The 70,548-nt window shown below is 50.0% G+C and overlaps 4 long non-coding RNA genes and 2 other non-coding genes across 7 annotated transcripts in view; 5 read left to right on the top strand and 1 right to left on the bottom strand.

Annotated features, from left to right (window-relative positions):
- LOC143170624 (uncharacterized) overlaps window positions 1–916 on the top strand; it is a 1,805-nt gene extending 889 nt beyond the window's left edge. Inside the window, exons 4-5 of the long non-coding RNA XR_012997079.1 lie at window positions 243–311; window positions 802–916. This is a non-coding gene — a long non-coding RNA (uncharacterized LOC143170624). The remainder of the gene's footprint in view (window positions 1–242; window positions 312–801) is intronic.
- A 15,169-nt stretch (window positions 917–16,085) lies between these two features.
- LOC143170588 (uncharacterized) lies at window positions 16,086–30,902 on the bottom strand. Its single transcript, XR_012997069.1, has 4 exons — window positions 30,825–30,902; window positions 27,222–27,334; window positions 21,043–21,140; window positions 16,086–16,732 (listed from the first exon to the last, which is right to left on the bottom strand). It is a non-coding gene; the product is annotated as an uncharacterized LOC143170588 (long non-coding RNA).
- LOC143170589 (uncharacterized) lies at window positions 23,713–28,360 on the top strand. The gene is made up of 3 exons (XR_012997070.1): window positions 23,713–23,828; window positions 24,729–24,987; window positions 27,877–28,360. It is a non-coding gene; the product is annotated as an uncharacterized LOC143170589 (long non-coding RNA).
- A 209-nt stretch (window positions 30,903–31,111) lies between the features above and the next one.
- Window positions 31,112–34,262, top strand: LOC143170531 (uncharacterized). Of its 2 annotated transcripts, none has more exons than XR_012997063.1 (3): window positions 31,112–31,175; window positions 31,551–31,658; window positions 33,311–34,262. It is a non-coding gene; the product is annotated as an uncharacterized LOC143170531 (long non-coding RNA). The 2 variants fall into 2 exon arrangements; XR_012997062.1 differs by lacking the exon at window positions 31,112–31,175 and adding an exon at window positions 31,220–31,437.
- On the top strand, window positions 31,822–31,904 carry LOC143170629 (small nucleolar RNA SNORD45). The gene has a single exon (XR_012997083.1). It is a non-coding gene; the product is annotated as a small nucleolar RNA SNORD45 (small nucleolar RNA).
- A 229-nt stretch (window positions 34,263–34,491) lies between the features above and the next one.
- LOC143170627 (small nucleolar RNA SNORD45) lies at window positions 34,492–34,576 on the top strand. The gene has a single exon (XR_012997081.1). It is a non-coding gene; the product is annotated as a small nucleolar RNA SNORD45 (small nucleolar RNA).
- Window positions 34,577–70,548: the final 35,972 nt, after the last annotated feature.

Here is a 70,548-nt window from a genome sequence, read left to right as displayed (position 1 = left end):
TCCCATCCATCCCTTTACAACCCAGTACACCCCAGTGCACCTCAGGATGCCCCAGTACACAGCCACGCACCCAGGTGGGCCCCTTCCCCAGGACCCCCACTGCTTTCTGTGCACCACCATACAAACTCATGTACCCCGTTTTCCCCCGGAGGCACCTTCCCCAAGGACCCCATTGCTTTCCCCTGCCTCCCAGTACACCCCAGTGCACCCAGGCGTGTCCCTAACCCTCCCTTTCTCCCCAGCCCCCTGTGGCTGACAAGCTGGTGGAGCTTGCGCGGCAGAAACGCATGGCTGCAGCCGTTGATGGCTAGGTGAGCAGCATCAGGGCATCTTGAGCCTCACAGAGGATTCTGGGCCCCAGGGGATCCCTGAGCCCTCAGGGGTGGGCAGAACGTGGGTGTGGGAGAGGGAAACAGAGGGGACTGTCCATCATCCACGTCCCAGGGTGAGCTGGACAGAGCTGCCCCCATGCCTGTCCCTGCACTCAGTGGGGCTCTACAGACCCAGAGGGTCACCGTGCAGGCCAGGCAGGGGCTCTGGTGCCATACAGACCCCCAGGATCACCGTGAGGGCTGGACAGGGCTCCGGGGAGATTTAGGGGCATCCCAGGGTAATGACACACTGGGCAAAGGGCTCTGTGTGCCATAGGGGTCTCAGGAGAGCCACGTCCTGTCCTGGGTATATTGAGGGCTCCAATTCTCTTCTCCTTCCCCAGGTCTCTGCAGAGAGAGACGGTGGGGACAAGGCCCCTCTCATGTCCCAGCGGACGCTGGGGGTCACGGTTTGGGCTCTGTCTTTCAGGACCGGAGCTGGTGGTGACACCCTTTTCCTGTCCCCCTCCAGCAGCGTGAGGAGATGATCATCCCTGGATGACCCCACCTGATCCCCTGGGAGCCCTGGGCCATTTTCCTCTCATGATCAATAAACCCCTTCAGCAAAGCCACGCTCTGCGTGTGTGTGTGTTTGTGTTTCCGTGTCCACGTCCCCACTCCTCTGCCAGCGCCCGGACACCTGGGTCCTCTCTGGCTGCACCACCGTGATGAGCAGAGTGGCTGAGGGACCCCGAACGCCTGGGATGTCTCTGTAAAGGAGATCCCCTTCCCACCCACCACGTGCCCCTAGATAAGGGCAGGTTAGGGCAAACTGGAGTGTCCCCCCATGAGGCTGGGAGAGGCAAAGGGCAGATGGTGCCAGCCCTTGGGGCACCCAGTGTTTCGGAGGCACAGTGGGAAAAAGGTCCTTACCGGGGTTCTAGTGAGCACCATCCCCCCAAATAGCACAATTTGGTGTCGGGGCAGGAGAGGAGCGCAGGCAGACAGCCCGGACCCCTGGGTCCTCTGCCCCGGTCTGGGAGGGGCGGTGGTTCCCTGCCCCATGGACTCAGCACTCCTGGGTTCACAGGAGATTTCAGAGCCCCACACTGGGCCCATGTGCCTTCCTGGACCCCCAGCCCACACCCTTCTCTGGGGCACCCCCCATCACAGGTCAGGAAGGCATGTTGGGGCCACCAGGCACTGCAGAGAATCCCGCACGGATGTGTGGCCCAGCTCCATCACCATGGGAGTGGGAGAAGCTGGTTCCCTGGCGCTGAGCCTCTGTGGATCTTCCCTGATGTCAAGTAGTGGGGTTCGGCACCAGCTGCAGTTGGTATGTCCACAGAAAGGCACAGGTGGGGCTGCTCCCTCTAGCCCGGAGGCCTGCTCTGAGGAGCCCTGGTGATTTGGGGGGCTGGAGATGGCCAACAGGGCCAGACTTTCTCAGGGGAGGAGGAGGGCTGGGGAAAGACAGGGGCACGTGATGGAAATGCTGTCACTGAATCGTTACGGCCTCACCTTGGAAGAGAGCTCTGTGGGAGCTGGGCTAAAGCTCCTTGTCTGTGTGCTGTGCTTCTCCTGCCTCTCCAAACCCCTCACACTGCCAATGGCTGATCTCACAACCTCTCACGGAAAGTCCACACCAGTCTGCAATTGTTGTCCACAGGGAAGGGAAGGGAAGGGAAGGGAAGGGAAGGGAAGGGAAGGGAAGGGAAGGGAAGGGAAGGGAAGGGAAGGGAAGGGAAGGGAAGGGAAGGGAAGGGAAGGGAAGGGAAGGGAAGGGAAGGGAAGGGAAGGGAAGGGAAGGGAAGGGAAGGGAAGGGAAGGGAAGGGAAGGGAAGGGAAGGGAAGGGCTGGCACTCACTGGGTCTCTCCCTCTAGTCCCAGCGGCAGCTTTTCTCCCAGGGCTGTGGCGTTCACAAGCTGTTCAGCTTTACATGCAGGGAGAAGGCAGACAGATTCCACAGGCCTTGTTCAGGCCAGATGGTCTTGGAGCTGCTGCTGCTGCTGCTGCTGGAGATTCAAAGCTGTCTGTGCTGAGACACTGGCCCTTGTCCCCAAGCCCAAGGCATGTCCCCAGTGCTACTGATCAGCCACACCTGGCTCAGGGATGGGACCTCGGCCTGAGCACGCATCGACCCTTGGGGAAAAGTGTCTTGGTGTCAACACACCGTGAGAGGCAGGACAGTCTCTTGCATTTGAAGAGAGAGACAAGCGTTGGAGGAGTCCTTTCTTCTTCAGCCACCTGCATCCCATCTTGAACCGCTTTCCCAGGGGCCAGTCCTACCCTTGGGTGGGAGGGGAGCAGGGCAGGGCCCTGACTCCACAGGCTGCTGCTCTCCATCCTGTGAGGGTGGGCAGGAAAACCCTGCTTCCCAAGTGCTGGTGGGAGCAAGAGGACAGGCAATGCTGGGGAGGGGAACCACCCTCCCACCTGGCCGGCATCCACTGCAGAAACAGCTTCTTTTGTCTCTTCCTCCTCCTTCCCAGATGGACCCTTTTCCACACTGTCAGCCTCACCCTTCCTTCTTCTCAGTCTGCACCAAGCGTCGTGCCCTGCACCTGCAGCTGTGCTCCCCCTCTGGCTGAGCCCCTCCTGCCTCCCACCTGCCCCTGCTCCAGCTCGCGTAGCCCCAGCTGTGCCCATGGTGCCTCCAGCTCAGGACAGGTTTCAGTCTTCTGCCTAGGGATGCAGAGAGGTGCTTGGTGTCAGGATCGAGCATTGGCACCGGTCCTCAGCCTGTCTCCTGCTCCTGTTGCACAAGAGCTGCCACCTGGGTCAGACCAAAGCACCACGGAGCTGGTGCCCTGTCATCAGCAGTGACATACAGCCGGTGCCAAGGGAAAGTGTTTAAGAAACAAGGAAGGTGGAGAAGGATTTTTTTCCCCCTCTGTCAGTGTGGTGGGTTGACCTTCTCTGGCTGCCAGATGCCCACCCGGCTGCTCTCTCACTCTCCCTCCTCAACAAGACAGGGGGAGAAAATCAGATCAGCTCAAGGGTTGAGATAAGGACAGGGAGATGCTCACCAATTACCGTTGTGGGCAAACCAGACTCACCTTGGGGAAGATTAATTTAATTGCCAGTTAAAAATAGAGTAGGATAGTGAAAAACAAAAACAAAACTAAAAATACCTTTACCCACCACCCCTTCTTCCTGGGCTCAGCTACACTCCTGACTCTTCTACCTTCTTCCCCTGAGCAGTGCGGGGGGATGAGGAATGGGGGTTGCGGTCAGTCCGTAACACTCTGTCTCTGCCACTCCTTCCCCCTCACGTTCTTCTCCTGCTCCAGTGTGGGGTCCCACTCATGGGATACAAACTGCTCCAGCATGGGTCCTTTCCACAGGATACAGTCCTTCACGAATGGACTGCTCCAGCATGGGTTCCCCACAGGGTACAGTCTTTCACGAACTGCTTTAGTGTGGGCTCCCCATGGGCCACAGGTCCTGCCAGAAAACCTGCTCCAGCGTGGGCTCTCCACTGGCTGCAACTTTCTTCAGGGCACATCCACCTGCTGAGGCATGGAGTCCTCCCCGGGCTGCAGGCTGGGTGTCTGCTCCACCGTGGACCTCCATGGGCTGCAGGGGGACAACCTGCATCACCATGGTCTTCACCATGGGCTGCAGGGGAATCTCTGTTCCGGTGCCTGGAGAGCCTCCTCCTCCTCCTCCTCCTTCTTCACTGACCTTGGTGTTTGCAGGGCTCTTTGCCTCACATTTTCTCACTCCTGTCTCCCAGCTGTCCCCAAGTTCTGCCCTGGGGACTCACCCAGCAGCATCTGGGAAGGTTGGTTGTGGGGTGCACCCAGCTGTCATGCTCTGGGGCTGCCTGGAAAGGGGCAGCTGATCACCTCTGCCTCAGCCCAGACTTTGTTCTGTTTCCTCCTACAGTTCTTGGTCACATGCTAACAAAAAAAAAAAACCAAAAACCCAAACCAAAACCAAACGAAAACCCACCCTCCCAACCCAGCCTTTGTGCAAGTGTTTCCCAGTGCAGAGCGATTTCAGAGCAGAGAGGGTTGAATTTAAATGTCTAAAGCCCTTTTGAACACCTTCACAGGCTTTAGCAGTGTTTAGACATAGTCATGATGGTTTTACCTTAAATAGTTTCATCAATGGTGAAAAAAAGAAAACATTTCCCAGGGGAGAGAGGAAACCTCTCCGTTTCTCCCATGGGCTCTGCTGTCTCCACACCTTTGGCCCAATGAAACGCTAATGATGTCCAGGCCTCCCTTCCCAGAGGCTGAAGGAGTGCAATCACAGCCGCCATCCACCCACCCACCCAGGAAACCACAGACCTCTTAGTCTAAGCTCAGCACGTGGAAGAATTACAGAGCAGATCACCCTGGGTGCTACTGAAAGGCATTTAAAGGACAATGCAATCATCAGCACAGTCAACGTGGCTTCACAAAGGGTAAATCCTGTTTAACTAGTTCGATATCCTTCTACGATAAGGTCACCTGACTGGTGGATGAAGGGAAGGCGGTGGATGTGGCTTTTCTAGATTTTGGTAAGGCTTTTGATATTGTCCCTCACAGCATCTTCTGGACAAGTTGTGCAGCTGTGGGATGAGCGGGTTCACGGTGCGCTGGGTGAAGAACTGGCATTCACTGCAGTGAATGGGGCTACATGTGGCTGGCGACCGGTCACCAGCGGTGTTCCTCAGGGCTCAATCCTAGGGCCAGTGCTGTTCAATACTTTGATCAATGATCTGGATGCGGGATTTGAATGAACCATTAGCAAGTTTCCTGATGATACTAAATGGGCAGTTGCTGTTGACTCTCTCAAGGGACAAGAGGACACAGCCAGTCGAAAGTGATTATCCTACTGTATTCAGCATTGTTGCGGCCTCACCTGGAGTACTGTGTGCAGTTCTGGGCCCCACCATCTGGGAAGGATGTGAAGGTCCTCGAATGCGTCCAGAGGAGGGCAACAAAGCTGGTGACAGGGTTGGAAGGCACAGAATCGTAGAATCGTTTAGGTTGGAAAAGACCTATAAGATCATTGAATCCAACTGTTAACTAGCACTGCCAAGTCCGCCACTAAACCATGTCCCTAAGCACCACATCTACACATCTTTTAAATACCTCTGGGGATGGTGACTCAACCACTTCCCTGGGCAGCCTGTTCCAGTGCTTGACAACCCTTTTAGTGAAGAAAGGGTTGTCCTCTGAGGAGTGATTGGAGACTCTGGGTTTGTCTAATTTGGAGAAAAGGAGGCTGAGGGGCGACCTCATAGCTCTCTACAGCTTCCTGAGGAGGTGAAGTGGAGAGGGAGGTGCTGATCTCTTCTCCCTGGGATCCAGGGACAGGATGCATAAGAATGGTTCAAAGCTGCATCAGGGGAGGTTTAGACTGTACATTAGGAAGCATTTGTTTGCCGAGAGGTTGGTCGAACACTGGAACAGGCTTCCTAGAGAGGTGGTCAATGCCCCATGACTGCCAGCGGTTAAGAGGCATTTGGACAATGCCCTTAACAACATGCTTTAACTTTTGGTCAGCCCTGAGTTGGTCAGGCAGTTGGGCTAGATGATCATTGTAGGTCTCTTCCAACTGAAATATTCTATTCTATTCTATTCTATTCTATTCTATTCTATTCTATTCTATTCTATTCTATTCTATTCTATATATAGTCTCCATAAACCTGTTTTCCAGACTCTCCGTGGCTCCAGCCATTTGCAGAAGGGCACTTAACCAGCAGGGTCTTGCCCAGATCCAGAATCATAAAGTAGTTTATGTAAGAGGGAAACTCCAGAGGTCCTCTAACAGTCCTTTGTGTTCAAAGGTGGGCTGCAGTAGATTCATTTGTTCAGGGTCTTGTCCAATTGGGTTAGGAATGTTTCCAAGGATGAGGCTCCACAGCCTCTCTGGCATCCTGTTCCATTGTTTGACCACACTCATGGTGGGGGACAGGGCACAGAGATCTAAAGTCTAATTAATTTCCTGTGTTGCAACTCCTGCCTGTTGCCTCTTGTCTTTCCATTGTGCACTGCTGAGAAGACCCATTTATTACCTTCTGGGAAGAAATGGGCTCAGAGGAGGCCGAGGGCTGGGCTTGGAGTAAACGGTGGCTCCAGCACCAAGTCCTCGTTGGCCAAGCGCTGGGTGCCATGAGTGTAGGCAGGGTGACCTGGCCATGTGTGGGGCCTGGCCACCGTGCTTAGCACCAACCAGAGCCTGTGGGAGCTAGGACTTGGAGAAAATTATTTTGGTGACGCTGGACTGCAGCTGCTGTGCAAGGGGCTGAAGCAATCCATCTGCTGGCTGGAGATGGTGGGATGAGGGACTCAGGGCCTCTTGGGGCATTTCCCTGGCTGCCTTGTGGGCAGCCGTTGATGGGGTCTGGGCCGTGGGTGAGGCTGGTCAGCTGCTGCCTGCAGGGATGGGGAGAGGCTGCCATCGAGGTGAGCCTGCAGCACTGGGTCCCTGCTCATCCCGTGCTCCCTGCCTGCCTGCCCGGAGAGCAAGAGGAATGTGTGAAAGGGGCAACCCTCCAGGCACCTGTTTCCCCAGCCCTGGTGTCTGCTGAGTCCAGGGTGTTCAGTCCCACGTGAGCGGGCACCGGAGGAGGGCAGAGAACAAGTCCCTCTTCTGCCAGGCCTGGGCCACTCAGCTCCCTCACAGTCCTTGCCTTTACTCACATCGCCACCCGGGCTGCCATGCCAAACATCGGGGCTCTTGTGCAGGCCCTGTGTTGTCTCTGCCAGCTCTGCCTGGATTGTTTGAGCCATGCGGGGCATCTCCTGTGGCTCTAGAGCGCTCTGCCGAGCCATGGGAACGCAGCCGCACAATTACCGCTATGGTGGTGGGATGACTAGCATGCACACTGCGATGACTTTGCAAACAAAACAAATTGCCCGGAAATTCCCATTTCTTGTCTGTAGCCTTGGGAGGTGCCCAGTGCCTGGGGAAGCTCAGGGTCAGGGACTAGTGGGACTGAAATGGGAAGGCTGGTGGGCGGGTGCGTCTGTCTCTTGGTGGCTGTGACAATCCCACAGCTCCTCTTTGTGTGCCTCCCCTGCAGGCTGCAGTGCTGCCAGATCACCAGCACCGGCTGCGGGGACCTGGCCGCTGTGCTCAGCACCAGCCTGAGTCTGCGGGAGCTGGACCTGGCTGATAATGACATTGGAGATGCTGGGGTGCAGCTGCTGTGTGAGGGGCTGAAGCATGCCTCCTGCCGGCCGGAGAGACTGCGGTGAGGGACCCGGGGCTCCCTGAGGATTTTCACGTGCTGTTAACGCTCCCTCTCCCATCAGGCCTTTTTCCCACAGCCTTCTTGGCCCCCAGCTGCCAGGATGGAACAAAACTGCTGTTGTAGAGGGCGTGATGTTCACACTTGGGACGTTTTGGGTTGCTTTCCTTTTGGCTTACCTTTGGTCTTGTGCTACGGACTGGAAGCCTACAGACAGCTGGAGCACATTAGTTGTGCTCCCGGGGCACAACTTCTGGGGCCAGCTCATCGCAGAGGAACCCAGTTCCCACCCTCTGAGGCTGCTCCGCAGGGTGAAACAGAGCACAACAACTGGGCCAGTGCAGAGGTGTATCTCAAAAACACGCCACTGACAGGAGTGAAAAGACTCATGGAACCACTCAAAGAGAAAGTGCCCCTGCCATTTCCTTCCACTACTGCCACTCTGTCTGCTGATCTGTGTGACCCCTGGCTACCTGGGCACGGCTAGTTAGCCGTCTCCAAACACATGCCTTGGTGTTTCCAGGCAGTGCCTCTTGCTGGACCGTGCATTCTGAGCCATGCTTCTCTGTCACAGTCCCCACTGTGAGGACACTCTCTTGGGATCCCTTTGCCCAAGGAAGCTTCAAAACCCAACCCAGAAGAAAGGGTTCTCTGAACCAGGAGGTACATTTTTCCCATCTCTGTTCCCCCTAGACTGCTGTAGGCAGCACAGACCCCCATTGGTGTGGCTGTACCTGGGAGCCAAGGCTGGGGGCACACGTGCAGAGAGACACCGCACTTCTCTGCGGCACACTCACACAGACACGAGCGCATCACATTGGCAGTCATTCCTCAGCCCTGCTCAGCACCAAGGAGCCTCACTGCCATGTCACTGCAGCCGGATGCCTGGGGCTGCAGCTGGGTGCTGGGATGCCAGGCGGTGCTGCTGTGGGTTTCTCCCCCTGGTGCCACAGGGTTTGGCACTGCTGTGAGCAGCTGAAAGTGAATGTGGCTGCGGAGTGACCCACTGGTGCTCAGTGCCAGCCCTCTCTACCACAATTCCCCTCCTCCATTCCACGTGCCAAGCAGTGGTCACCCCTCACTGTCTTCCCAAGGGGCTCTCCATTCACTTCCCAGAGCCCCTGACCAAATCTGCTCTCCAGGCTCCTTCTGGTCCTGAGAGAGCATCTCCCAGACCCTTCTGGCTTTGCTGCTCTTCAGCGCCCTGGTGCGTAAGGAAGGAGGAAAGTGCTCTGGGAACTGTAAGGAAGTCCAAACTCCCAGGCAGTTGTGGAAGGCTGGGTTGCCTTCCTCATTTCCCATCTCATGTGCTGTAAGCCTCAGTGGTGAGGCTAGTGTCAGTGTCAGAAACACCTGTAGGAAAATTATGACGACAACAAAGCTATGTACTGGAATATCTTCCAGGTGCACCTCATGGCACCAGCCCAGCAGTATGCAGCCTGCCATGGAAATCTTGCAGGAGATATTAATGAAATTCTCTGAAACACAGCATGGCCTCAGAGGCAAGAGTGGAGTCAGAGAAGGGGGATCCATGAGAGGGGCTGTGAGAGCGGCAGATTAGTTTTGTAACTCAGATTTCAAGATTGATCAAGCAGTCAAGGACAGAGATGTTTTTCTTCTTGACATTTATCCAGAACAAATCAGGTTATTCCCTCTCTCTTGTCAGAAGAGAAGAAGCTGCAGTACTCATATTCACAAAACCTCAGAGGAGTTGAGGTTGGAGTGGACCTCTGGAGAACTTGCAGTCCAATCCTCCTGCTCAAAGCAGGGTCAGCTACGGCAGGTTGCTCAGGACACTGTCCCATCAGGTGTTGGATATCTCTAAAGATGGACGCTCCACAAGCTCTCTGGGCAGCCTGTGGCAAGGTTTGACCACCCTCACAGTGAAAAACCATTTTCTTATGTTTAAATAAAATTTCTTGTATTTAAGTTTGCGCCTATTGCCTCTTCTCTATTCACTGGTTACCACTGAGCAGAGCCTGGCTCCATCCTCTTTGCACCCTCCCTTCAGGTATTTATACGCAATGATGAGCCTGAGCCTTCTCTTCTCCAAGCTAAACAGTCTCAACTGTCTCAGCCTTTCTTCATACGTGAGGTGCTCCAGTCCCTTAATCATCCTTGTGGCCCTTTGTTGGACTCTCTTCCAGTATGGCCATGTCTCCCTTGCACCGACGAGCCCAGGACCGGACACAGCACTCCGAGTGTGGCCTCACTCCAGTGCTGAGTAGAGAGTGTCCTGGTTTCCGCTGGGATAGAGTTAATTTTCTGTCCAGGCCTCCCTTCCCAGGGGCTGAAGGAGTGCAATCACAGCTGCCATCCACCCACCCACCCAGGAAACTACAGACCTCTCTAAGCTCAGCACGTGGAAAAATTACAGAGCAGATCACCCTGGGTGCTATTGAAAGGCATTTAAAGGACAATGCAAACATCAGCACAGTCACCATGGCTTCACAAAGGGTAAATCCTGTTTAACTAATTCGATATCCTTCCACAATAAGGTCAGCTGACTGGTGGATGAAGGGAAGGCGGTCTTCACTCTCAGTGGCTCTACAGCCCAGGTCCAAAATTGAAAACATCCAGCGACTGGTTCCACACCAAAGTTTCCACAACTGAAAGCTCTTGCTAGCCCTCACCTTCCCTTGGCAGCCCTTCCACAGACCAACAGACACTGGGGCTCTGAGATTGCCTAGCCACCTCACTGTGCCAACGTTCCATTTCAGCGTCTCCAGAGCCCAGCTCCAAAACTGAAAACGTCCAGCATCTGCTCCCACAACATAGGTGCCAGGAATGAAACCTGTTGCTGGCCCTCACCTTCCCTAGGCAGCCCTTCCACAGACCCACAAACACTGGGTATCTGAAGCTTTCCAGCCACCTCACTGTGCTGATGTTCCCCCTCAGTGTCTCCAGGGCCAAGCTCCAAAACTGAAAACGTCCAGCTACTTTTCCCATGCGAAAGCTGCCAGGACTGAAAGCTGTTGCTGGCCCTCACCTGCCCTTAGCACTCCTTCCACACACCCACAAACACTGGGGCTTGGGATTGCTAGCCACCTAACTCTCCCAACATGCTCTCTCTCAGCGCCCACAGAGCCCAGCTCCAAAACTGAAAACATCCAGCAACTGCTCCCACACAAAAGGTGCAAGGACTGAAAGCTGTTGCTGGCCCTCACTTTCCCTTGGCAGCCCTTCCACAGACCCACAAACACTCGGGCTCTGAGATTGTTAGCCACGTAACTCTCCTAACATGCTTTGTCTCAGCGCCCACGGAGCCCAACTCCAAAACTCAAAACGTCCAGCAACTGCTCCCACAACAAAGGTGCCAGGAATGAAAGCTCGTGCTGGCCCTCATCTTCCCTTGGCAGCCCTTCCACAGACCCACAAATAATTGGGCTCTGAGCTTGCATAGCCACCTCACTTTGGACGTTCCCTCTCAGCGTCTCCACAGCCCAACTCCAAAACTGAACACGTCCAGCTACTGTTCACATACCAAACGTGCCAGGAATGAAAGCTGTTGCTGGCTCTCACCTTCCCTTGGCAGCCCTTGCACAGCCCCACAAACTCGGGGGATCTGAGCTTGCCTACCCAACTATGTGTGACGACATTCTCCCTGACCTTCGCCACAGCTCAGTACTGAAATCAAAAATGTCCAGTGAGTGCTCCCACACAAAAGGTGCCAGTACTGAAAGCTGTTGCTGGCCCTCATCTTCCCTTGGCAGCCCTTCCAGAGACCCACAGACACTAGGGTTCTGAGCTTGCCTAGCCACCTCACTGTGCCAACATTTCCTCTCTGTCTCGCCTCAGCTCAGTTCCAAAATTGAAAATGTCCAGCGACTGCTGCCACATGAAACATGCCGGGACTGAAAGCTGCTGCTGGGCCTCACCTGCCCTTGGCAGCCCTTCCACACACCCTGTCCTGGTTTCAGCAGGGACAGAGTTAATTTCCTTCCTAGTAGCTGGTACAGTGCTGTGTTTTGGATTTAGGATGAGAACAAAGTTGATAACGCACCGATGTTTTAGTTGTTGCTAGGTAATGCTTACACTAGCCAAGGACTTTTTAGTTTCCCACGCTCTACCGACTGAGAAGGCTGGAGGTGCACAAGAAGCTGGGAGCGGGGCACAGCCAAACTGGCCAAAGGGACATTCCATACCATGTGACGTCATGCTCAGTACATAAACTGGGGAAAGCTGGCCGGGGGGGCTGCTGCTTGGGGACTGGCTGGGCATCGGTCGGCGGGTGGTGAGCAATTGTACTGTGTATCACTTGCTTTGTGTATTATTATAATTATTATAATCATATTAGTATTATCATTTTATTTCAATTATTAAACTGTTTTTATCTCAACCCACGAGTTTTTCTCACTTGTGCTCTTCCAATTCTCTCCCCCATCCCACCGGGGGGGGGGAGGGGAGGAGTGAGCGAGCGGCTGCGTGGTGCTCAGTTGCCGACTGAGGTTAAACCACGACAGTCCGTTTTGGCGCCCAACGTGGGGCTCGAAGGGTTTGAGATAATAACAGATTAACCGGAGTGTATTAAGGAACTTATATCTGTTAACAGTTGTGGGTCACAATGTTGGTTGCTCTGTTCTCGATATTGATTTGTATAATCTGCATCGTGCTCTTTTTCCTGCTGTACATGTTAAAGATTGGTGTTGGGTTTTGCAGTTTGCTGTGGTCTGCAGTGAATAGTGATGTCTCGCTTGTGAGGTTTGTTTTTAGAACATTGACCTTGACGTTAGTGTGGTATGTAAACTTCGCAATGAAGCCGTTACTGTACCACGGAGACCATTTCGTGGAGACAACTAGCAATTGCAGTAACTTTTCTGAGAGTTTTTTTACAGAGGAAATACAGAATGGCAGTGTCACCACCTTCTTCTATGATGTTTCCTCCTTCGTTAGAGTAACTTTTCAGTATTTTGAACAGCCTTGGGCAGTTAAGATACTTCTATTGGTATTTCTTTGGAATATTGTTTCGGTTTTGTCTAAAGTTGGTAAGCAATTTAAGAATATCATCCAGAGATCTGCCCTATAGAATCTTTTCTTGTTGCCCTTGATGTCCCTGGCCAGATTTAATTCTATCAGGGCTTTAGCTTTCCTAACCTGATCCCTGGATGCTCGGACAATTTCTCTGTATTCCTCCCAGGCTACCCGTCCTTGCTTCACCCTCTGTAGGCTTCCTTTTAGTGTTTGACCTTGTCCAGGAGCTCCTTGTTCATCCATCCATCTCCTGGCATTTTTGCCTGACTTCCTCTTTGTTGGGATGCATCGCTCCTGAACTTGGAGGAGGTGATCCTTGAATATTACCCAGCTTTCTTGGGCCCCTCTTCCCTCCAGGACTTTGTCCCATGGCACTCTACCAAGCAGATCCCTGAAGAGGCCAAAGTCTGCTCTCCTGAAGTCCAGGGTAGTGAGCTTGCTCTGCGCCCTCCTCGGTGCCCCAAGGATCTTGAACTCCACCATTTTGTGGTCACTGCAGCCCAGGCTGCCCTTGAGCTTCACGTTCCCCACCAGCCCCTCCTTGTTGGTGAGAACAAGGTCCAGCATAGCACCTCTCCTCGTTGGCTTTTCTGCCACTTGGAGAAGGAAGTTATCATCGACGCATTCCAGGAACCTTCCGGATTGCTTACGCCCTGCCCTGTTGTCCCTCCAACAGATATCGGGGAGGTTGAAATCCCCCATGAGGACCAGGGCTTGTGAGTGTGAGGCTGCTCCTATCTGTCTATAGAGGGCCTCATCCGCTCGGTCTTCCTGGTCGGGTGGCCTGTAGCAAACCCCCACCGTAATGTCACCTGTCCCTGCCCTCCCTTTAATCCTGACCCATAAGCTCTTGGTTGGCTCCTCATCCATCCCCAGGCGGAGCTCCAGGCACTCCAGCTGGTCATTGACATAGAGGGCAACAACCCCTCCTGATCTCCCTTGCCTGTCCTTCCTGAAGAGCCTGTATCCCTCTATCCCAATACTCCAATCATAGGAGCCATCCCACCACATCTCCGTGATGCCAATAAGGTTGTAGCCCTGCAGGCGTGCGCACGTCTCTAATTCCTCATTTATTCCCCATGCTATGTGCATTTGCATAGAGGCATTTAAATTGGGCCCCCGATGAAGATGTCCTTCTGGCTGGAGTTCCTTTGTCCTGCTCTTCAGGTGCTCTCTTGCTGACCTGTGATCCTTCCCCAGGCTCTGGGCATCTATTGCTGGCCCTGGCATCAAACTGGTAGGAGTGGGATGGATTGAGGTTCCCCTCCCCCGGCATCTGTAGTTTAAAGCCCTCTTCACCAGCCTGGCAAGCCTATGACTGAAGATGCTCTTCCCCTCCTCTGACAGATGGACCCCGTCAGCCCCCAGTAGACCAGGTTTCTCAAAGCAAGTCCCATGGTCTAAGTAGCTGAACCCCTGGCTGTGGCACCAGTCCCGTAACCATTTGTTAACTCGCCAGATTTGACTGGCCCTTTCAAACCCCTTCCCTTTGACCAGCAGGATTGTCTCTAAGTATTGTATTGTCTGACAACCACAGTGACAAAGTTCCTTGAACCAATAAATTGGTCTTCTCTCCCTTTTTAAAAACTAAAAAAGTTAGAAAATCTTACTCAGCAAACTAATGCTATTATAGTGAAGGGACTCCTCTTGCTTTCCTACTAACAAAATTCTTTCCCCCACACCCTCATCATGGTTACTCATTTCATTACTGATTGACTAAGGCTACTGAGGAGACCATGCTAATGGAGTTGACACCTACTGTGTGAGTAGTTCCATAAAAGAGCTGTGGAGCTGCAGAGCTGTGTAGCCATCCACTGTCCCTACAAAGCCTCTTCTCCTAGGTCCAGGAAAGTACCAAGCCAGAGTGGTGTTTCTTTGCAGGAAATACATGCACTTATCTCTACCATATTGCCTTAGTAGACAGAGACACATTCTACCCTGCAAAAGGTATTTTTAAAGGCATTTTCATTTGCCCTTCCTGAAAATGCAAACCTGCTTTTTTTTCACTACCCCTTTCCCTGCAGTCCTTGATCTGAAAGGCTGGAAGGCTTGACTTGCATTTAGAGACAGTCCTAGCAAAAAAGCAAACATGGGCTTCTGCATCTGCTGCTCGCATGCAGAGCTTGGGCCATTGTGAATTCCTGTTTGAGTTTGGAAGGGGTTAAGCTGTAATCCTACACTTGCCCTGGGGCATTTGTGCTAGATGGCCATGGGCTGTTGCTTCTTCCTTGACCTGTTTGACTCTATCTGCGCTGTGCAGACTGGCAGAGTCTCTTGTGAGGCTCTGCTCATGAGTGCTGTGCTTGATCAGGCAGAGGGCTCTGGTACCCAGCTAGGAGGGATCTGTTCACCTCTCAGCAATATGGCCAGGCAAGTGCCCAGGAGCCCTGAGTGAGCTGGAGGAGATGCTCAGCACAGCACAAAATGAGCCTGGACCCCTGAGACAGGGCAAGAGATGGCTCATGCTGCAGAGGGCTTTTCAGGAGTTTGGTACTGGAGAAACCATAACCCCTATAAAAGTGCAGGTTTTGTCTGTATCCCCTCTCCCCTGTGGGGTGCAACCTTCTCATTGTGGCAAGGCTTTCTTGTGGCATTGGGTCACTGTCAAAGCACAGCCTTCTTCCCTTGGAAGGTATCTGTTAAACTGGAGAAGCGGCAGCAGCTGCCACTTCACAGCACCGTAGCTGCACTTGGGGTCAGCAATGAGACTGGCAAGGAGTTTGGGAAGGGATGGTGGTATTGGGCACTACCCTGCTCCTGTTTCCCCATCAGTGTCAGGAAGAGAGCTCCCAGAGTTCCCTCTCCAACACCAAGGAAGAATGGTGAGGAACACCTCGACAGCACAAGCAAGTCAGACAAAAGCACAGTGGAAGAAAACAGATTTCTTGTCCTGATCCAACTTGCAGTGATCAGGCACGGGGCTGGTGAATTGGTACCCCCGAACAGCATGTCCACCTGGACTCTGGGCCAGCTGTGGCTCTGAGTGTTCTCAGACCTGTTCAGATACAGCCCTTCAAGGGCTGTATATCCCATAGCCAACCTCCCTGAGGTAGCTTCTTGCCCTCATACCAGGGCACTGGGCTACTGCTCATGGCACCAGCTGTCATTACACAGCTGGACTCGATCCCTGTCGTTTTTTCCCTGTGGGAGCTGTATACTCAGTGGGGAGCACAGTTGCCCTTTTCCCAACACTAGTAGCTAATACTTGGACTACAGCGTATGAAGGAAAGGATTAGCAGCGCAAGTGAAAGCTGTGGATGTGCTCCCGTTCCCATTCCCGGCATGGGGACACAGGTTCCTCACTCTTGTCACGGGACAGTTTCAATTCTCGCAAGCATCTCTGTTCCTGGAATTCCAGAGGAACCTTTGGATCTGTTTAGAGGCTGAGACATTTCTGGAGAGCTCTGTCCTGTGTCCAGGCAGCCCAGTGCCCGGCTCCTCAAGGGCTTGTTGATGAGAGTGAAAGGCACCAGCTTGCCTTCCCTGGGAACCCCTCCTACAAACCTGACTAAAGCAAGCACAGTTTGTATGTGGATAGCAAAAGCCTTTCCATGGGTAAGTGTCATGGTTCATTTGGATCTCTCAAATTTACAGGACAATGCACTTTGTAAATTAAAATTTATTTCGTGAGCTCATCTGGTTAAAAAAAAAAAAGCAAAGGCTCAATCCCCTTTGTACAGATTAGTCTGTCATGTGAATTCTCGAATTCATTAATTTGTGGATTCACTACACCTTCTCAAATACCTCACAGGTTCTCCAATGTCTTGCAGATTCTCTAATGCGCGTGTCTGTGAGCGAAACAGTTACCTAGCCAACGGTGAGAGTGCTTCTCCATCACAGTCCTGCGAACATGCTGCTCTCACTTTGACCTAAGGGTGCTGCTCCCAGCACACATTGGGCCTCGGTGTGAGCCACGTGTTACACCAAAAGCTGAGCGGGACTCAGTTGAACGGTCACATCAAAGTAGCTGTGTACAACGCACAGCATTGGTGGTTACTCTCAATTTCTTCAACATCTGACCCAGCATTGCACAGTGTGAGCCACATCTGGTTTTCAGATGATTTGCAATGAACTGGGAATACACACCATCCTGTTTTGAGTGGGAGGTCATGCTCCCTGACATGCTGTCTTGATGTTTGTGAACTTGTAACAAATCCAGCTTGCCACTCCTCATGCAGAGCATCTCCTCTTACTTCTCCAGGCAGCCACCCCAGGCAGAGCAGTCACAGTCATCACCTCTGTCCCTGCTCCATCAAGCTGTAGGGAATCCAAGGAGCAAATTGAAGACACTTGGGTGAGAAAACTGTTCTATACCTTAGAGACAAAATGCCAGCCTTTCTCTCAAGCAAGCAGCTCACTCTGCCCACCTGAATCCTGCTGGAGAGGGAATCCTGAGTCCCTGTGCGTAATGCCCTTGTGCTTCCTGCCTGTGACCAGGGAGTGGAGAGGAGGAGTCGAGTCCTTCTCCACCTGATAGACCTTGTGTTCACAGCCCTCGAGCCCCAGGTAGATATCCAAAGGCCCTGCTGTCCTGGTTTCGGCAGGGATAGAGTTAATTTCCTTCCTAGTAGCTGGTACAGTGATGTGTTTTGGATTTAGGATGAGAACAAAGTTGATAACGCACCGATGTTTTAGTTGTTGCTAGGTAATGCTTACACTAGCCAAGGACTTTTTAGTTTCCCACGCTCTACCGACTGAGAAGGCTGCAGGTGCACAAGAAGCTGGGAGGGGGCACAGCCAAACTGGCCAAAGGGACATTCCATACCATGTGACGTCATGCTCAGTACATGAACTGGGGAAAGCTGGCCGGGGGGGCCGCTGCTCGGGGACTGTCTGGGCATCGGTCGGCAGATGGTGAGCAATTGCACTGTGCATCACTTGCTTTGTGTATTATTATTATTATTATTACAATATTATTGTTGTTATTGTTATTATTATTTTATTTCAATTAATAAACTTTTTATCTCAACCCACGAGTTTTTCTCACTTGTGCTCTTCCAATTCTCTCCCCCATCCCACCGGGGGGGGGGAGGGGAGGAGTGAGCGAGTGGCTGCGTGGTGCTGAGTTGCCGACTGAGGTTAAACCACGACAGTCCTTTTTGGCGCCCAACGTGGGGCATGAAGGGTTTGAGATAATAACAGATTAACCGGAGTGTATTAAGGAACTTATATCTGTTAACAGTTGTGGGTCACAATGTTGGTTTCTCTGTTCTCGATATTGATTTGTGTAATCGGCATCGTGGGTTTTTTTTTTTCTGTATATGTTAAAGATTGGTGTTGGTTTTTGCAGTTTGCTGTGGTCTATTTGCTGGGTTTATTTTTAAAACATTGAACTTGGTCTTAATTTGGTATCTGAATTTTGCAATTAAGTCATTACTGTACTACAGATACCACTTCGTGGAGACAACTAGCAATTACAGTAACTTTTCTGAGAGTTTTTTTACAGAGGAAATACAGAATGGCAGTGTCACTACCTTCTTCTATGATGTCTCCTCCTTCGTTAGAGTAACTTTTCAGTATTTTGAACAGCCTTGGGCAGTTAAGATACTTCTATTGGTATTTCTTTGGAATATTGTTTCGGTTTTGTCTAAAGTTAATAAGCAATTTAAGAATATCATCCAGAGATCTGCCCCAAGGCTGGGTAGTTATGAGTGGCAGGGTGTGTGGGACAAGATGGGCAAGCACCTAGGCCAATGGGCACCCCCAGTGTTTTGGAGCTTCACCCCTGAGCAAGTGCAGAATCCTGAAAAGTTAGTAGAATATTTGGACAAAGTATGCTGTCACCCTGGCAACTCCAGAGAGATGCAGCTCATTGCAACGTGCTGGGGCCTGGCCCATGCCTACCGAGCCCTGTTCAACACCATTCAGTACCCTCAAAGGGAAGAGAAGGTCTCTGGATCTGACGGTAAAACGACATGCACTGCGGCCACTCAGACCCCAGCAACACGCCCTGTGGCTGAACCAAAAAGCCAACCTGTGCCGGTATCAGTCACCCCTGTACACAAGAAGAAATCTTGGAAGTCTGCTCGTTTAGTAAGGAAGAAAATTCTTCTAAAAGGGAGCCCGAGGAAGAAGTGGATGAGGCAGACTACACTGGAGAAGGGCCATCATGAGAACAGGAGGAGGAGGGCCGACAACTGCTCGGGGAGGAAGAAGAGGAAGAACTCATAAACGAGGCAGTGACCACCCGATCTCTATCCCTGAGTGAGCTGCGAGATATACGAAAAGATTTCAGCTGCCGTCCAGGTGAGCATATTGTCACCTGGCTGCTCCGATGCTGGGATAATGGGGCCAGTAGCCTGGAATTAGAGGGTAGGGAAGCCAAGCAGCTGGGATCCCTTTCTAGGGAAGGGGGCATTGACAAAGCAATTGGAAAAGGGACACGAGTCCTCAGCCTTTGGAGGCGACTCTTGTCAAGCGTGAAGGAAAGGTATCCCTTTAAGGAAGATGTCATATGTCGCCCAAGCAAGTGGATCACCATGGAGAAGGGTATCCAGAGGGAATTAGCTGTGCTGGAGGTGATTTATGGTGACCTGAACAATGAACAGCTATCCTAAGATCCAGATGAAGTCAAGTGCACACGACCCATGTGGCGGAAGTTTATAAGGAGCTCACCATCGCCATATGCCAATTCATTGGCAGTGATGACCTGGAAAGATGGAGAGGAACAAATGGTGGATGAATTGGCTGGTCAACTCCGGCAATACGAGGAAAGTCTTTCTTCCTCCCTCGTCTCGGCTGTGGAGAAACTGTCCGAAAAACTGTCCCGGGAGATCCAGCAACTCAGAGAGGATAGGTCCTACTCCTCACCTGTACGGACCAATATCTCGGCTCTTAGGAGTCAGCGTTCTTTTGCTCAAGAGAGAGAATATAAAGGGTACACACCACGGGGCACCCTATGGTTTTACCTGCATGACCACGGAGAGGACATGAGGAAGTGGGATGGAAAACCTACCGCAGCCCTAGGGGCACGGGTACGTGAATTGCAAGGGAAAACAATCACAGAAGGGGGTTCTTCCAGGAAAATTGCTGCTCCAGTTTCCAGCGGGCAGTTCCCCAGATAGAGTAGAAGGGCTGATCTTACTTCTGATCTTAATGAAGAAACTTCTGACTCGTATGTACAAGAAATGAGAAATGAGTACTGTGATGAGGATTAGAGGGGCCCTGCCTCCAGCCAGGGGGAGGAAAGGGACAACTGGGTTTACTGGACTGTGTGGATTCGGTGGCCTGGCACATCAGACCCACAGGAGTATAAGGCTCTAGTAGACACCGGTGCACAGTGTACCCTAATGCCATCAAGACATATAGGGGCAGAACCCATCTGTATTTCTGGGGTGACGGGGGGGGTCACAACAGCTAACTGTATTGGAAGCCGAAGTAAGTCTAACTGGGAATGGGTGGCAGAAGCACCCCATTGTGACTGGCCCAGAGGCTCCGTGCATCCTTGGCACAGACTGCCTCAGGAGAGGGTATTTCAAAGACCCAAAAGGGTACCGGTGGGCTTTTGGTATAGCTGCCTTGGAGATGGAAGAAATTAAACAGCTGTCCACCTTGCCTGGTCTCCCGGAGGACCCCTCTGTTGTGGGGTTGCTGAGGGTCGAAGACCAACAGGTGCCAGTCGCTACCACCACGGTGCACCGGCGGCAATATCGCACCAACCGAGACTCCCTGATTCCCATTCATGAGCTGATTCGTCGACTGGAGAGCCAAGGAGTGATCAGCAAGACTCGCTCACCCTTTAACAGTCCCATATGGCCAGTGCGGAAGTCTAATGGAGAGTGGAGACTGACAGTAGACTATCGTGGCCTAAATGAAGTCACGCCACCACTGAGTGCTGCTGTGCCGGACATGCTAGAACTTCAAAACGAATTGGAGTCAAAGGCAGCCAAGTGGTATGCCACAATTGACACTGCTAATGCGTTTTTCTCAATCCCTTTGGCAGCAGAGTGCAGGCCACAGTTTGCTTTCACTTGGAGGGGTGTCCAGTACACCTGGAACTGACTGCCCCAGGGGTGGAAACACAGCCCTACCATTTGCCATGGACTGATCCAGACTGCACTGGAACAGGGTGGAGCTCCAGAACACCTGCAATACATTGATGACATAATCGTGTGGGGCAACACAGCAGGAGAAGTTTTTGAAAAAGGGAAGGAAATAGTCCAAATCCTGCTGAAGGCCGGTTTTGCCATAAAACAACGTAAGGTCAAGGGACCTGCACAGGAGATCCATTTTTTAGGAATAAAATGGCAAGATGGACGTCGTCAGATCCCCATGGCTGTGATCAACAAAATAACAGCCATGTCTCCACCACCTAGCAAAAAGGAAACACAAGCTTTCTTAGGCGTCGTGGGTTTTTGGAGAATGCATGTTCCAAATTACAGTCTGATCGTAAACCCTCTCTATCAAGTGACCCGAAAGAAGAACGATTTCAAATGGGGCCCTGAGCAACGACAAGCTTTTGAACAAATTAAAGAGGAGATAGTTCATGCAGTAGTCCTGGGGCCAGTCCGGGCAGGGCAAGATGTAAAAAATGTGCTCTACACCGCAGCCGGGGAGAACGGTCCTACCTGGAGCCTGTGGCAGAAAGCACCAAGGGATACTCGAGGTCGACCCCTGGGGTTTTGGAGTCGGGGATACAGAGGATCCGAGGCCCGCTATACTCCAACTGAAAAAGAGATATTAGCAGCATATGAAGGGGTTCGAGCTGCTTCGGAAGTGATCGGCACTGAAGCACAGCTCCTCCTGGCACCCCGACTTCTGGTGCTAGGCCGGATATTCAGAGGGAGGGTCCCCTGTACACATAGAATCATAGAATCATTGAGGTTGGAAAAGACCTCTAAGATCATTGAGTCCAACCGTTGACCCAACACCACCATGCCCACTAAACCATGTCCCTAAGTGCCTCATCTACTCGTCTTTAAATACCTCCAGGGATGGTGACTCAACCACTGCCCTGGGCAGCCTGTTCCAATGTTTAACCACTCTTTCAGTAAAGAAACTTTTCCTCATGTCCAATCTAAACCTCCCCTGGCGCAACTTGAGGCCATTTCCTCTCGTCCTATCGCTAGTTACTTGGGAGAAGAGACCGACACCCACCTCGCTACAATCTCCTTTCAGGTAGTTGTAGAGAGCAATGATCATGCAACTGATGCTATGTGGAGTAAGTGGGTCGCACTGATCACACAACGGGCTCAAATAGGAAACCCCAGTCAGCCAGGAATCCTGGAAGTGATCATGGATTGGCCAGAAGGCAAAGATTTTGGAATATCGCCAGGGGATGGCATTTGTCTTCCCAAGTCACCATTACGCATGATGCAGCCCTGCTTTCCTGGAGATGGCTGCACACCTGCCTGCCGATGGGAAGCAGTGAATGAATTCCTTGTCTTGCTTTGCTTGTGTGTGCGGCTTTTGCTTTACATATTAATCTGTCTTTCTCTCATCCCATGAGTTTTCTCTCTTTTACCCTTCCGATTCTCTCCACCATCCCACCGTGGCAGGGAGTACGCGAACAGCTGTGTGCTGCTTAATTGCTGGCTGGGGTTAAACCACGACACTCATAAAATGTTACTCTGTGCTCTTATTTTCAGATTTTAAAGATACTCAGCTTTCATATCAGAGTTTGTGAAGCATAAGGAAGTGATGACTTATTAAAAGTTACAGAATGGTTTTGTTTATCATTAAAAAACAATTTTAAGTATTATTAGGGATTTATAAGGAAAATTAACACACACGTTTGGATTCTTGCTCAGACTGTTGTTGAGTTTTTGATGTAGTATTTTGGAGTTTTCCACGCAGTTCACTTAAAACCTTTACAGATCAGTTTGGTGCACATAATTCTGCAATAATTCGTGGCTGCTTAAAAACAGAACTTTTATTCCTCAAGATTTTGCATTTTATTTTCTTTTAGGCTTACTGTGTAACAGGCCTGGAGCAGGCTCTGATGTGGCTTGTATAAAAACTAAGGCTGAGAAGAAAGGAGATGAGTATGTTATTAATGGCCAGAAGATGTGGCTCACAAATGGTGGGAAAGTAAATGGGTGTGTTGACTTTTGACTCACATTACGTTCTCTGTTATTCTGTTCTATACTGAGGTGTCTCCCCCTCAAGTTAGATACTAGTCTTTCTTTAAAGATCTGTTACAAAGCTGAACATGCATTATGTTTCACCCTACTACACTTTAATCAGTGACCAGTTTATCAGGACAAGGTATAAGAAAGCAGTCTCAGTGCTGTGCAATGCCTAGAAAGGAAACTGAGTGATGACATGACAACTCTATTCAAGAATGCCTCTCAATTTTTGCTGCTATCAAACAAAATTAATTCCGCTTTCTTTTCAGGGAAGGGCAGCAACAGAAGAGTTAACTCGCAAAGTACTCGAGAGGCTCATGTTCAAGGGACCTTGCTTTGTGGGTGTGGTGACTGAGATCAGTTGGTTCTCATTCTACAGGAAACATCTCTCACTTCTAGTGAAGATAGAAAAGCTCTAGGATTGTGGTGTTTTATTTTATTTTCTTAAGGGAAGACATTTTCCAAGTGCCAAAGAATCCAGATTTTGCTGTGGTGTCTATGGAGGTGCTTTACAATATAGACTTCTTTCATCATGTTTCACATAAGATCATGCTCATCCCCAACACATAAATTCTTTTTAATTCAAGAGGAAAAACTTTCTACATTTATGCATAAAGCTGAATTTTCTTGTTACTTATTTCCTTGTTCAAGGCAGAACCATCAAAGAGAATCTACCAGCTATCTTTTGATACTGCTGAACACCATAAATGTGATTTACAACTGTTTAATTTCTAACAGAAAAAAAAACTTATTTACAACTTATACTTAGAAGAACAAAGTTAAGATCTTTAAAATCAGGTGATAACATTTTGCATGCAATACTGTATTTCCTAAGCATTGATTTTTGTGTATGTGCTGTGAATAGGTTTCTTTTGTACTATTTGTGAAGCTGATGGTAATATTAAGACTTACAATGAAAAGGAGGAGAACCTTTGCATGTTGATCTGAAGTAATTTTATTAAATCTTGACTTTTGCGGTAAGAGATGCACTGAAACTTCCTCTCTCACGCTCCCTCTCAGGTTATTTTTGGAAGGGCCAAGAAAAAAGGGTTAACTTATCGATAGATCTATTATATGGTACAAAGACACATAAAAACATTTAACATATTAGCTAAAAAAGTATCTGATTGTTAATTGTGAGGATAAACTGACTCCCCTCGTCTTTGTTTTACACTAGGTATTTTTTGCTAGCTCGTACCAATCCAGATCCAAAAGCTCCTGCAAGCAAAGCCTTTACTGGATTCATTGTGGAAGCAAACAGCTCTGGCATCCAAATTGGAAGAAAGGTGAAGTGTTATCTCTGACTTGACAAGCCACGAATTATTATTCGCTTCTATAACCAATAATGCAACAAATTGCCATTAAAGAAAAGAGACTGTTATGCAATTGAACATTTTCATGTGCTCATGTACAATGACCTTTTCATTTTCACAACATACAGAAACTACTCACAAGACGTACTTAATAATTATAATTTTATCAATTCATATAAGGAATTATTCATAATGGTCTAAAATAAGATAACTTTGTACAGCTACAAAAGAATCTTTGAGAACCATTTAATTGACAAGTGCCAATTAATGTGAAGTAGTATGCCTTTGCAAGTGTAAGAAGCAAGGTGGACATCTTTAACCATAAACATACAGCGTGCTTTAATTTTAGCTACTCCTGCTCAAGGAATAGGCCTCAGAGACACTGGTGCTAGTTCTCTTTTGGGGAGGGGGGGGAAGAAAACAAAGAAAGTACTATTTTTAGTAGCAGGCAAAACTAGACATTGAACATTAAGAAAGGAATCTGAAAACTTGAAAATCTCATTTATTTATTTGTTTGTTTGTTTGTAGTACAGCTGTATTTTACTACTGCCTGCCTATTAGGTTCTTTACTTTTTCCTCTCCCATCACAAAAGATATAGTTGAACTAGAAAAAGACAAACAAGCGATTACAGCTACAGAACTGATTTCACATACAGAGAAAGTAAACTGCCCAGCTTTGACAAATTAAGGGCATGCTGGTCTGTAAATGCAAAACTAATATTTGTTGTATATATGGTGATTTTTAGATAAAACTGAAGTGTTTGGGGGGGAAAAAAAAGCTTACTTTACGCTTTGAGTAAACTAAAGAATGAAAATGTGTTGTACCTTGGAAGAATCCAATTTAGTTGCATCTCTGTAAACTTCCCTTTTCAGGAAATGAATATGGGTCAGCACTGCTCTGATACAAGAGGTAATGGCAATGAACGTGGAACTGGCTAGGATGGCTTACCAAAGAGCTGCGTGGGAAGTTGATGCTGGTCGCAGGAATACCTACTATGCTTTCATTGCAAAGGCATTCACGGGTGATGTTGCAAACCAAGCAGATACAGAGGCAGTGCAGATTTTTGGAGGAAATGGATTTAATACTGAATATCCTGTAGAAAAACTAATTAGAGATGCCAAAATCTACCAGGTGAGTAAAAGAGAGAATGTGATCTTTATAGTAATGCATACATTTTATATAAAATAAACTAATGGCTACTTATTTGAAATCATGATGTACACATACAAAAAAAGTTTTAAGGATGAGAGCAGTAATCCTGCCATTTAAAGAAAGGGCATTCAAATCAGGCAAATTCCTGCATACAAAACTCTTTGCATTAGATCAACAACTTAACCTACACAAGAGAAATAAATTTAGTGGTGTGGTTTTGTTTTTCTGATGTGGTAATTCTTTGAAATTTGTGGACTCTTCATTTTGAAGCTTTTGAACTCTTAGAAAAAAGCACTGTAGAAAACACTGATCAAAATACCAATGCTTGCTTTGGTATTCTGTAAGTTTATGTATAATGCTGTTCTCTTCATCACTTCTTGCTGTGCTCTAATCCTTCTGTCTGAAACTTTGGTATCATAAACTGGGCAGATTACTTCAGTTGAGATATCATCAGCACTGAGTATCATGGATTAATTATCTTGCATATGTAGTATTAACAGAATTGTGGCACAACCTGGAGTGATTAGCTTTTTTTTTCCCCCAAAAAGAACAAAACATACTCATATTTACTCATGTTTAGCCCATAGTCACCCATAATCCCCAGATCTTTTTCTGCAGTATTATTACCAAGAAAGGGTTCCATGTTGTAATTCTTCTCTTAGCATATACTATACTACAGTTCTTTATTCCGCAAGAATGATTTAATTATGTTCAGCAAAACCAGTAATCTGGACCACCTGGTTCTGACATTAATAATGACTAGATAAAACATCAAAATAGATGATGTCAAGAAATGCATGTGGACCATGATCTGCAATGTTAGTTGTAACAGCTATTATTCTTACGATTCTAGGTAGTTGAAATTTCTGTTACAGCCGACTTTAAAATTACAACTACCCTCACTAGCCAAGAATTTTTCTCTATCTAAGGATAGAAAACTACTGGTTTGGAATCTAAAGGTTCTTAGTCCTAACTGTACTCCTGCAAGTAAGGAAATGAATGAGTAACTGAACTTTGTTATGATTGGGCTTTCTTCCTGTCAGGTTGCGTGCTTTTCTAGAGAAAGAGGTTGGGAGGGTTAGAAGTTTATTTGAAAGTTGAGACTGATTTTACAGCATCCCAGTTATTTAGACTTTCCATTACACTGATCCATCACAAATGCATGACTAGGTAGATGACTTTTTTTTTTAAATTGTTCAAATTAATCAGATTTAGTATTAAATTTTTGGTGTTTTTTCTGCTTCCCTTCATCCCCAAAAGAATACAGGAAAGGCTTTTGTCTTTACGATTATTTCATCCATGTCTCTTGATTACGCTTCCCTATATTCCTGCCCAGTTCCAGATGGTATATGCTTTTGGCCATCTGTTTCATGTACAGACACTTTGTTTTCCACCTGTTCTTTTCTTTCATATATTTGATATTTCTCAGTATGACACAGTTCTGCTATTGTGTTTACTGGTAACATTCTTCTATGTCCACGCTTTGCTATGGGTTTCTGTCTGGCTACAAATCTACGTTGCTATGATAGAAACTCTAACTTAGTTTCTCAAATTCAGAAAACTTCCCTTAATTGTCAATGATGCTTGAAAGTACTCCCATTAGCTTATAAACCAAAACATTTCTCGTGGTTACTTAAGAAGACTATGGATTTTGATGTTTTTACACTTGAGTTTCATGGCTGTCCTCATCAGCAAGTAATTTAGATACAGGGTAAGCAGCAGTCAGAGAATTCACTTTGAGAATGAACCATTTCCACTGAACCAAAAAACTAATGTGACCACAGCTTATAGCGTCTTTATTTTTGAAAAGTTCTGTAAGGTTCTTGGGAAGATTATCGCTATTTTATGACTACAGAGAAAGTGAATTTAGAATCATAGAATCATAGAATCATTGAGGTTGGAAAAGACCTCTAAGATCATTGAGTCCAACCGTTGACCCAACACCACCACCCACTAAACCATGTCCCTAAGCGCCTCATCTACATGTCTTTTAAGTACCTCCAGGGATGGGGACTCCACCACTTCCCTGGGCAGCCTGTTCCAATGTTTCACCACTCTTTCAGTAAAGAAATTTTTCCTTACATCCAATCTAAACCTCCCCTGGTGTCCTCATTTGCATGCCTTTGAGCAATTTGCCAAAGTAGGTTCAGAACTGGGAGGTGAAACGCTTAAACCCCTAAACTATGTTGCCCTTGAATCACATTGCACTGTACCTGTGGAGTATATGGCCTTCTTTCTGCATTAGACCTACATCCGTGTTTTGTTGTGTATCTCTGGCTTTGCTGCCAGCAAGCCAAATGGAGCAGAGGGAGGATGCAGAATGTTTCTAGAGGAAAATGCAAGAATACATGGTTAAAAAAAAAGAAATAAAAAAAGAAATACTGTGTTGAAGAGAATACTAGTTAAGAAGGAGCAGTGGGAATAAATGGATGAAAGGGAGCATTTGCTATGGCCTTGAAAGGCTAGTCAAAGAAAATACACCACTTTCAGCACAGGTCACCTCCTCCCCTCCACCCACCGTTTCAAAATCTACTTTGTAAAACCTAAATTATGTATTTCCTTCTGCAGATAAGACATTTTCCCCATCCTTCTTCACCCACTGTGTCTGTTAATTTCATGAGAACCTTACCGAGTTTTGATGACAGCATATGAGAGAACAAGACTGTCTCTCAATATCTTGTATGTGGTTTATTGCATTTAGCCCACTGTAGTTACTCAAGTCACACTGGAATTTTTTCAGTTTACTCTGCCTTTCTGCACATCCTAATCCACACTGGATTAGTGCTGTGAAGGTTTACAAGTGTAGAAAGATCTGTTGAAATATTTTAAAAAATTATCAGCTAACATTATTGCAATTCTTCTTTTCAGGTTTATGAGGGAACTGCTCCAATTCAAAGGATGATCATAGCTCGTGAACATGTTGGCAAATATAAGGCTTAAAGAAATGTATCAAGCATGTCTGGCCACTGCTGTAGAGTTCTGTGTTCTCATGGAAGAGGATTTTAGTGCATTTCTCAATACAATTAGAAAGGCATGGAAAAACTCTTTTTCCTTCCAAATCTTTTTATTGTGTACACGATTAAGCACTACTTCTGTACTCCCCGTCCATTCCCTCACTTCATTCCTTCTGACTAAAAAACTTTTTTTTCAGAAAAAACTTTTTTCAGAAAACCGGTTTTCTAAACATTTCTGAATTTCGAAGTGATTGGTTGTCGTCTTTCCCCACTCACTCTCTGTCACTCAAATCTTTGGCTTTTGGTGGGAGAAGAGGTAAAAACCTTCCTTGTAAAATATATATGATCAAAAAAGTGAATGAAATTCTGATTTTTTAATTTTTTTTCTTTTTGTCTGTGAGGACATTCAGCATGTAACAAGGAATTGGATTTTCGGTGTTTCTGTATTGTTTAAAATGATACAGATTTGCTACCACTGTTTTATCACTGGAGTTTGGGTGGATATCAAATTAATAGATCTCAGGGAAATTTAAAAAAGCTATTCTGCTTCCTCAGGAATACCATGTTGCAGCACATGGTCTCTAGGTCACCACTTGCTAAAATAAATATGCTAACACTGTGGTTTTGTGGCCTTTAGAAACTTGCACCTTTTAAAAAAATTGGAAGTCAATACATACTGACTTCTGGACCTTTCAAAAACATACATTCTCATAAATTACAACACAGATTGGTATTAGTTTTCTCAAACGGTGGCCAGATTATTACTTGCAGATTATCTATATTTTACACACATTCATGAGTCAGTATGAACAAAAGCTAGTTTTTGTTTTCATAGGGCTTCTTTTCAGTGACTTAACCATCTTATTCACCTGAATCTAGCAAAGACAGAAATTGTCATTCAATGCATTTATCTCTATGCCTCAAAGGAACCTGTAACATTTATGAAGAAAATACTTGTTTTCTTGTGCCTTAAGGAAGACTTCTTCTTTATGGATGGAATGTTAAGTACAGCTCTTGAGAAATACAGGTATGTGTTTTTATCATAGTGAGGAAAAAAAAGTATGATCATTCAGTTTTAAACATGGTTTCATTTTAACTGATCCCATGCAAAATAACCTGTAGGAAACTGTGCCTTATTTTCAGTTATAACAATGTTGTTCTAAACTTGGATATTACCCCAAAAGTCCAAGGGCAAAAAATGAGAACCTCACAACACAATGTTTTTTCGCTGTAAAATTAGATGATCAAAATGTTATTTCTGACAGGCATTGCTGCATTCTAATAAAAAACTATTTTTAAGCAGACAGGTGTGGTTGCTTTTATGCACTTTGTTTGTCAAATCATTTAAATTGTATTTCAGGTAAGTTGTCCAGTGTCTGAAGTATGTTACAGCTGTACTGCAGTTCTCACTACGCTACAGCCCACAGCAGCTGAACAGCCCTTCCGGCTCAGCAACACCAAGGCCTGCGTCGCTGTTGTCTGCATGTGTGTCGCTTTTAAGGATTTAGATACTATCCAGCAGTAACAGAATATCAGCTTCAGAGAGCATGGCCTCTTTCACTACTACACTTCTTAAGCAAGTAAATATTCCATTAGGATGATTCAAGTGAAAGTGTGTAGCTTTTTCTTAAGAATGGCTTACAGCATCACATTTATTTCAAATCCAGTACATTTAAACCTATTACTCCTTTCCATCAGTGTATGTACTTAATTGCATTTCCTGAGAAGGAGGAATTTTTGTGAATTTTTTTTTTTTAAACTTTGATAGGCCCTTCTTTCAGCACTGGCAGAATGCACTTTCCCTGGACTTCTTGGGGAAATCGCTCAGCACTGGTGAGGCCACACCTGGCGTGCTGTGTCCAGTGCTGGGGTCTCCAGTACAAGAGAGGCATGGACATACTGGAGAGAGTCTGGGGATGGGCCACAAAGATGATGGAGGGTCTGGAGCATGAGGCTGAGAGAGCTGGGACTGTTTAGCCTGTTGAAGGCTCAGGGGTATCTTATCAATGTGCATCAACACCTGATGGGATAGAAGGAAGGGGAGGGAGCCAGGCACTCCTCAGTAGCGCCCACTGACACGGCAAGAGGCAATAGGCACAAATTAAAACACACGAAATCCCACCTGAACACAAGAAGACACACTTGTTTTTACTGTGAGGGTGGGTCAGACACTGGCACAGGTTGCCCAGACAGATTGTGGTGTCTCCATCCTTGGAGAGTCAAAACCCAAGTGGACATGGTCCTGGGACATTGGCTCTGAGTGGCCCTGCTTGAGCAGGGGGGGTGGACTAGATGACCTCCAGAGGTCCCTCCCCACCTCAACCCTCCTGTGAATTCATTTGCAACTACTCACCGAAACGCCCTTGCTTCACTACGGTCCCTGTCACCCACCCTCTGAATGTAGCGCTAGACAGTACAAGTCCTGTCACCAGGTATGAAGTTTGCATTGCTTAATGGAGTGCTTAATGGCTGTAAACAGCCATCTTATTTAGCCGCGGGAAGGTCAATACTGTGACATGCTGGACAAGTATTTGCTGTATTTACCCCCCCCCCCCATCAAAACCCATCAAAACACCCAACGCACCCCCATAACTCCTCAAACCCCTCCCCTGGACCCCTTCCCCCCAAAAATACACACACCCCCGAAAAAACAAATCAAAAAATAGACCTCATTTTCAATTGCTCTATGCCAGCCAACATTAAACATGATTTTTCTTGCATAGCCTCAAAACAGTGTTCCCGCCCGGCACGGCCCACATCTGCCAGAGTCCAACGTTAGTAATTAACAGCGCAATCAGACTGATCAGTTTTAATTAGGAAGGAAAGGGTTCTATTTCTGAGGGGAAGCGCAGTCACCCTCACCTGCCCCGGGGCTGAGCTCTAGGACCGGCTTCTCTACAAAGCCGCGGCGGCCGGTGTGGAGACCCCGCTTCCGGGCGGGGTCCTTCCCTGCCGCAGGGCGTCCCGCCTGACCGCCGGGTCCTGCCTTGGTCCAACGGCGCGGGTCAGGCGAATGGCGCGGGCAGCTATAGCGGGGCCCTGCCGGGAGCTGCCTCTTGCCCCGCCCCGCGGCGGGACGCTCCTTCCGGCGCGGGCGGCGGCGGGAGCGGGTGTTGCTGCCGCGTGGTGGGGAAGGGGTCCGACCCGGGGCCGCCGGCCTCCGCAGCCGTGGGGCGGCGTGGGGGCTTCGGCTCCCCTCGCTCCTTCTTAGCGGTGCGGTGGGACCTGGCAGTGCGGCTGAGCACGGCCGGGCCGGGCCTGGCGGCGGGAGGTCCCGGGGGCGGGAAGTCCGTGGGGGCCCTGGATCCCTCGGCGGGATCTCGGTGTCCCGCTGGTCGGGGCGGTCAGCGGCGAGGTGGTGGTTCGCCTCAGCCGCGGCGGGGGCGTTTCCTTCGCGCCCTTTCCCCGGGGAGGGTTCGGCCGGGCCGGGAAGCGAGGCGGGAACGTGCCCCGCGGTCAGAGTGAACGGAGAAAGGTCTGCGTCCGAACGGGCACTTACTGCTGCCGAGCTGCCCGAATTACCCCCGGGCGCGGAAGCCCGCCGAGCGGGCGCCACAACTGACTTTTTTTTTTTGGTGCGTTTTAAAGGTGACACCGCGACAGGACGCGATAAGAAAACCTGATGCCCCGAGCACGTTAGTTTTGGAGAAACACGTGGTCTGTATAGCTTCGTATGGGACATTGAAAGGCGACTGTGTAAGTTTCGACTTATTTCAGCGCAGCTGTCCTTTTATGAAGAGTTAACAAGCTTCACTCCCATGTTGAGAGTTAGGGGTTGGGTGCGTGCTCCCTAGCTGCACCTCTCTTGCCCTGCTGTCCCCCGTGAGGTACAAAGGGAGCTGCTTTGTTAGTTCCCCTGGGTCTGTGATGGGTGTTGGCATGTATTATCTGAGCATAAATCTGAAGATGGTGGGTTTAGCTCTAGAATTATTCTGAGACCTGGGAAGTGAACTACTTGTTGCTCCTTTATCTGCAAGGAGGCTGTAGGTGTATTTCCATGTGGCTTCCTTGATAGGACGCTACTGAATCTAGGCACAGCACTGCCCAGCGCTTGCTTGGGTTGATAAACACAGCAACTAGCAGCATTGGTTTTAGAGGCTTAGGTTACCAGACATAGCCCCCAACAATTGGATTCCAGTTCCATGATGTGGAAAATGTCAATAACTGCTTATGTCTGGAGGAGGATGTTGTGGTTTAACCTCAGTCGGCAACTGAGCACCACACAGCTGCTCGCTCACCGCGCACCCCCCCCCCCCCGGGATTGGGGAGAGAATTGGAAGAGTAAAAGTGAGAGAACTCATGGGTTGAGATAAAAACAGTTTAATAATTGAAATAAAATAAAATCCTAATAAAAATAAGAATAATATACAAAGCAAGTGATGCACAACGCAGTTGCTCACCACCCGCCGACTGATGCTCAGCCAGTCCCCAAGCAGCGGCCCCCCCCGGCCAGCTTTCCCCAGTTTATGTACTGAGCATGACGTCACATGGTATGGAATATCCCTTTGGCCAGTTTGGGTCAGCTGTCCTGGCTGTGCCCCCTCCCAGCTTCTTGTGCACCTCCAGCTTTCTCAGTAGAGCATGGGAAGCTGAAAAGTCCTTGACTAGTGTAAGCACTACGTAGCACAACTAAAACATCGGTGTGTTATCAACATTTTTCTCATCCTAAATCCAAAACACAGCACTGTACCAGCTACTAGGAAGAAAATTAACTCTATTCCAGCCAAAACGAGGACAGGGGAAAAAAAAAGTTGCAGTTATGTTTAGTGTCCACAAAAGAATTGAAGGCACTATTGCTTATGGTTGTTGCTGTGCTGAAAATGCACAGGTTAAAGTACTGCATCAAGAAAATAATGCTTACAGGTAGCATAGGTTAAACAATAGGAGAGAGAGTGAGAGATACACGCATATGAGAATTCCCTTCCTAGTGCAGCTTCCAATTTTGGCAGCTTTGGCATTTGACAGTAGGTTTCATTGAATGTTAGAATTGTAATTTTTGAGACTCATGGGGATTTGAGTGTTAGTTTGGATGACAAGGAAATAACTGATCTGAAGTGGATTGGTGCCTTACTACTTGCGTGTGTTTAACTTGACATTGAGCTTGATACTTTCAGACTAGAAAATAGAGGGGAGGAGGGAAATGTAGTAGTGTAGGTGTATACACGCACATGTGCCTGTATGTATACATGTGTATGTACAGGTATGCGTAATGCAGGTCATATTTATGAGTGGTTCATACATCCTAAGTTGTTAATAGGTTGGAAAACATTTGATGCACTGCAAACTTTGTAAGTGTTAACTAAGGCATTTTCCTTGCTCTATTTTGATGCTGTGCTCATCTGATTAAGGACTAAAATAATGCCCTGCTTAGGGGCGCAGTCTATCGGGAGTTTTTGAGGATGAACAGTGTTTCCTGGGGGCAGACAGCAGCAGATCTCGTGGGACGGCTGCACCGAATGAAGACAGACAAATTCTGGCATTCATCAAACTATGTCAGGATGAATGTGGTGGAATAAGTGCCAGCAGAGGTCACGATCCTCATCTTCTGTTGACCCTTAGCACGTCCAGGTAAATGTAACAGCGTAGTTGTTGAAACAACCACTTTTAGTTAATGATTTTGATGATTGCAGACTTAGGAACTGGGTGCTGTTAGATGCCAATGGCAAAAACTATTTCAGTACGTTATTGAAAAAAAAATAATGTAACAGGCAAAACTTTAGGATTCGTCTTCTAAAAAAATTGTCAGATGTGGGAACATTGTGCTTTTAATGATGATCATCAACTGGTGATGTCTGCATTCTTCATGAATTTTGTAGCAGTCTTCTCAGAATATTTCTTAGCTACAGGCTTTAATGGAATTTTATAGATAATCACTTTTTTTATTTTACGAATACTTCTTGGTGTACATTGAGGTGAAAGATGCGTATGGCCAGAGGAAGAGTAAAGGTTTGGATTTTATAGATATTTATACACACAGAAATACATATTACCGTATATTAAAATATATTTAAATAATTATGTAATGATTGTATGAACTATACTTTTATTTAATACATATACTTTTTATACGTGTAGTGTGTTTACACTTTAGTACTATACAAAAGAAATGTTGTAGTCAGTACTTCGGCTGTTCCTCACATCTCTTCTTTTTTAATCTGTATAACTTGCAAATTATACCAGTCTGTTGAGCATTTTATTTATTTAATTGGTGCCTACTTTCCTGCTGAGAAAAAGGACTTACGTCTCGATCTTACTTGTTCACCGTAGCTATCTCTACTGTACATTAAATTTCTCAGCATCTGTTCTGTCTTTTTAATTTTTCTTCTTATGCTAACAGTGGTGGAAAACATTACCCAAAAGGCTCCAGTGCCTCCAAACAGTTGCTTGATTGCTTGTGTAATGTATCTCTAGTCCAATCTCAAGGTATGTATTAATGGTGCTACAAATAAATAAGCTAGCGTCCTGTTTTAGGAAGAAAGTGTTTTGGATTTGAAACCCTTGGGTAGGACAGAAGGAGGTTGCCTTCTTGGGTCAGTGATGAGTGTTGGCATGTATTATCTGATCTAAAGTTGATGTCTATTACCACTTTAGCTCTAGAATTACTCTGAGACCCAGGAAACTCCAGTTTCCTTAGGCTGCGAACTTGGAGCTTTTCCAAACTGTGGAATCAAATTCCTGTCACAGATTCTAACCCAGCATAAGGAGAACGGGGCACAGTTTGCATTTTCTTCTATTTATGCGTTAGGGAGGCATAGTTCTTAGCTGGATGTTACTAGGAGGTGCTTTCACGTTAACTCAGTGCAGCTCTGGATACCCAAAGTTGAACAGTGTCAGCAAATGGTGATGTAGAGATTTGGTGGTAAACTTAAACTGCCTGTCTTAATAAGCATGCATGTTTTTAATTCACAAACATCGTTTAGTCCCACCTACACATCCAGAATGTTTGGAGGGTCATGTCACATCTTCCTTTGATCACAATTACCAGTCACATGTTCAGATTTGCTTTTTAAGGAAAAAAGATACAATGATATTTTCTGTTGGGGTTGTACATTCCTTTTTGTGTTCGCAGTTGGCATTTCCTGGCAGGGATAGATTTGTTGTGCGTATTCACATACTCCTCAAAATGCTGTAAATGGTAACCTCTTTGCCTGCACAGTGGTTCAAAATTTTTCTGGCAATATTACATGTGTCTTGCAGTATTCTTGGACAGGTACATCCCTGTTGGTGTGTTCTTTTGGTTTTGTTGTTGTCTTTTGGGGCACGTTTTTGTCAGGAGAAGGTGATACTGAAGATGAGCAGGCTTCAGTTGATACTGTAGTTTCCTGGAATTTGTACTTTCCTAGGGACCACCTGAAATGTGGCCAGAAGCACCACAAACGTTATTTCCCAGGGAAAATAGAGGGATTTGTCAATGCCTATGTATTACATAACACATTGTAAATAAACCTAGTGGTAGATGTACGTGGGACTGCCAGGAACATTCATGATCAGGGTTAACCTGTTTCTGCTAGAGAATTCATTTGGTCTGTGGCTTGCTCTCTGTAAGCCTTAGGGTAAGAGGAATATACAGGATCAAACCATAGGCTGGATGCAGAATTGTCCTAAAGGCTGTATCCAGCCTGCAGAAAGCAGTCTGAGTACTCTGTGGGGTTTTTTTTAAAGAAAACAGTAGTGCTCTGCCTGATCTTTTGGGAACTTTTTCCAGACTTCTTACTATTGTAATATATTAGTTAAACATTACCGTTCTATAATTACATTGTGTAATTTTTATACAAAAGCTGGAGGTGGAGAATCATAGAATCGTAGGTTTGGGTTGGAAGGGACCTTAAAGGTCATCTAGTCCAACCCCCCTGCAATGAGCAGGGACATCTTCAACTAGATCAGGTTGCTCAGAGCCCCATCCAACCTGACTTTGAATGTTTCCAGGGATGGGGCATCCACCACCCCTCTGGGCAACCTGAGACAGTGCCTCACCACCCTCAGCGTAAAAAATTTCTTCCTTATATCTAGTCTAAATTTACACTCTTTTAGTTTAAAACCATTACCCCTTGTCCTGTAAGGCCCTGCTAAAAAGTCTGTCCCCATCTTTTTTATAAGCCCCCTTTAAGTACTGACAGGCTGCAATAAGGTCTCCCTGGAGCCTTCTCTTCTCCAGGCTGAACAACCCCAACTCTCTCAGCCGTTCTTCATAGGAGAGGTGTTCCATCCCCCTGATCGTTTTTGTGGCCCTCTTCTGGACCCGCTCCAACAGGTCCATGTCTGTCTTCTGCTGAGGGCTCCAGAGCTGGATGCAGTACTCCAGGTGGGGTCTCACCAGAGTAGAGGGGCAGCATCACCTCCCTCGACGTGCTGGCCACGCTGCTTTTGATGCAGCCCAGGATACGGTTGGCCTTCTGGGCTGTGAGCGCACATTGCTGGCTCATGTCCAGCTTTTCATCCACCAGTACCCCCAAGTCCTTCTCAGCAGGGCTGCTCTCAATCCCTTCATCCCCCAGCCTGTATTGATACCAGGGGTTGCCCCGACCCTGGGGCAGGATCTTGCACTTGGCCTTGTTGAACCACATGTGGTCAACCTCACAAGCCCACTTCTCGAGCTTGTCCAGGTCCCTCTGGATGGCATCCCATCCCTCTGGCGTGTCGACTGCACCACTCAGCTTGGTGTCATCTGCAAACTTGCTGAGGGTGCACTCAATCCCACCATCTGTGTCATTGATGAAGATATTAAACTGTACCGGTCCCAACACAGACCCCTGCGGAACGCCACTCATCACCAGTCTCCATCCAGACATTGAGCTGTTGACCACTACCCTCTGGATGCAACCATCCAACTAATTCCTCATCCACTAAACAGTCCACCCATCAAATCCATACCTCTCCAGTTTAGAGAGAAGGATGTTGTGGGGGACTGTGTCAAAGGCCTTACAGAAGTCCAGATAGATGACATCTGTAGCTCTTCCCTTGTCCACTGATGTAGTCACTCCGCTATAGAAGGCCACTAGGTTGGTCAGGCAGGACTTGCCCTTGGTGAAGCCATGCTGGCTGTGTCACATCACCTCCCCGTCCTCCAAGTGCCTTAGCATAGCTTCCAGGAGGATCTGTTCCATCATCTTCCCAGGCACAGAGGTGAGGCTGACAGGTTGGTAGTTCCCAGGGTCCTCCTTTCTACCCTTTTGAAAAATGGGTGCAGTGTTTCCCTTTTCCAGTCACCGGGGACTTCACCTGACTGCCACGACTTTTCAAATATTATGGAGAGTGGCCTGGCAAGTACCTCAGCCAATTCCCTCAGGACTCTGGGATGCATCTCATCGGGTCCCATAGACTTATGCACGTTCAGGTTCCTCAGGTGGTCATGAACCTGATCTTCTCTTACAGTGGGAGGGACTTTGCTCCCCCAGTCCCTGCCTTGAGGTCCATCCGCTCAAGAGATGTGGGAAGAGAGGTTGCCAGTGAAGACTGAGGCCAGAAATGCTCTTGAGTACCTCAGCCTTCTCCTTGTCCATTGTTACCAGTTTGCCAGTTGTGTTCATCGGGGGCGTACACTTTCTTTGACCTTCCTTTTCTGGCTGACATACCTATAGAAGCCCTTCTTGTTATTCTTTGTGTCCCTTGCCAAGTTCAGCTCCAGGCGCACCTTGGCCTTCCTGACCCCATCCCTACACAACCATTCCTATACTCTTCCCAGGATACCTGTCCCTGCTTCCCCTGCCTGTGCATTTCCTTCTTGCCCTTTATTTTGACCAGCAGGTCTCAACTCATCCATGCCAGTCTCTTGCCTTCCTTTCCTGATTTCTTACACCTGGGGATCGAGAGCTCTTGTGTTCTATGGAAAACATCCTTAAAGATCTGCCAGCTCTGTTCTGCTCCCTTTCCCTGAGGGCAGTTTCCCGGGGGGTCCTATTGACTAACTCCTCGAAGAGCTGGAAGTTTGCTTTCCTAAAATTCAGGGTCCTGACTTTACTCCTCGCCTGATCCATATCCCTCAGGACTGCAAGCTCCACCAGTGCATGATCACTGCAGCCCAGGCTGCCTCCATCCTGACGTCACCAGTTAGCTCACTTGCATTGGTGACCAAAAGGTCCAGTATTGCATCCCCTCTGGTAGGTCTGTCTACTACCTGTCTTAAGAAGTTATCCTCCATGTACTCCAGGAGTCTTCTGGATTGCCTACAGCTCACCGTGCTACTTTTCCAGCAGATGGCGGGGTGGCTGAAGTCTCCTAGCAGGACGTCTTGGCATTGCACAAGATGCTTTGTGGAGGAACCAAAGCAAAGGATCTAGGGGGTTTAGGGAGGAACAAGTAGGGGAAAATGGAGGCATAAAAAGGGTCTGTCATACGAAAATAGCTTGCTGGTTGATCATGCCATGCCCTGCCTACTTACTTAACCCCTTCCTAACGAGCGCAGCGCCTGGAGCCAGCCCATGCATTGTGGTGGGGTCTGTGGGGCAATGCCTGCTCAGCCTTTGCCTGGTCAAGGAGGCACTGCTGCTCTAGGTGTCCCTGGGGCTCCTGTGCCAGCTGCTCTGCCTTGTGCCTGGGGACAGGGACCAAGGGGTGGGGTGGCATGGGGGACATGTGGGATGTTGGGGGTGCAGGGAGACACCAGCAATGTGGGGCATGTCAGAGACACTGGGGGGAAACTGGGCATGTTGAGGATATGGGGGATACAGGGGACATGGTTGGTATGGGAGACATGGGGATGTAGGGGACATTTAGGGATATGGGGGGATATGGCAACATGGTGCATATAGGTAGAGATAAGGAAACATTGGAGGATGGGGGGGGCATAAGGGGCATGGGGACATGGAGGGACATTGGGCACGCAAGGGGCACAGAGACCTGGCGGTGGCCTCCTGGAAGATAGTGCTGATCTTGATCTCCAGCTGGAAGGTGCGTTGGAGGGACACAGGAGGGACCTGGTGGGACATAGGAGGAACCTGGTGGGACATGAGGTGACATGTGGACCTGGCGGCAGCCTCCTGGGAGTTGGTGGCGATCTCGATGGCCAGCTGGACACTGTGCTGGAGGGCATTGCGGATGCTCTGGTCCATGGGCTCCATGCTCTGGATGTCGATGCTCGTCACCACAGCCTGTTTGGGGGAAAGTGGAGCTGTTCCCACAGCCACCCACCCTCATCGAAGCCAAACGTGGCTGAGCAGATGAGATGATTTGAGTTCTGGGGACATGTCATGTGAGACACTTGGGAACATTGGGGTCACCTGGAGACCTCAAGGATGTTGGGGCATTGGGACGCGGGGGGGATATCGGGGAACATGTAGGGCTTCATCAAAGCCAAACATACCTGAGCAGATCAACCTCTTTGAGTTCTTGGGACATCAGGGATATCCATGACACTTGGGGACATCAGGGACTCAAGGGGACATCAGGGAACCAGGGAGACACAGGGTGACATGGAGGGGGGCATGGGATGACCCAGGGCACCAGTGGGGGATGTGGGTGAGGCAGATGAAAGTGGGGGCACTCATTAGCAACCGAGGGGCTGCAGTGGGGGGAGATGGGGGCAACCAAGGAGACACAGAAGTCATTGAAGGTGATGGCTGCCACAGCACTGTGCATGTGAGGGGTCAGGGCCTTGCAGGTGTTGCCCACGAAGTCCAGGATGCTGAAGAGGCACCCCAGGGCCTTGGGGTCCTCCGGCACCTCGAAGTGCCTTCCGGGGGGTCTGCTCTCAGGCCTTGCCCACCCTGGGCTGCTCCCACCCTGGTCCTGCCCACTGCCAGAACCCTGCCCTAGCCCATATCCACCCCAAGGCCATTTGGCATCTAGCTTCACCTGGCTGGCAAGCCCTGCCTCCTGGCCTGTAGACCACGCCCTCCCTAGAGGCCCTGCCCCCACAGTGCCCCACCCTCTTGCCTAGCCCTGCCCATACTTCCTGACTCCCCCCCCCCCCCCCCCCCCCCCCAAGTCCCAGGCCACACCTCCAGCTCGACCATGGCCCAAGTCCTGCCCTGGGGTACCTGCCCCAAAGCTGTCCCTGTCCCCAGCCCTAGCACTGCCCCCAAGGCTCACACTCTGTCCCCAAAGCCCCACCTGCCAGTTGTAGGCCAGCTGGAGTTGGGTGTGGTTGGCCATCTTGATGGTGATGATGTTTGTGCAGAAGTCAGGGCCGAGGTGGAGGCAGAGGCTGCAGCGGGCATGGGGATGCTTGGGGTGCCCTGCCAAGAGGGACAGGGCCGTCAGCTACTCCTCGGGGCCCGGCACCACCCTGCGACAGGGTGAGAGCGCGTCAAGGCCATGGGTGACGCTGGGGGCACTGCCCTGCACAGGAGGGGCCCAGAGCATGCCAAGGAAACCACCACATGCTGGTCCCAGCACCATCACCTGCTCCATGGGGCCCAGAGCCACCCTGTGGGACCAAAGACACTCTGTGACATGTGGGTGCCCAACACCACCATGTGATGTACCAAGGGCATTGGTCACGTGCCAAGGATGACTGTCACAAGACAAGGACACACCAAGGAGATATCACAGAACCACAGGATGATAGGATCACAGCATGGCTGAGGTGGGGAGGGACCTCTGGAGATCATCTCGTCCAACCCCCCTGTTCAAGCAGGGCCACCCAGAGCTGGTTGCCCATGACCATGCCTAGTCAGGTTTTAAATATCTCCAAGGATGGAGACTCCACCACCTCCCTGGGCAACCTGTGCCAGTGCTCGGTCACCCTCACAGTGAGAAAGTGTTTCGTCATGTTCAGAGGGAACCTCCTGTGTTCCATTTTGCGCCCCTTGCCTCTGGTCCTGCCACTGGGCACCACTGAGAAGAGCCTGGCTCCATCTTCTCTGCATCCTCTCTTTAGGAATTTATATACATTGATGACATCCCTCAGCCTTCTTTTCTCCAGGCTGAACAGTCCCAGCTCTCTCAGCCTTTCCTCATAGGAGAGATGCTCCAATGCCTTCATCATCTCTGTGGCCCTTCGCTGGACTCTCTACATCTCTTTTGTACTGGGGAGCCCAGCACTGGACACAGCACTCCAGGTGGGGCCTCACCAGTGCTGAGAAGAAGGATCACCTCCCCCAACCAGCACTCCTAATGCAGCCCAGGATATCCTCAGCCACCTTTGCCACAAGGGCACGCTGCTGGCTCGTGGTCAACTTGGTGTCCACCAGGATGCCCAGGGCACGTACAATAACACATAACACACCTGCACGTGTGACCATGGCACACAGACACCTCTCCCCAGACTATACATTGTTCCTGTAACATGAATACAGACATGTACTTCACATACACGTGGGATCCTGACCCAGTGTTGATGCTGCACATTCACTTTCCACTGGGGCAAAAGGATAGCAGCCTTTACAAGATTCATGGAGAATAAGAGATGATGGTGTGATGCCCATGCCCCCATGTAGCTGGACACAAGGGAGCAATTACTGTGCAGAAACGGGAGACAGGATGGAGTGAAGGCCCCATAGTTCTCGCCTGTTTGGACATTGTCATCCTTGAGTATGTCCTCACTTGAGAAATCTGCCTCTGCCACACCTTTCGCAAATCTTAGTGAAACTTATGCCCATGCTCCCATGTAACTGGACACAAGGGAGCAATGACTGTGCAGAAACGGGACAGGATGGAGTGAAAGCCCCATAGCTCTCGCCTGTTTGGACACTGTCATCCTTGATAAGTCCACCACTGCCACACCTCTCGCAGTTCTGAGGCCTAAACTTATGTCAAGGGCCTAAAGACCCAGGCTCTGAAAGACATTTGAATGCACTGAGAGAGAAAACCTAAGGCAGGGAAGTAAAAGGAGAATCTTGCCTGCATAAAGTTAAAAGTAAAACCAACTTGTGATACTGAGCACTTAGTTTAATGAGATAGCAGCTACGGCTCCTCGTTGTTAAAATAAGAGGGAAGGGGAAAAGATGGCGCATTTGAGTAAAAGATAAGACCCAACCAAGGGCTTATCTACCGAGACCATGCAGCAACAAAAGCATAAAGGGCGCGGACTGGAGGAGGCTCTTCAGAGCTCCCTCTCAGCTGGACTGAGATCCCTGAACCGTCTGTAATCACTGGCTTCATCCTTATTGACAGGTCGTATTACCCTCCCTGTGTGTGTAGTTGTGTTGTGTTATGTGTTACTATTTCGTGAACCTGTATGCTTGCTTAAGGATTCTGGCTCTCATAATAAACTGTCACCATATAGTACCCACCTGACTGTGGAGTCTGAGTAGTGGTCGTTTTCCCCCCCTTCTTTTGGTACTATACGGTGTATGACAGATGGTCATCAAACAAGTGCAGGTTAGACTGGATGTGAAGTCATTAAGGATAACAAAGCATTTGACCAGGTCTGGAGAGGTTATAGACTCTCTGTTCTTCAAGGGTTTTAGGACTCTGTTGGACAAAAGCCCTGAGAAGCTTGGGGTGGCTTCGGTGTTGATCCTAATGTGAGCAGGAGGTTGGGCTGGAGACCACTCAAGGTCCCTTCCCACCTGGATGATTGAGAGATTCTGTCACCTCTGATGAGCCCTGAGTTCCTCCTCTGCATGTGGGTTAGCACCAAGCATCCCCAGAGGCAGGCCATCTCAGTGGTGGGATGTACCCTCTTGGGCCTGAAACATTTGAAGTTCACAGTTTAATTATGCATGACTCCTTGCTCAGAAACAGCCCTCCTTACAGCCTACACCACCAGTGCGTTGCAATGTGATGACAAATGAGTGATGTCATAGCAGGAGAGTGATTACATTCTAACGTGCCTGAGGTTCTTGTGGCTGTCAGGTGGCAGGATCACCATGTCCCAGTGCCTCTGCTTCAGCTCCAGACCTTTCCTGGAGTGAGATTAAAGGTTATAGCCTGAAGGCCTTACCCAGCTCAGCTCTGCAGTCCGTGTCATGGATGAGGTCAAGTTTGGAGAGGGGGATGACATTTGATTACAGTTGCATTTGTCCTCTTGGTTAGGCATGTGCTGAATGGTTGTCAGCCAGCCAACCTGGAGCATGATGTGCCTTTCACTTGCTTTCCAAAGACCCTTGCTATCTGGGGAGGAGTGTTTGACATAGAGCAGCTGGTGCTGAGCAAGGTGGGTCGTCATCCTGTCCCTCCCTTCCTACTTCGATGGTTTCAGCAGTCCTGACACCCCTGTGTCATGTGTGCAATTGTTCTGCCCCTCCTTAGGAAACAAAAGAAAACCCCTTCAGAAGGACACTGCAGATAGCATGTGCAATGGACCAGCTTCTCCCTAAATTGAGATGAAAACACTCCAATCCAGCTTCAGTAGATGGTTGTGATGGATGCTTTCTGGGCCTTCTCTAGACCCACCTGTCAGAGTGGAAAGATCAAACACTGAGCTCGGTGCATTTTTCTGAGGTTACCTTCATTCTTGGAAACCCTTCTTATGATCTTATATATTTGAGGGATGATTTTTCTGGTTTTACATGCATTTTTGAGAGGGTGAAGAAGAGGAGGAGGAAAACATCTGTAATGTTCTTCAAAAGAACTTCTCCAAAGCTTCTCCATGGCTTCTCCAGAGTGTCTTGGCCCTTCATAGGTCAGGAGTGGACAGGGCCCAGAGCACCATCCCTGTGCTCCAACAAGTCATCAGTTTTTGTCCATCAAACAGACGAGTCATGATTTCCTATTTTCAGGATGTGAGAATTATTCAACTTGGGACCTTCAGTGTTGTAAGAGAACAAGTAGGTGATGGAACGAAGGGTTTTCTGACTGTCTGCAGACCCACATTTCATCTTTCCAAGTATATTGTAGAGGTTCATGGCCTCACCAATTGTAGGCTAAGAATGTCTTCTTACCAGGTTGCTGGTAGGAAGACACTGAAACTTCTGCTTCCCCATGTGATGCCTCTGGGCTGTGGATAATTGCTGTTTAGCAGTGACTCTTAGAAATCTAGAACTACTTCATCAGGTCCTGAGAACAGCTTCAGAGTATTTTTTTTTCCAATTATGACTTCTTAATGCAGAATAAAATTACACTCTCTCTCTTTCTCCCTCCCCCCCCCCCCGGCTTCCTTTAATAGGTGGTGTGCTGGTTTTGGCTGGGATAGAGTTAATTTTCTCCATAGTAGCTAGTATGGGGCTATGTTTTGAATTTGTGCTGGAAACAGTGTTGATAATACAGGGATGTTTTAGATACTGCTGAGCAGTGCTTACGTATGTAGGCTTTTTGTGCTTCTTACACCAACCCACCAGCGAGTAGGCTGGAGGTACACAAGAAGTTGGGAGGGGACACAGCCAGGACAGCTGACCCCAACTTACCAAAGGGATATTCCACGCCATATGACATCATGCTCAGCATATAAAGCTGGGGGAAGAAGGAGGGGGGGGGGGGGCGTTCAGAGTGATGGCGTTTGTCTTCTCAAGTAACCATTACGCATGATGGAGCCCTGCTTTCCTGGAGATGGCTGCACACCTGCCTGCCCACGGGAAGGAGTGAATGAATTCCTTGTTTTGCTTTGCTTGTGTGCTTGGCTTTTGCTTTACTTATTAAACTGTCTTTCTCTCAACCCATGAGTTTTCTCTCTTTTACCCTTCCGATTCTCTCCACCATCCCACCGGGGGCGGGAGTGAGTGAGTGGCTGGGTTGCCAGCTGGGGTTAAACCACGACAGGTGGTGGCTACATGCCAGCTGTATTGGGGCTGCTCCTTTTAATCGGATTAGTTAAAACTGTTGGCCTATGTTTATGCCCCACCAGACCTTGTAAAGGCAAGCACCGGCATTCATGCTGGCTCTTACTATTCTCCTACTTAGAAGAGTGTTGAAGCTGGCTGTAGAGAGCCTTGAAACAGAGACGGGAACAGTAGGGTGTGGGAAAACCCATCAGAGTCTGGATGTGCTGCGATTGCTGGTCAGTGCTGCCAGCACTGCAGCTGTGTGTGACATCAGTGGTCCTGTGGGTCTCGCCAGGAGCTCAGAGCTGTGCTTGGAGTTTGTCTTTCCTTTCAAATGACTCCATTGTATCTGTGATGTGAACATCAGCTTGGCATCCCTCAGGGACAGGCCTCTGACAGTGTAGGGTATTTGCTGACTGTCCTGGTTTCGGCAGGGATAGAGTTAATTTCCTTCCTAGTAGCTGGTACAGTGCTGTGGTTTGGATTTAGGATGAGAACAAAGTTGATAACACACCGATGTTTTAGTTGTTGCTAGGTAATGCTTACACTAGCCAAGGACTTTTTAGTTTCCCATGCTCTACTGACTGAGAAGGCTGCAGGTGCACAAGAAGCTGGGAGGGGGCACAGCCAAACTGGCCAAAGGGACATTCCATACCATGGGACGTCATGCTCAGTACATAAACTGGGGAAAGCTGGCCGGGGGGGCCGCTGCTTGGGGACTGGCTGGGCATCGGTCGGCGGGTGGTGAGCAATTGTACTGTGTATCACTTGCTTTGTGTATTATTATAATTATTATAATCATATTAGTATTATCATTTTATTTCAATTATTAAACTGTTTTTATCTCAACCCACGAGTTTTTCTCACCTGTGCTCTTCCAATTCTCTTCCCCATCCCACCAGGGGGGCGGAGTGAGCGAGTGGCTGTGTGGTGCTGAGTTGCCGACTGAGGTTAAGCCACGACAGTCCTTTCTGGTGCCCAACGTGGGGCACGAAGGGTTTGAGATAATAACAGATTAACCGGAGCGTATTAAGGATCTTACATCTGTTAACAGTTGTGGGTCACAATGTTGGTTTCTCTGTTCTCGATATTGATTTGTGTAATCTGCATCGTGTTTGGTTTTTTTCTGTACATGTTAAAGATTGGTGTTGGTTTTTGCAGTTTGCTGTGGTCTGCAGTGAATAGTGATGTCTCGCTTGTGAGGTTTGTTTTTAGAACATTGACCTTGACGTTAGCGTGGTATGTAAATTTCGCAATGAAGCCGTTACTGTACCACGGAGACCATTTCGTGGAGACAACTAGCAGTTGCAGTAACTTTTCTGAGAGTTTTTTTACAGAGGAAATACAGAATGGCAGTGTCACTACCTTCTTCTATGATGTCTCCTCCTTCGTTAGAGTAACTTTTCAGTATTTTGAACATCCTTGGGCAGTTAAGATACTTCTATTAATACTTCTTGGGAATATTGTTTCGGTTTTGTCTAAAGTTGATAAGCAATTTAAGAATATCATCCAGAGATCTGCCCCAAAGTCGAATAGTTACGTGTGGCAGGGTGTGTGGGACAAGATGGACAAGCACCTAGGCCAATGGGCACCCCCAGTGTTTTGGAACTTCACCCCTGAGCAAGTGCAGAATCCTGAAAAGTTAGTAGAATATTTGGACAAAGTATGCTGTCACCCTGGCAACTCCAGAGAGATGCAGCTCATTGCAACGTGCTGGGGCCTGGCCCATGCCTACCGAGCCCTGTTCAACACTATTCAGTACCCTCAAAGGGAAGAGAAGGTCTCTGGATCTGATGGTAAAATGACATGCACTGCGGCCACTCAGACCCGGGCAACACGCTCTGCGGCCACTCCAACCCCGGCGACATGCTCTGCGGCCACTCAGACCCCAGCAACAGGCCCTGTGGCCACTCAGACCCCGGCGACAGGCCCTGTGGCTGAACCAAAGAACCAGCCTGTGCCGGTATCAGTCGCCCCTGTACACAAGAAGAAATCTTGGAAGCGAAAGTCCACTCGTTTAGTAAGGGAGGAAGAAGCTTCTTCTAAAAGGGAGCCAGAGGAAGAAGGGGACAAGACAGACGACCCTGGAGAAGGGCCATCACGAGAACAGGAGGAGGAGGGCCGACAACTGCTCGGGGAGGAAGAAGAGGAAGAACTCATAAACGAGGCAGTGACCACCCGATCTCTATCCCTGAGTGAGCTGCGAGATATACGAAAAGATTTCAGCTGCCGTCCAGGTGAGCATATTGTCACCTGGCTGCTCCGATGCTGGGATAATGGGGCCAGTAGCCTGGAATTAGAGAATAAAGAAGCCAAGCAGCTGGGATCCCTTTCTAGGGAAGGGGGCATTGACAAAGCAATTGGAAAAGGGACACGAGTCCTCAGCCTTTGGAGGCGACTCTTGTCAAGCATGAAGGAAAGGTATCCCTTTAAGGAAAATGTCATATGTCGCCCAAGCAAGTGGATCACCATGGAGAAGGGTATCCAGTTTCTGAGAGAATTAGCTGTGCTGGAGGTGATTTATGATGACCTGAACAATGAACAGCTATCCAGAGATCCAGATGAAGTCAAGTGCACATGACCCATGTGGCGGAAGTTTGTATGGAGCGCACCATCGTCATATTCATTGGCAGTGATGGCCTGGAAAGATGGAGAGGAACAAATGGTGCATGAATTTGCTAGTCAACTCCGGCAATATGAGGAAAGTCTTTCTTCCTCCCTCGTCTTGGCTGTGGAGAAACTGTCCTGGGGGTTCCAGCAACTCAGAGAGGATAGGTCGTACTCCCCACCTGTACAGACCAATATCTCGGCTATTAGGAGTCAGCGTTCTTGTCGTGGTTTAATTTCAGTCGGCAACTAAGCACTACGCAGCCGCTCGCTCACTCCCCCCCACCCGGTGGGATGGGGGAGAGAATTGGAAGAGCACAAGTGAGAAAAACTCGTGGGTTGAGATAAAAACAGTTTAATAATTGAAATAAAATGATAATAATAATATAATAATAATAATAATACACAAAGCAAGTGATGCACAGTGCAATTGCTCACCACCCGCCGACCGATGCCCAGACAGTCCCCGAGCAGCCGCCCCCCCAGCCAGCTTTCCCCAGTTTATGTACTGAGCATGACGTCACATGGTATGGAATGTCCCTTTGGCCAGTTTGGCTGTGCCCCCTCCCAGCTTCTTGTGCACCTCCAGCCTTCTCAGTCAGTAGAGCATGGGAAACTAAAAAGTCCTTGGCTAGTGTAAGCATTACCTAGCAACAACTAAAACATCGGTGCGTTATCAACTTTATTCTCATTCTAAATCCAAAACACTGTACCAGCTACTAGGAAGGAAATTAACTCTATCCCTGCCGAAACCAGGACAGTTCTTTTGCTCAAGAGAGAGAATATAAAGGGTACACACCACGGGGCACCCTATGGTTTTACCTGCATGACCACGGAGAGGACATGAGGAAGTGGGATGGGAAACCTACCGCAGCCCTAGGGGCACGGGTACGTGAGTTGCAAGGAAAAACAATCACAGAAGGGGGTTCTTCCAGGAAAATTGCTGCTCCAGTTTCCAGCGGGCAGTTCCCCAGACAGAGTAGAAGGGCTGATCTTACTTCTGATCTTAATGAAGAAACTTCTGATTCGTACGTACAAGAAATGAGAAATGAGTACTGTGATGAGGATTAGAGGGGCCCTGCCTCCAGCCAGGGGGAGGAAAGGGACAACCGGGTTTACTGGACTGTGTGGATTCGGTGGCCTGGCACATCAGACCCACAGGAGTATAAGGCTCTAGTAGACACCGGTGCACAGTGTACCCTAATGCCATCAAGCTACATAGGGGCAGAACCCATCTGTATTTCTGGGGTGACGGGGGGATCCCAACAGCTAACTGTATTGGAAGCCGAAGTGAGTCTAACTGGGAATGGGTGGCAGAAGCACCCCATTGTGACTGGCCCAGATGCTCCGTGCATCCTTGGCACCTCACCTCAGGAGAGGGTATTTCAAGGACCCAACAGCGTACCGGTGGGCTTTTGGTATAGCTGCCTTGGAGATGGAAGAAATTAAACAGCTGTCCACCTTGCCTGGTCTCTCGGAGGACCCCTCTGTTGTGGGGTTGCTGAGGGTCGAAGACCAACAGGTGCCAGTCGCTACCACCACGGTGCACCGGCGGCAATATCGCACCACCTGAGACTCCCTGATTCCCATTCATGAGCTGATTCGTCGACTGGAGAGCCAAGGAGTGATCAGCAAGACTCGCTCACCCTTTAACAGTCCCATATGGCCAGTGCGGAAGTCTAATGGAGAATGGAGACTGACAGTAGACTATCGTGGCCTAAATGAAGTCACGCCACCGCTGAGCGCTGCTGTGCCAGACATGCTAGAACTTCAATACGAACTGGAGTCAAAGGCAGCCAAGTGGTATGCCACAATTGACACTGCTAATGCGTTTTTCTCAATCCCTTTGGCAGCGGAGTGCAGGCCACAGTTTGCTTTCACTTGGAGGGGTGTCCAGTACACCTGGAACCGACTGCCCCAGGGGTGGAAACACAGCCCCACCATTTGCCATGGACTGATCCAGACTGCACTGGAACAGGGTGAGGCTCCAGAACACCTGCAATACATTGATGACATCATCGTGTGGGGCAACACAGCAGGAGAAGTTTTTGAAAAAGGGAAGGAAATAGTCCAAATCCTGCTGAAGGCCGGTTTTGCCATAAAACAACGTAAGGTCAAGGGACCTGCACAGGAGATCCATTTTTTAGGAATAAAATGGCAAGATGGACGTCGTCAGATCCCAATGGATGTGATCAACAAAAGAACAGCCATGTCTCCACCACCTAGCAAAAAGGAAACACAAGCTTTCTTAGGCGTCGTGGGTTTTTGGAGAATGCATGTTCCAAATTACAGTCTGATCGTAAACCCTCTCTATCAAGTGACCCGAAAGAAGAACGATTTCAAATGGGGCCCTGAGCAACGACAAGCTTTTGAACAAATTAAAGAGGAGATAGTTCATGCAGTAGTCCTGGGGCCAGTCCAGGCAGGACAAGATGTAAAAAAGGTGCTCTACACCACATAATAATAATTATTATTATCATATTATTATTATTATAATTTTATTTCAAATATTAAACTGTTTTTATCTCAACCCACAAGTTTTTCTCACTTGTGCTCTTCCAGTTCTCTTCCCCATCCCACCAGGGGGGGGGGGTGGTGGTGAGCGAGCAGCTGCGTGGTGCTCAGTTGCCGATTGAGGTTAAACCACGACACTGACCAATGCTGTGGGTCCTGGCAGTGGCCAGAAGGATCTTAAGGGCTGTTGTGGAGTCCTTGTGTTCTCCTTCATCATTGCATTCATGTGATGTGGCACAGCTAAGTTTCTTCAAACCTGGAGTGCCCTGAGTGTGGACACAATTACATTGAGCTGCACCTGCTCCCTTCTCATGGGAACTGGCCCTCTTTCCCTGCTTCTTGTCCTGCCATCCTGCCTCATGTTCATACCAGGTGACTAGGACCATTTTTTTTTCTATTTCTGTTGGGAAAAAAAGCATTGCTGTACACTTGACACTGCATCAGGTTACAGAGTGCCTTGAACTTCTCCTAGGGAGAGATGACAGCAATCACCTTCATAAACTTTACTGGAGGGTTAAAGAAGACAGCTCTGTAGCACTGTCTTGCTTGAAGACCTCAAAGCTCCTGGTCCTCTCTTTTAGCCTGCTGAACTTCTCTGTTAGTGACTTTGCTCCTCTGTTACTACTTCCTAGGTCAGAAGCAAGCTGAGTCCATGAAGTATGCTTGGATAGCCTGAAACATTGCAGTTTCTCAGAACACAGTGGAGGCTTTGCATAGGAGGGACCATGCACCTATTCTCTCACTGCCTCCAAAGTGGGAAGAAGGTTGCCCTTATTTTGAAGGACATTGGCACGCTGATTATTCTAGGAAAAGTTGTGAAAATAAGATTTTACAAAAAGTGTCTGCAAATGAGCCTGAACAGCTGGCAGAAGCTCTTCTTGGGGTAAGTTTTTCTTTTCTCCAGTGGGTACTTCTTTCAAAACTCTAGCAAAGTACAAGTGAACGGATTTCTATTGGCCTGCCATGACCTTTCTAGGCACGTGAACTATCCTGGTAAAGCCAGCTCCCTGCACTGTTTCTTCTCTAGGATTCATATGACTTGGGATACCTGTACTGGATTCAATGAAAGATCCATCCAGCCTGGGATCCCATCCCCAAATCCACAGGGAAAAGGGCAAAGAAAAGGATGGGTCTTATGTGTTTTTTCCCATTAGACTTCCTGGAGGGCAAGACTGGAATTAGAAATGGTGCTAGAAAGCTGGAGGAAAGGAGACTAGTCTGTTCTGCCTGGACATGAGCGTGAACAGGAGATGGAAGATGATCTCCAATGGCAACACGGAGGCTTTGGGTTAGAATAAGCTTTCTCACAGGAAGGACAGCCTGATGAGGAAGCTTATGCCCTTCCAGGCACCGGAGGTCTTCACTCAGCTTTCTAATGCAGTCCTCCAGGATCTGGCATGTTCTGCTGCCTCTACTTTGGAAAAGGATGGCTGTCATAGTAACTCCCAGGTGTCCCCATGTCCCAGTTATTAACACAAGGTGCAAAGGAAATGTAGTGCCTTTCCTTCAGACTGGTGGTTTTTTCCTCTTTCCATGTGCAAGTTTGAGATGGCAGCTAGAAAGCCATTTGTGAGGCCTGTAGGACCTGTGAAGCCCACCTGAGAAGAGGAGTGGGGAAAAGATGATGCGTGGGCAAGATAGGTAGTGCAAGAGCTGATCACAGGCGGGGGGGGGTGTGCCTTCTCCTTCTGTCCTCATTGGTAGGGGACTGGAGCCAATGCTACAGTGCAATGCCTCAGGTAGCACAAGACACAAGATGTAACTCTGCTTCCCTATGATGGGAAATCTCCAGTAACTCTTGAGGTAAGAAAATCTCAGGGCAGTCCAACACTCCCAGCTGCAGCTGGTATTTCTGAATGCTCCTTGCCCCTGCATGCACTGCAAATATGCTCTTCTGTTGGAGGAGTTCCTCAGAAGGGAGTCAAGCTTGAGGACACTCCCTCCCCTCATTTGTGAGGCTGGGACATGCCCTGAGCGCTGCGCTGAAGTGGGTCTCCTAGTTCTCCAGCTAGGGCTCTAGCATCCCTGCCAGAGGTACCTGAGGCCACACCAGACCAAAGGGGCTGGTGTGCTATGCCAGCACGGCATCTTTAGGCGCTGGCTGCCCTAGTGGTGCATGTTCAGAGCACCTGAGTGAACTTGGAAGCAGGGCTAAAATATGTCAAATTGCCATGCAGGTTCAGTGAAGTACTGAAACCCAACCACTTGGGTTTGTCACTTTCATTCCTACCCGCAGCTGGGAAAGAAAAGACTGGCGAGAAGCTGGCTGAGGAAAAACCAAGTGTCAGGAAGTCCTTGAGTACCACCAGGCATCAGATGAGGACTGTGACTGTGTAAGTTAACTTCCTTTGCACAATGAGGAGAAAAGAGCAACCAAGATGATGGGGAAACAACAGACAGAGTGTGTGCCAGGTCCAGGAGAAGCTGGGGACAGTTAAGTGGCAGTGACCCACTGAGATTTCAGAATCCCAATGCCAGAGGACTGGGTGGGATGTGACATCTTGTGACTTGTTTCACAAGGGGTAGACCTGGGTTAGACCCTGGCACCAAGCAGTTCTCTACAGCCCCAGACAAATGCCCAACACTTGTTTGGAGCTGAAGGGGCTGTGGCTGCAAGTGGGAGCAGGCATGGAGGGGCTGAGGGAGGAGAGAGGCAGGAGGGGTTTCAGCCAGAGTGAGAGAGAGGAGGTGTCACTGCTACTGCAGCCATGTTTCCCTGTCAGCAAGCCACGCTGGCCTTGATTCAGACACCCCTTCCATCCATGTGGTCACTGTTGGGCACTCAGAATAGGATGAAAGGATGGGACATAGAAACCCTAAGCAGCTGAATGCAAAAGGATCCCTCCAATGTTTTTTTCCCCCTTTTCAAACCTCTCAGTGAGTTCTGGCTTACCCCCAGTCTTGGTCCCACCAGACTCAGTCTCAGGCTTGCACATGGGACCCTGTTCGGACAGAGGGGCCTATGTCACATCATGGCAAGCATGGAAGGGCTGTCGAAAGCACATCCAAGAATGTGTGGCCTGAAAAGGCCTGCAGTATTTCTCTGCCTTTCTCCCTGTGCCTTGCACTTTGCATCTTTCTTCTCTCTCCTCAGCTGTGGGGAGAAGAGCCATCTGATGGGCTGGAAGGAGAGGTAGAGGTGACTGCCAGCCGGGATGGCACACACAGAGGTGTGTTCTGTTGAATTACACAGAGTCCCCGGACTGGCATGGCTCTTTCCTTGGTATGATATGAACTCTGCCATTTGCAGCCTGAGAACGTTGGAGGGGCCTGAAGATTACAGCTCAGGAGCCAGGGGCTTGGTGTTGGTCCCTGCATCCAGGGCATCTCTCTTCCAGTGTAAGGCCTTTGCCATGACAGATGCCCTTGTCACTAGGGGCCTCTTGGGAGAGGAGGGAAGAGCTGGTTTAGACCTCCCAGGCAGAGAAGGTGTTGAGCCTGGGCCTCACTTCTTAGGGCTGGTCCTGGCTGCATGATGGGAGGTGACCCTCTACTCTCATGAGTGGTTTTGATGCTGGGGTTTTGGGGGTGTGAATCCAAAAATGTGGATCCCAATGGCAAGAAGGGGAATCTCATAAGCAGGAGAGTAGGAGCAAGGACATTCAGTGGCTGCCTTGAATGCAGGCAACATGAAATAGTGGAGTTCACGGGAGCACAGAAAGAGTGCAGCAGAGTAGAGACCCTGGATGTCAGACTGGTTATGATAGATTGTCATATCTTCTTCAAGATCACTCAGTTCCTTCCAGAGTCGGTTTCTGGATGGATTTTGTGTGAATGTAGGAGATTTTGGACAGGGATTCTGAGTAGAGGATGAGTTGAGTTGCACCTTTGCATGGCCTTGGTTTTCTTTGACAAAGTAGTTTTGATGAAGGAATGGTTGTCTCTGACTAGACCTCAGACTTAATCTTTGAAGGAATATCGAAATTCAGGTTTTGTGAGGTTTTCTGCCCTGGTACTGAAGTGGAGTGAGGGCCACGATCAGAATAAATTACAGTTTGAATGGGTTCAGAAGAGTTTCTCCCTTGCAACTAATTAGGTCTCCTGCTGGTCCCAGCGTCCCACAGCAGTGCAGCCACTCTGTGCAAACTGGTGGAAAATTCCTCCCATGTGCTTTGTGTGGGGTCAAAAAGTCCTGAGCTTAATTTCATCGAGGAACTCAGTCCTCTGTGGACAGAAGTCATAAACTCATTTCTATCCTAATTAGGGGTCCCAGCACAGAGAGGAATGTTACCAGAGAGAATGCCTGAAAGCTTCTTTTTGGCTATGGAAGGTTCAGGATTTTCATTTGGCCTCTGAGTTTCTTAAACAGACCATTAAGACTCTTCCCCAGGAAAAACAGGGTTAAATCTCTTGCAATCACCTATTAAAGTTCATGTCTGGGTTAGCTAAAGTTCTTAAATCTTCCCCAAACATATGCACACCTGTATCAGAGGGACTTGCATGAGCCAGATGGGTTAAGTGTACTCCATCAAAGCATGGATGCGTGCTTCACACTCAAGTGCACCAGTCCGTTACAGCACTTCTATTTAAGGGACCTAACTGGTCTGCGATGGCCTTAGCCTCACAGGGCTTCCACCAAACAAACTGTTGCCCTTACTGTTCCTGAACACTCGCTCCTCTATTCCCTGTCCTTTCAACCTTTCAGGTTATTGTTGGGTTAATGGGTGGAGTCCCTCCAGTTAAAAGATGGAAAGGAACTTAAGGCAGTATATCTTTGCAAGTTTCGGAACAAATTCTTGTGCAAGAAGGTTCAGGGTTTAGGAAAGCATCGGGAATTTCTTCTGCCTTCACAGCAGCTACTAACCCTTTGTGCAAGTGAAGTTTTTCTCCTATTATCTGCAATGATTGCATTCCCTTGATCCTGACTTACCTTAGTGGCTTTATGTTGCTCTGCTAGAAACTGAGCTGCTGTGCTAGCTGTCTCTAGCTCTTTCTAAAATCTTCTGTTTCTAAATCTTGTACTTTTCCAACTTCCATCTCCAGCTGTGTAATTTGTAAACTTGTAAATTGAGGCTCTGTCTGTGGGCCCGAAGATCTTCCTCTCTTCTGATTAAGATGGTGTTTTGTTCTGCTAATTTGGGGATTTCCTCCTCCTTTAGTCTCTGGATTTCTTTTTGCCACTTCTTTACCTCCCCATCTTTTTCTGTTAGCAGACCCTGTGACTCCCGTAAGGCGTAGCACAGGGTCCAAATGGCACAAGCTGCCTTTTTACTGCCTTTCAATTTTGCCCATTGGCAGTGAGATCTGCTCCTTTAAAGCAGCCAGTCCTCCAGGGTCTTTTCCCTTGTTCAATCACCCACTTAAGGAGTTCAGTAGCGTCCTGTTAGTGAGAGCTGCTGGTCTGTTTTGTCTTGTGCACTTCCCACACTGCCTTTACACACACACACTCTGTCAAGACTTTTGTTGCTCCAACAGGCCGACTTAAAAGGCGTTTTAAATGTGTTTTTTGTAAGGGCTAATTCCAGATTTCCTTTCTTCCCGAGTTCAGTTGCTTCTGAGCCCCCAGAGAGCCAGACCGTCGGATGCACTTCTGGTCCTCGCAGTGACCCCCCTCCCTCACAAGCCTTCCACTTTTGCTGCAGGGCTTGTCTCCCAGGTTTGGGGCAGCAGAATAAAATTGGTTACTTTGTCAAACAGTGTCTGCGTGGAGGAGCGAGGGCTGCCAACACACTGCACCTAGTGCAGTTCCTGTACAGTATGGGGGCAGGGGAGTACACACTACGGATTTACTGCAATCAGTCCAGGCGCTAAAAAGCAACCAGTGACCCAGACCAGGGACAGCCCGTTGCCAGATGCCACCCAGTGCAGTTTGGGGCAGGACTCAAAGACACCAGAGGGGGAAGGGTTAAGGCAAATTCTCAAAACCCACAGACCTAGCAGGGTAATTGTCTCTTTTCCTGGCACATAAACATTTCTTGAGACACATATCCAGCAATCTGGCCAACCCTGGATAAGCTCAGACCAACACAAAAGAAAAAGAAAATCTACTCTGTCAAGCAAGCAGTAGAAAGTGCAGAAAGGAAAGTGGTTTGGGGAAAGCAGTTCAAATGGTGCCCATGCACTCGGGCTCCCTAAGGCCAAACGCAGCGAGCGCGCAGGCTAAGGGCTAAGTTCCCAATGAGACGCACACACAGGTCACGATATTCATAAATTCAGAGTCTTGTCTGACAGAAATAAAATGCAGGAGCATGAATGTACAAGCACACACATTTGTTATAGTGTTACCGTAAGTCGGCAGATGAAAAACTCTCTAAGACTCAATTTGGAGTTTTAGAAAGCAGGCATTCTTTATTGCGGCGCCGGGCGCACAGGGGATCGCTCCACCTAGTGCGCGCACCGGGCTGCTCAACTATAGGAGTTACGTACAATCAGAATATACATATTCATTAGATTTCTGAGAAATGATTAGCATATTCATGTTATTTCTTGGACCTCATTAACATATGCAAAAGTCTTTAACGCATGCGCTCCTATGTTCATTGGTGGTCTTTCAGGGTCCTCTGGTGGTCGTCGATAGTCTTCCTCACTGTGTCCGCTAATTGAACTCAGTCTTTTCACCTAGTTGCAGTAGCTGATTTCGGCATAACTTCCTTATCTATTCCACCTCTGTACACAGAGCTTCAAGGATTCCTTTTATCTATGGAATGTCCAGTCTGCAGAACACGTAGCTACTTTGCTTCGACAAAGAAAACCGTATGTCTCCTTAGTATTTCGGTATCAATAGGGTCCCTCAAAAGCATTTGCTGGTGAAACAGAATTCCTACTACAGACAAGGGACCTTGCCTTCAGTCAGTCCTTTGCTAGTTTGGCAACTCTTGATTTCACCCAACAGGGTCCATCTCCCCAGGAGCGCCCCCCAGGAAGGGCTGGCCCTTCCTCTGGAAGATTTCCCAGATACAGCCTGGGGGAACTTCCAGTGCGAATGACTGGCTGAGGAGAGGAGAGCAGCTTTCTGGTGCGAGCAAAGGGACAATTATACCTTCAGCCTGGTGGTGAGTGAAGTCTGGGTCCCCGGTGCCGGTTCACTGGCTTACTTTGCTTTTCTTGCCTGCCTGCTGGCTGGCTGGCTTGCGTGCGTGCGCTTGCCTGTGTGTGTGTGTGTACACGCGTGTGCTTGCCCATGTATGTGCTTGCTTGCCTGCCTGCTTGCTTGCTTGCCTGAGTGCCTTCTCCATCTCTCTACTCCACGGTGATCAAGCCCCTTTGTTCTTCTTTACTGCCAATTGCTCCTGCATGACTCACCCTTAGGCACAGCCGAGCAAACCTCGAGGTTTAACCCCTGCAGTTTTGGATCCGACCTTCTGCTCCGGACTGTGGCTGTAAACCAGTGGGCTGGGCACAAGCTGGGAGCTCTGCGCTGCTTGCCCTGACGTCCCAGCTCCTCCTGCTGTGTCACCCCAGTGTCCCAGCTCCTGCCCCTGTTCCCAGCACCGCTGGGGCTCTGGGGATGCTGAACCTCCTGCTGCCAGGCAGCCCCTGAGCTGGAGGCAGCTCTAGCAGCTCTCTCGGAGGGCTGCATGAAGCCTCCCAGGAGTGGGCTGAGGCGGGGTGGTGAGGTGGGCTCGTGGCATGGCCAGCATGGCAGGGGCATGCAGGGAGAGGCCACCTCCCCTCTGCCTGGGCTGAGGACAGCTTTTCCCCCAGGAAGCTCCCTGAGGAGCACACCTCCTGTGTGCCAGCCTGCGACCTGTTGTGACTGCTCCTGGAGAACAACTTGCAGAGTGAGGCCAAAGCAGCTCAGCTGGGAGAGCCTTAGGCTGAAGGTCTGAAGGTCCCTGGTTCAACCCAGGGCTTTTGCAATAGTCTTGCCCACTCTCTCTGCAGAGCAGTCTGTCTCCTTCTGGGCTGCCCCAGCCTTCCTCCTCCTGCCTTCCCAGTGCTGAGGGCACAGCCTCTTTTCCTGTGTCCTGTACTGTGGCTCCCTAGTCCTTTTACTGACTCCCCACTGCCCTCACTCCGGAGACCATCACAAGGATCAGTGTCCAGGTGTGGTCTCAGAAAGGCTGAGGAGAGAAGAGAAGAGTCTCTTCTCTGGCCCTGCTGCCCGCACTCCTGCTCATGCAGCCCAGGATGCTCTTGCCCTTCTCGGCTGCAAGAACATACTGATGAATCCAGTTCGATGTCTTGTTCACAAGAACCTCCAGGTCCTTTTCTGCAAAGCTGCTTCTGCAGCACAGTCACCCCCAGCCTGTCCTGTGCCACGGGCCGTTCAGGCTCAGCTGGCTCCAATGTCTGCCTGATGGGCCTGGCTCCTCCTCACCTCTTTCCAGGGACTGCACTTTCCACGTACCTACAGCTATGCAGGAGTAGAAGGAGCCTTCCTTCTGTGCCAGAAGTCACCAATTTCCATCCCCTCCTGCTGGGGGGGGGCTTGTCTTGGGTCCAGTACTCCTCTGGGGATGGTATCTAGCTGTACCTCCTGTCCTGCACCACAGAGGTAGGTCTCCTCTCCACAGGATCTCTGCAGAGACCCTCCTGTCGCTCTCCTGTTTGTCCTCCTTGTAGGGGGCATGTAGGGGCGTGGGGGGGGGGGGGGAGAGGGAGAGAGAGGGAGAGAGGGGGAGGGGGAGAGAGAGAGAGACTGTGTGTGTGTGTGTGTTCTTTTAAGGGCATCTGCCCAGATGCAGAAGCAGATAATAAGAAAAGTAGGAAGTCATAAAGAAGGTGCGGAGACACTGACCTGACCAACAAGTGATAAGGGAGGCAATAAGGAGACCACACCTCAGCAGTGGCACTGACTGATGGGCTGCAGGCAAAGCCGGACTTGGCAACCGGTCAGGTTTGATCAGGACACAGACCAGAGGATCCAAGATGTAGGAGGGGGTTGGTGGGGCTGTGCAAACTGGTGGAGGAGTCAGGAGCGAGGGGGGGTGCGGGGAGCGGAAGGGAGCCCTTGGCAGGGTCATCTGCAAGGACAAGCTCCAGGAGACACCAATAACTACCTCCTGGCCATTGCATTAACCACATCTGGTGATCTCATTAACCTTCATAATAACAGGTAAATAAACCCTGATAACAATAATCCTAATTATAATATAACAAATACTTTCTTAACTCTCTCTCTGTGTAATACCACTCTCCTGGGTGGGTGTTGGGGGGAGGGGGGAGAGGGGAGAGTGTGTGTGTGTTTTGCAAGGATTAAGTGCCAGCTACTGCCAAGAGCAGTGTGCATGGATTTGGGGCCAGCAACAGGAATGAGACCAGGGATGTGGGCACCCTGTGGCCTGTGGTGTCAAATACTGGCACCAGTGGAGGTCCTAGTACTGCTACTGGACCCAGTGGGGGTCTGGGCCTCTAGCCAGTGGGGCAGGAATGGTGTGTCCCCCCAAAACCAGCTATGGGGGGACCAGTGTTGGGGAGTTTTTCTTGTGCTCTGTGAGGTGAATTGAACACGTTTGTGCTTAAACACAGAGATGCGATGGACCACGCATGGGGCAGATTCCTACCACCGCGAGAGCTTCTGCAGGTATTCTGCAGGGATTTGGCACCGACAGGGCAGGAGCCGTTTCCTTCCGCATGCTGGGGCCAGTGCCTGTATTGTGAGCACCAGCTGTGGGTCCATCCCCAGTCCAGCTCTGCTGCTGGGAGTGGCCCCTGAGCACCCCCACTGCAGGACTGTCAGAGTCCATCCTGCAGCATGTTCCATCTCACCAGCCAGGGAATCTCCTGGGCCTGGAGTCGCTCTATCCCAGCTCCTGCTCCCTGCCAGCTTAACCCCTTCCTGCCCTCCCTGCCAGATTGCTCCTTGGTCACCAGATGCCATTGCTGGGCAGTGGCAATTTGGGTTTCCCCTTCATGGAAGTGAGTGAGGGGCTCCGTGCCTGCAGCTGGAGCGGGACTGCGGGTCACAGTACGTGTGCCTGGTGCTGGCTGCTGGCGGGGGTGAGGGTCTGTATCCCCCAAACTGGCTGTGCATGGGGTGTGCATGGGTATTCACCAGCAAACTTCAGGCTGGACCAGCTGAGAGCAGGGGGGCCTCAGGTCTGGGCTGGGGTATCAGGTAGGCAGGGGTCTGTGTGAGTACCCAGGGGAACCTGTGTGTGGGGTGCCCATGGGACAGGTGTGTGAGTGCTGCGTGTTTGCAGCAAGCACTGAGCTGGACCAGCTGTTGAGCTGGGGACCCGTGGGGTGGGTCAGAGGGCCGGGTCCGGGCAGGGGTCCCAGGCGGCAGAGGGGCCGGTGCTCGGGGGACCCAAGTGTGTGTGTGCCTGCATGAGTGACCGTCTGTCTGTGCCAGTCCCAGAGGAGAAGGGGACATGGCTGTGGGTGCTGGTGTGTGATGGAGGTCCTGTGTGGGGGCGCTGCTGGCAGCAGTGTCTTGGCTGTGGCAGACTGTGTGACCATCTGTCTGTGTGTCCTGTGTACATGTCTGTGTGTGTCTGGGACATGTGCTCGTCTTCGCTGCTGGTTGAATCTGCCAAGGGGAAAGCAGCAGCTGTGTCCCTCATCCTGGAGAGAGACCCTGGGTCCCCAGGGGGTCCTGGGCCGTATTTGCTGGAGGCATTCCTGACGTCCCTTGACATTCTACTCTGCTGCCCTGCTTGCACAACTCCCTCACCTCTGCCTGGGTACCCAGACCCAGCTCCCGCGAGGGAGATTCATCTCTTTTGCAGCACCAGCCTTGCTTAGTTACCTGCTTTCCTGAGCAGAGTTTCTTGGCCCCTTTGCTCCATGCTGCAGTGTTGGATGAAATACATACATGCTCTTCTCTGGGCATCAGCAGGGAGCAAAACAGCATGGACAGACCCACAGTGAACATCCCTTTGCATCAGCTCCTTCCCACTGAAAGGGCCAAGGTGGCATACAGGTGGCAGCAGTGACTCCCCGGGTCTAGTGGGGACAGCTACGGGCCATAACATTGTGACTTCAGAACAGCCCCAGCTCAGAGACTGGCAGTCATTTTTCCATTCCAAATTCACATTCCTCTGCCATTCCTGCACGTCGCAACCAGACTTTACTTTTGTGTTCCCATCCCCTCTGCACCGGACCAAGGGCTCACAGCACAAGCACCTCAACCATTCCCAAACCCATAAACTAGCCACCCACCAGCCTGCACTGCCCATCCCAACTGCAGCCCCTTGCAGCCCCCTGTCCCTGCACAGTGGGAGAACATCCTGCTCATGCAGCTGTGAGCAGCTCCTCGAGTCCTCCCCCAGCTCCTGCTGCAGGTGAACGTGGCTCTCCCACCAGGAGCTCGACCAGGACAGTGACCCAGGACATCCCTCTCTCCCTCCCCAGTGAACCCATCAGGCCAAGGCACATGCACAGACTGGCCAGAGTCCCACAGCCACACGCACATTCCAGCCTCCGGCAGACCTGCTCTCCCATAGCCTACCCCTCAGGGAAGCACTGCTGGAGAAGTTTGGCTTTTGCTGTGACCGAGCGCAAGTGCGAGGATGGAGGAGAGGATGGGCACGTCCATCCAAGCGTGGTTATTGACTTGCCAGCTTTGAGAATGGGCTTGAAGATGCATGTCTTCAGGGACAGTGAATGCAAGACTGCCACTGCTCCAAAAGACTCCTTTTCAGTTGTTTCTGAGGCAGAAAGAGGAGAGTCACTGGTGAGGATGACATTGGCGCCCACATGCGCAGAGCAGAAGAGATGAGCAGTCCATCCCCTCAACCACCGTCGCACTCCAGGAGATCATGGTCAATGTGGTCCAGCTTTGGGTCCCACCAGCCCTTCTGCCAGGCAGGTGCCCAGCTGGGACAGACCCAGACCATCAGCCAGCACAACCTCCCCGGCCGCACTGCCAGGAGCACAGTACCATCCTGGGGGGCTGAGCCACCAAGCTTTTGGTTGTTGGCCGAGTGTGCTCACCTGCTGTGCTGGAGAACCCTTGGGTGGAGGCATCCTGTGGCACAGCACAGGCGTGGGGACAGTCCCTGGTACTGTGGGAAGGGGAAGGTCCATCAGCCAGCCCACACCTCCCAGCCATCCTTCACCCCACCCCAGGTATGCTGGTGGGCAGAGGAGTGCAGGGGGAGGCGTGTGCCTGGGTGAGGGTTTGCGGGCACTCTAAGCCCAGAAGGCCCTCTTTCCTGTCCTGTGTCCCCGCCAGTGGCCCCCCTGCCATCGGAGCCCAGGGCACCTCACCCAAGGGAGGGCACTTGCCTGTCCCCTTCCCTGCTCCTGCTGCTGCCGTCGGGGACAGATGTGACACACACAGGAGTGTTGCACTGGGGGGCAGATGTGGTGCAGGAGGAGGGATTTGCTCCTCTCCATTGAACCACCCGTGGTCGCAGAGATGCTGAAGGGGCAGCACTCTGCAGTGCAGCTCTGTGCCAGAACCAGTCCCCAGTTGAGACACAATCCCAGCTTCCCCCATCCCAGCCTGCAGCCTCACAGGAGGCTTCAGACGCTGCTCTCCAAATGGGCTGCCTCCAGCATGTACTGGTGCACAGGGATATACCTCCCCAGGTGCTGGACTTTGCACTGTGGGACTTGGAAACAGAAGAAAAAACTTTTTTTTTACCTCCCCCAAGCTCAAAAACTGTCCATCCTGATGAGCAGGAAGAAAGGTGATGGTAGCATGAGGCTTTCATGGATGAACAAGGAGCCCTGACAAAACTCAAACATGAAAGGGAAGCATACAGGAGATGGAAGCATGGGACAGTGGCTTGGGAAGAATACAGACATGCTGTCCGAGTGTGCAGGGATCGAAAGCCAGAGCCCTGTTGGAGTTGAATCTGGCAAGGGGTGTGAAGGGCAACACGAAAGGCTTCTATAGGTACATCCGCAGCAGAATGAACAATACAGAAGATGTGGGCCTGCTGCTGAATGGGAGTAGGGACCCGGTCACAAAGGACATGCAGAAGAACTACTTCTGAACGCAGGAAGGACAGGAAGGTGTCTGGGAGTACTCAGCACGGACTTACAAAGGGCAAATTGTGTCTGACCAACCTGATAGCTGTCTTAGGTAAAATAAGTGGCTTGGTGGATGAGGAGAGAGCATTGGATGTCATTTAGCTCAACTTCAGAAGGGATTTTGATACTCTGTTTTCTGCAAGACCCGCTTAGACAAACTGATGACTATTGGCTAGAAAAGCAGACAGTGAGATGGATTTAAAGCCAGCTGAATGGCTTGACTCAATGATTGTGGCACTGAGTCCACCTGGAGGCCAGTCAATAGTGGTGTACCCCAGGGGTCGACACTGGGGCTAATACTGTTGAACATCTTCATCAGACACCGGGACTGACTGCACCCTCAGCAAGTTTGCAGATGATACAAAAGTAGAGACATGGTTGACATGACCAGGTGAGTGTGCAGCCATTCAGAGGGACCTGGACAGGCTGGAGAAATGGGCTGACAGGAACCTCATGAAGTTCCACAAGGGGAAATGCAAAGTCTTTCGTATTGGGATGAGTAACTCCATACACCAGTAGAGGCTGAGGGCTGAACGGCTGGAAAGCGGCTCGGCAGAAAAGGACCTGGGGGTCTTGGTAGACACCAAGCTGACTGTGAGCCAGCAGTGTGTCCTAGCCACAACAAAGGCTGAGGAAATCCTGGGCTGCATTAGGAGGAGTGTTGCAAGCAGGTGGGAGGGAGTTGATCCTTCCCCTCCGTCGTTAAGAAAATTAACTCTATCCCAGCGGAAACCAGGACACTCTCTACTCAGCACTGGAGTGAGGCCACACTCGGAGTGCTGTGTCCGGTCCTGGGCTCGTCGGTGCAAGGGAGACATGGCCATACTGGAAGAGAGTCCAACAAAGGGCCACAAGGATGATTAAGGGACTGGAGCACCTCACGTATGAAGAAAGGCTGAGACAGTTGAGACTGTTTAGCTTGGAGAAGAGAAGGCTCAGGCTCATCATTGCGTATAAATACCTGAAGGGAGGGTGCAAAGAGGATGGAGCCAGGCTCTGCTCAGTGGTAACCAGTGAATAGAGAAGAGGCAATAGGCGCAAACTTAAATACAAGAAATTTTATTTAAACATAAGAAAATGGTTTTTCACTGTGAGGGTGGTCAAACCTTGCCACAGGCTGCCCAGAGAGCTTGTGGAGCGTCCATCTTTAGAGATATCCAACACCTGATGGGACAGTGTCCTGAGCAACCTGCCCTAGCTGACCCTGCTTTGAGCAGGAGGATTGGACTGCAAGTTCTCCAGAGGTCCACTCCAACCTCAACTCCTCTGAGGTTTTGTGAATATGAGTACTGCAGCTTCTTCTCTTCTGACAAGAGAGAGGGAATAACCTGATTTGTTCTGGATAAATGTCAAGAAGAAAAACATCTCTGTCCTTGACTGCTTGATCAATCTTGAAATCTGAGTTACAAAACTAATCTGCCGCTCTCACAGCCCCTCTCATGGATCCCCCTTCTCTGACTCCACTCTTGCCTCTGAGGCCATGCTGTGTTTCAGAGAATTTCATTAATATCTCCTGCAAGATTTCCATGGCAGGCTGCATACTGCTGGGCTGGTGCCATGAGGTGCACCTGGAAGATATTCCAGTACATAGCTTTGTTGTCGTCATAATTTTCCTACAGGTGTTTCTGACACTGACACTAGCCTCACCACTGAGGCTTACAGCACATGAGATGGGAAATGAGGAAGGCAACCCAGCCTTCCACAACTGCCTGGGAGTTTGGACTTCCTTACAGTTCCCAGAGCACTTTCCTCCTTCCTTACGCACCAGGGCGCTGAAGAGCAGCAAAGCCAGAAGGGTCTGGGAGATGCTCTCTCAGGACCAGAAGGAGCCTGGAGAGCAGATTTGGTCAGGGGCTCTGGGAAGTGAATGAAGAGCCCCTTGGGAAGACAGTGAGGGGTGACCACTGCTTGGCACGTGGAATGGAGGAGGGGAATTGTGGTAGAGAGGGCTGGCACTGAGCACCAGTGGGTCACTCCGCAGCCACATTCACTTTCAGCAGCTCACAGCAGTGCCAAACCCTGTGGCACCAGGGGGAGAAACCCACAGCAGCACCGCCTGGCATCCCAGCACCCAGCTGCAGCCCCAGGCAGCCGGCTGCAGTGACATGGCAGTGAGGCTCCTTGGTGCTGAGCAGGGCTGAGGAATGACTGCCAATGTGATGCGCTCGTGTCTGTGTGAGTGTGCCGCAGAGAAGTGCGGTGTCTCTCTGCACGTGTGCCCCCAGCCTTGGCTCCCAGGTACAGCCACACCAATGGGGGTCTGTGCTGCCTACAGCAGTCTAGGGGGAACAGAGATGGGAAAAATGTACCTCCTGGTTCAGAGAACCCTTTCTTCTGGGTTGGGTTTTGAAGCTTCCTTGGGCAAAGGGATCCCAAGAGAGTGTCCTCACAGTGGGGACTGTGACAGAGAAGCATGGCTCAGAATGCACGGTCCAGCAAGAGGCACTGCCTGGAAACACCAAGGCATGTGTTTGGAGATGGCTAACTAGCCATGCCCAGGTAGCCAGGGGTCACACAGATCAGCAGACAGAGTGGCAGTAGTGGAAGGAAATGGCAGGGGCACTTTCTCTTTGAGTGGTTCCATGAGTCTTTTCACTCCTGTCAGTGGCGTGTTTTTGAGATACACCTCTGCACTGGCCCAGTTGTTGTGCTCTGTTTCACCCTGCGGAGCAGCCTCAGAGGGTGGGAACTGGGTTCCTCTGCGATGAGCTGGCCCCAGAAGTTGTGCCCCGGGAGCACAACTAATGTGCTCCAGCTGTCTGTAGGCTTCCAGTCCGTAGCACAAGACCAAAGGTAAGCCAAAAGGAAAGCAACCCAAAACGTCCCAAGTGTGAACATCACGCCCTCTACAACAGCAGTTTTGTTCCATCCTGGCAGCTGGGGGCCAAGAAGGCTGTAGGAAAAAGGCCTGATGGGAGAGGGAGTGTTAACAGCACGTGAAAATCCTCAGGGAGCCCCGGGTCCCTCACCGCAGTCTCTCCGGCCGGCAGGAGGCATGCTTCAGCCCCTCACACAGCAGCTGCACCCCAGCATCTCCAATGTCATTATCAGCCAGGTCCAGCTCCCGCAGACTCAGGCTGGTGCTGAGCACAGCGGCCAGGTCCCCGCAGCCGGTGCTGGTGATCTGGCAGCACTGCAGCCTGCAGGGGAGGCACACAAAGAGGAGCTGTGGGATTGTCACAGCCACCAAGAGACAGACGCACCCGCCCACCAGCCTTCCCATTTCAGTCCCACTAGTCCCTGACCCTGAGCTTCCCCAGGCACTGGGCACCTCCCAAGGCTACAGACAAGAAATGGGAATTTCCGGGCAATTTGTTTTGTTTGCAAAGTCATCGCAGTGTGCATGCTAGTCATCCCACCACTGTAGCGGTAATTGTGCGGCTGCGTTCCCATGGCTCGGCAGAGCGCTCTAGAGCCACAGGAGATGCCCCGCATGGCTCAAACAATCCAGGCAGAGCTGGCAGAGACAACACAGGGCCTGCACAAGAGCCCCGATGTTTGGCATGGCAGCCCGGGTGGCGATGTGAGTAAAGGCAAGGACTATGAGGGAGCTGAGTGGCCCAGGCCTGGCAGAAGAGGGACTTGTTCTCTGCCCTCCTCCGGTGCCCGCTCACGTGGGACTGAACACCCTGGACTCAGCAGACACCAGGGCTGGGGAAACAGGTGCCTGGAGGGTTGCCCCTTTCACACATTCCTCTTGCTCTCCGGGCAGGCAGGCAGGGAGCACGGGATGAGCAGGGACCCAGTGCTGCAGGCTCACCTCGATGGCAGCCTCTCCCCATCCCTGCAGGCAGCAGCTGACCAGCCTCACCCACGGCCCAGACCCCATCAAGGGCTGCCCACAAGGCAGCCAGGGAAATGCCCCAAGAGGCCCTGAGTCCCTCATCCCACCATCTCCAGCCAGCAGATGGATTGCTTCAGCCCCTTGCACAGCAGCTGCAGTCCAGCGTCACCAAAATAATTTTCTCCAAGTCCTAGCTCCCACAGGCTCTGGTTGGTGCTAAGCACGGTGGCCAGGCCCCACACATGGCCAGGTCACCCTGCCTACACTCATGGCACCCAGCGCTTGGCCAACGAGGACTTGGTGCTGGAGCCACCGTTTACTCCAAGCCCAGCCCTCGGCCTCCTCTGAGCCCATTTCTTCCCAGAAGGTAATAAATGGGTCTTCTCAGCAGTGCACAATGGAAAGACAAGAGGCAACAGGCAGGAGTTGCAACACAGGAAATTAATTAGACTTTAGATCTCTGTGCCCTGTCCCCCACCATGAGTGTGGTCAAACAATGGAACAGGATGCCAGAGAGGCTGTGGAGCCTCATCCTTGGAAACATTCCTAACCCAATTGGACAAGACCCTGAACAAATGAATCTACTGCAGCCCACCTTTGAACACAAAGGACTGTTAGAGGACCTCTGGAGTTTCCCTCTTACATAAACTACTTTATGATTCTGGATCTGGGCAAGACCCTGCTGGTTAAGTGCCCTTCTGCAAATGGCTGGAGCCACAGAGAGTCTGGAAAACAGGTTTATGGAGACTATATATAGAATAGAATAGAATAGAATAGAATAGAATAGAATAGAATAGAACAGAATATTTCAGTTGGAAGAGACCTACAGTGATCATCTAGCCCAACTGCCTGACCAACTCAGGGCTGACCAAAAGTTAAAGCATGTTGTTAAGGGCATTGTCCAAATGCCTCTTAACCGCTGGCAGTCATGGGGCATTGACCACCTCTCTAGGAAGCCTGTTCCAGTGTTCGACCAACCTCTCGGCAAACAAATGCTTCCTAATGTACAGTCTAAACCTCCCCTGATGCAGCTTTGAACCATTCCTATGCATCCTGTCCCTGGATCCCAGGGAGAAGAGATCAGCACCTCCCTCTCCACTTCACCTCCTCAGGAAGCTGTAGAGAGCTATGAGGTCGCCCCTCAGCCTCCTTTTCTCCAAATTAGACAAACCCAGAGTCTCCAATCACTCCTCAGAGGACAACCCTTTCTTCACTAAAAGGGTTGTCAAGCACTGGAACAGGCTGCCCAGGGAAGTGGTTGAGTCACCATCCCCAGAGGTATTTAAAAGATGTGTAGATGTGGTGCTTAGGGACATGGTTTAGTGGCGGACTTGGCAGTGCTAGTTAACAGTTGGATTCAATGATCTTATAGGTCTTTTCCAACCTAAACGATTCTACGATTCTGTGCCTTCCAACCCTGTCACCAGCTTTGTTGCCCTCCTCTGGACGCATTCGAGGACCTTCACATCCTTCCCAGATGGTGGGGCCCAGAACTGCACACAGTACTCCAGGTGAGGCCGCAACAATGCTGAATACAGTAGGATAATCACTTTCGACTGGCTGTGTCCTCTTGTCCCTTGAGAGAGTCAACAGCAACTGCCCATTTAGTATCATCAGGAAACTTGCTAATGGTTCATTCAAATCCCGCATCCAGATCATTGATCAAAGTATTGAACAGCACTGGCCCTAGGATTGAGCCCTGAGGAACACCGCTGGTGACCGGTCGCCAGCCACATGTAGCCCCATTCACTGCAGTGAATGCCAGTTCTTCACCCAGCGCACCGTGAACCCGCTCATCCCACAGCTGCACAACTTGTCCAGAAGATGCTGTGAGGGACAATATCAAAAGCCTTACCAAAATCTAGAAAAGCCACATCCACCGCCTTCCCTTCATCCACCAGTCAGGTGACCTTATCGTAGAAGGATATGGAACTAGTTAAACAGGATTTACCCTTTGTGAAGCCACGTTGACTGTGCTGATGATTGCATTGTCCTTTAAATGCCTTTCAGTAGCACCCAGGGTGATCTGCTCTGTAATTCTTCCACGTGCTGAGCTTAGACTAAGAGGTCTGTGGTTTCCTGGGTGGGTGGGTGGATGGCGGCTGTGATTGCACTCCTTCAGCCTCTGGGAAGGGAGGCCTGGACATCATTAGCGTTTCATTGGGCCAAAGGTGTGGAGACAGCAGAGCCCATGGGAGAAACGGAGAGGTTTCCTCTCTCCCCTGGGAAATGTTTTCTTTTTTTCACCATTGATGAAACTATTTAAGGTAAAACCATCATGACTATGTCTAAACACTGCTAAAGCCTGTGAAGGTGTTCAAAAGGGCTTTAGACATTTAAATTCAACCCTCTCTGCTCTGAAATCGCTCTGCACTGGGAAACACTTGCACAAAGGCTGGGTTGGGAGGGTGGGTTTTCGTTTGGTTTTGGTTTGGGGTTTTGGTTTTTTTTTTTTTTGTTAGCATGTGACCAAGAACTGTAGGAGGAAACAGAACAAAGTCTGGGCTGAGGCAGAGGTGATCAGCTGCCCCTTTCCAGGCAGCCCCAGAGCATGACAGCTGGGTGCACCCCACAACCAACCTTCCCAGATGCTGCTGGGTGAGTCCCCAGGGCAGAACTTGGGGACAGCTGGGAGACAGGAGTGAGAAAATGTGAGGCAAAGAGCCCTGCAAACACCAAGGTCAGTGAAGAAGGAGGAGGAGGAGGAGGAGGCTCTCCAGGCACCGGAACAGAGATTCCCCTGCAGCCCATGGTGAAGACCATGGTGATGCAGGTTGTCCCCCTGCAGCCCATGGAGGTCCACGGTGGAGCAGACACCCAGCCTGCAGCCCAGGGAGGACTCCATGCCTCAGCAGGTGGATGTGCCCTGAAGAAAGTTGCAGCCAGTGGAGAGCCCACGCTGGAGCAGGTTTTCTGGCAGGACCTGTGGCCCATGGGGAGCCCACACTAAAGCAGTTCGTGAAAGACTGTACCCTGTGGGGAACCCATGCTGGAGCAGTCCATTCGTGAAGGACTGTATCCTGTGGAAAGGACCCATGCTGGAGCAGTTTGTATCCCATGAGTGGGACCCCACACTGGAGCAGGAGAAGAACGTGAGGGGGAAGGAGTGGCAGAGACAGAGTGTTACGGACTGACCGCAACCCCCATTCCTCATCCCCCCGCACTGCTCAGGGGAAGAAGGTAGAAGAGTCAGGAGTGTAGCTGAGCCCAGGAAGAAGGGGTGGTGGGTAAAGGTATTTTTAGTTTTGTTTTTGTTTTTCACTATCCTACTCTATTTTTAACTGGCAATTAAATTAATCTTCCCCAAGGTGAGTCTGGTTTGCCCACAACGGTAATTGGTGAGCATCTCCCTGTCCTTATCTCAACCCTTGAGCTGATCTGATTTTCTCCCCCTGTCTTGTTGAGGAGGGAGAGTGAGAGAGCAGCCGGGTGGGCATCTGGCAGCCAGAGAAGGTCAACCCACCACACTGACAGAGGGGGAAAAAAATCCTTCTCCACCTTCCTTGTTTCTTAAACACTTTCCCTTGGCACCGGCTGTATGTCACTGCTGATGACAGGGCACCAGCTCCGTGGTGCTTTGGTCTGACCCAGGTGGCAGCTCTTGTGCAACAGGAGCAGGAGACAGGCTGAGGACCGGTGCCAATGCTCGATCCTGACACCAAGCACCTCTCTGCATCCCTAGGCAGAAGACTGAAACCTGTCCTGAGCTGGAGGCACCGTGGGCACAGCTGGGGCTATGCGAGCTGGAGCAGGGGCAGGTGGGAGGCAGGAGGGGCTCAGCCAGAGGGGGAGCACAGCTGCAGGTGCAGGGCACGACGCTTGGTGCAGACTGAGAAGAAGGAAGGGTGAGGCTGACAGTGTGGAAAAGGGTCCATCTGGGAAGGAGGAGGAAGAGACAAAAGAAGCTGTTTCTGCAGTGGACGCCGGCCAGGTGGGAGGGTGGTTCCCCTCCCCAGCATTGCCTGTCCTCCTGCTCCCACCAGCACTTGGGAAGCAGGGTTTTCCTGCCCACCCTCACAGGATGGAGAGCAGCAGCCTGTGGAGTCAGGGCCCTGCCCTGCTCCCCTCCCACCCAAGGGTAGGACTGGCCCCTGGGAAAGCGGTTCAAGATGGGATGCAGGTGGCTGAAGAAGAAAGGACTCCTCCAACGCTTGTCTCTCTCTTCAAATGCAAGAGACTGTCCTGCCTCTCACGGTGTGTTGACACCAAGACACTTTTCCCCAAGGGTCGATGC

Source organism: Aptenodytes patagonicus, chromosome 24 (genome assembly GCF_965638725.1).
Source record: "Aptenodytes patagonicus chromosome 24, bAptPat1.pri.cur, whole genome shotgun sequence".
NCBI classification, from domain to species: domain Eukaryota; kingdom Metazoa; phylum Chordata; class Aves; order Sphenisciformes; family Spheniscidae; genus Aptenodytes; species Aptenodytes patagonicus.
The sequence above is the reverse complement of the archived record's forward strand: the minus strand, read 5'-3'. Positions and strand labels throughout refer to the sequence as shown.